The sequence below is a fragment of the Dendropsophus ebraccatus genome, chromosome 7, assembly GCF_027789765.1.
Source record: "Dendropsophus ebraccatus isolate aDenEbr1 chromosome 7, aDenEbr1.pat, whole genome shotgun sequence".
Lineage (NCBI taxonomy): Eukaryota > Metazoa > Chordata > Amphibia > Anura > Hylidae > Dendropsophus > Dendropsophus ebraccatus.
The window spans coordinates 124,687,112-124,759,200 of NC_091460.1; the positions used below are offsets into that span (position 1 = coordinate 124,687,112).

The 72,089-nt window shown below is 42.2% G+C and overlaps 1 protein-coding gene across 1 annotated transcript; it reads left to right on the forward strand.

Annotated features, from left to right (window-relative positions):
- The first annotated feature begins 6,378 nt into the window (after positions 1-6,378).
- On the forward strand, positions 6,379-47,293 carry LOC138797766 (alcohol dehydrogenase 1-like). Its single transcript, XM_069978370.1, has 9 exons — positions 6,379-6,463; positions 14,186-14,287; positions 21,400-21,541; positions 22,346-22,433; positions 26,823-27,042; positions 28,424-28,684; positions 38,100-38,235; positions 38,369-38,507; positions 46,472-47,293. Exons 1-9 carry the CDS (start codon positions 6,446-6,448, stop codon positions 46,494-46,496), a joined length of 1,131 nt encoding a protein of 376 aa, XP_069834471.1. The 5' UTR covers positions 6,379-6,445; the 3' UTR covers positions 46,497-47,293.
- The last annotated feature ends 24,796 nt before the right edge of the window (positions 47,294-72,089 follow it).

Sequence of the window (72,089 nt, forward strand, 5' to 3'; positions counted from 1 at the left end):
GGTGCCCAGGAAAACACACCTCTTTCACCCGTCTGGCCGCCCTTTTATCCTACCGGTATTACTGTACGTCCTTCTCTGCCTCTTAGATCTCGCTGCTGTTTGATTTTTTATTTTATTAATTCTTATTTGTTGTGCGTTGGAATGGAGGGGTCTTCTTATACGGCGAGTATATCCAAACTCTATATTTTAACTGGAAAAGATGGGGGTCGTATTATACGCCCAGTCATCTCATACGCCGGAAAATACGGTAATTAGACAATGTGAATTTTATCTATTAGCACAAAATCCAGAATGATCCCCAAAAAAATTTCAGTTACCAATAGCTGAAAAGATTTAATCTTGCAAATCGCATACTGTATTTGGCAGATATGCGTATACCGACAGCAGTTCATAGCGGTTTGCATATCATTTTCAAATTATGGTTGGCCAAAATAAGCCATTTCCTGAAGAACCAATAAGTTATTTAAACCACATTGGTTTAAAAAGCTGTTGAGTAAGGATAAAAGATGATCATTTCAAGATTTCGACCTACAGGGAAACAAGTAGGCCTTCTTTTCCCATGGACCCCAAAACAACTGTAAGGCGGGTTACATATGTCTTTGAATTAGGTCTTTCTGCAACCACATTCTGTAGGCCTATTAAAGAGGTTATATGCATTGGCTTAGGCTAGGATAAAAATTTAAGACGTTAGGGTCACTGCTATGGCCAGTGATTGGTTGAGTACATGTTTCCTCCGTATTGAGCATAGTACTATAGTATAGTTTTTGTTTTGTTTTTTAACTATGCCAGCTTGAGTCCATAACAACAAAGAGTCATCTGGTAAACTGATATACATGTTATTATTGAATTGGAATTTTATCTAAAAATAGCACAACTCTTCTACATGGTCCAAGTCTGGTACTGCAGTACTATTCAATTCAAGTGAAGGAGGTAGAGCTACAATACAAGGCACAACTTATGGAAAATATATTGTTATACAATCACATACAACCACTTTAAATATAATTAACTGTATGTCTGACCAAGGTCATAGTGCTATTATAGTATTTTTCATCCTCAAAATTTCCCAGCTGCATTTAAAAAAATACTTCCTTGGGTTTGGTTTCCCTATTAACGATGTATCGCTCGTTAAAGTGACTCTGTACTGGCACCTTGTAACCGCCAACGCAGTGTTGTAGAGCTCCTAACGCCGTGCCCGGTTTGGGGATTGGCCTGTCTCCTGGTGACAGTATTTAGAAGAAAAATGACCTGTATCAATGCGGCAGAGCAGGCAGTCAAACTGGCTGTGCACCTATCTCCCCACCTCCCCTCACTTTCAGAATGCCCCTGGGCTGGATGGAGGTGGGAAAAGAGGGGCCAGAGGCCTCGTGCACTGATGCTCTAGGCCACACCAGTTTGACTGCCCACTGCACCACATTCATAAAAGTCATTTTTCTTCTAAATACCAGCAGCAGGCCGACCCCTTAACCAGGAATGGCGTGAGTACCTCTACAATGGAGTGCTGGCGGTTCAGGGGCGGCAAAGTGCCAATACAGAGTTGCTTTAAACTCTGTTCAGTTTACTGAAATAGACTTCCCGCAAACGGCGGGAAGTTTTAACAAAGACGGACTCATGAGTGGGGCTAGGCATGAAAACTATGGTTGTGTTTTTTTTTTTTTTTATTAGGCGCCAAAGGGTCTTTTAACATTTATCGCATAATTTGTAAAATTAGAATTGTATAAAGAAGGAAAAAACCAATAAGGGGTCCAACGTGTAAAAAATGTTACACTTCTGAAAGAACATTTTGTTTCTTGGCATAAAATATAAAAGTCTAATCACTAGATCTTGATGAAAGAAGAAATATGAAAAGAAGACTGCTTCTATGTCAGCTTATGTGTTCTGTTCTTTGTTCTACAAATTTTCTACAGATTTTCTTTAATTGAAATGTTTGGACAGATTTTAAACAAAAAAAGGCTTTCACAATCTCTGGACCGCTCTGCCGTGTCATTATAATTATAACTACATTTTTCAACTGGGAAAGTGAAGAAGAATACGGTTTCCTATAGAGTGGGCCACCAGAAACGAATTATTTTATTATGTGTGTGATATGCTGGGGATGTATGATGTACCTATACTGTGACATACGTAGAGGCCTTCCATACCAGATGTACATCAGTATATACATTTATAATCAATAGACACAACTGCAACCACATAGGATGTGACCATTAGTGTTAAGGCTGGGTTCTGATTTGATGTGAAGCATATCTTGGCACAGAGCTGTTGCTTTTGCTTTTGTTGCATGATATGTGGTGGCGCCCGGAGCTGAAAGAGAGTATGTATGGTAGTGGTTAGACTGTTTAATCAGTAGGTAATGGCTGAATAATAGGCAATACTGTTAGGCAGTGGCATAGGATGGGTTGTCAGCATCTGGGGCAAGGCAACGTATTGTAAGTAAGACAGTAAGTAGGTAAAGTATTGTAAGTAAGACAGTGGCAATGCACACAGTGGGGGAGATTTATCACACATGGTGTAAAGTGAAACTGGCTCAGTTGCCCCTAGCAACCAATCAGATTCCATCTTTCATTTTCCAAAGAGTCTGTGAGGAATGAAAGGTGGAATCTGATTGGTTGCTAGGGGCAACTGAGCCAGTTTCACTTTACACCATGTTTGATAAATCTCCCCCAGTGTGTGCATTGCTGCTTGCCAGGGATGTAATGGCATAAACGCAGCAAGATTAACCCTTTAAAGTGAAAGGGGTTATCCAGCGCTACAAAAACATGGCCACTTTCTTCCAGAGACAACCCCACTCTTGTCTCCAGCTTGGGCGGGGTTTTGCTGTTCAGTTCCATTGAAGTGAATGGAGCTTAATTGCAAACCACACCTGAACTTGAGACAAGAGTCGTGTTGTCTCTGAAAGAAAGTGGCCATGTTTTGGTAGCACCGGATAACCCCTTTAAGGTATGATACAGCAATATGGGTAAGGGAACGCAAGTCACACAGCCTCACACCTCATGCCTCTGTCTCTAAAATATCTCTGTATTCGACCAGTACCAGTTTATTCAGTATGGCACAGACCAGTGGTTTATGGTTATTATTTTATCATAACGGAGAAAGTGTCATATAATGATTGAACTGGCTTTATTACTTGTGTTTAAATTTTACAGGTGGTTCTGTTTAAAGAATAAAAAAGGACAATAAAGTTGCAGTCATCATTGTTTAATTTTAAACCCATATCTTGTTTTATTTGTATTTAGGTGAGAAGTTTATATGCCCGCTGGTTACCCACACTTTATTACGCTTCTCCCTTGTTTTTTCTCTTCCATTTGCTTTACCCCAAATATTCTTTGAATAAATAGCCTCTTTAACATTAAACTATTCTGGTTAAAATAAGGCTTCAAATGCGTGACAATGAAATATCATGGCCTTAAAGGGGAACTATCAGCAGGTTAGACAAATCTAACCTGCTGATAGCCCCTTATTGCGCACGGGGAGCAGAGGAGGAAGGTATGTCTCGACCTGTGGATTTGTGTCATTTATTAGAACGAATAGTAGTTTTAATTTTATCGGCCTGATAAGGGAGCACATTCAGACTGTCTTATTGAATATATATATATTTATTTATATATATATATATATATATATATATCTTTAGTTAACCCCCTCCCGCCGCTGCACTGTAAATTATTGTTGCTGCAGCATATGCCTGATGCTGCAGCGACATTATTTACTATCGAGGATAACACAGGCGCAAAAGCTGCGCCTGTGTCATCCGCGGTGGGTCCCGGCTATCAGTGATAGCCGGGTACTCACTGCAACTCTCAGCACCGGAGCCACGCTAGGGTGCTGAGAGTTAACCCTATAGATACTGCGGTCAGCGCGACCACAGCATCTATAGGTCTATAGTTATACTATAGTCTTCTGCAAAGGAGTTCACAATTTGTTGGGGGTCTCGCAAATTTCCACAGCATGATTTGATTTGGAAGTTTAGCTTTATAGTTCTTTGTCTGACTCGTCTAGCTAGAATATTGCCTGCTCTGTTTCCTTGAACATTAAAGCTGTGTTAAAGCTCGTTCATCATGTGTACGCATAGTAGTGTGAATCGAGTCTTTGCAATCTGTTGTTTGCAATCTGTCATACTCAGAGCAGGTGTGGGGGCTAATTTCATGTGGGATTCTAAAGTTTTCAGTAATGAGAGAGTGTCATTTGATCTTTTCTTACGTTCTCTGTTAAATCCGGCTGATATATTTATGACAAGTCCTCTGTAGGCTTTGTGTGAGCGCCATAGTATTTCTAAAGTGGAAACTGAGGGTTCATTTAGTGAGAAGAATCCTTTCAAGGCATTAAAGATAATTGACATTATCAGGAGATTTCAATAAAAAGGAGTCAAGTCTCAATGGGGAGGGGTAGGTAAGAGAAAAAAAATCCATTGAGTCTAAGATTAATCCTACGTTAGCAGATGTGAAATTAAAAATTATGGGGGAGATATATCAAACATGGTGTAAAGTGAAACTGGCTCAGTTGCCCCTAGCAACCAATCAGATTCCACCTTTCATTCCTCACAGACTCCTTGAAAAGTGGAATCTGATTGGTCGCTAGGGGCAACTGAGCCAGTTTCACTTTACACCATGTTTGATAAATCTCCCCCCTATGTTTTTGTCCACAAGAAAAAAGTCTATGCAGGAACAAGCATTGATCTATTTAGGAACTGTGAGGTGAAGAAAAAAATGTATAATCTTTTTTGGTAGGATGGAGCGTAGCGCCAGATCTAGATGCATTCCTCTGTCATACAGACAATCCGAAGACATCAAATTTAAACAACATACTAAAAAAATATGTGAAAATGTCCCTTTTACATCGCACATTTACCAATATTTACTGCTGTCCTGGGAGAAAATAGTTGTTAAGTCGCTGATACGCCGTGTTCACTGCTGTACTCTTTGATGATTGACTGGCTGATTGACTTTTTTTTAAATTGTACTTTTCCAATTTTTGACACTTGTACAAAAACATGCATTAAAGGGGAACTCCAGGTAGAGGTTAAAAAAAATGAAACTTCTGCAGAAGCATATAGCATTACTTCTGTCTATCCCAGTTTTGAAACTACCAAAAATCCATTTGTCTGAGGGGGGGGGGGGGGGGGGGGGTTGCTGTATTGTGTTTCTGTCTTTCCTGGTTTAGCAGTTCCCAGAATGCAGTGCTTTCCCTCATGTGATCATTACAGTCCCCAACCCATCACAATCAGTGAAATTAATGCTGCACCTGCTTCTGGCGGGTCAGAAATAGTGAATCACTCAAGGCATTGGGGGATCTAGCCAAGCCTCCTGTGACATCACGCCCTGCTCCCTGTCTGCATCATCAGCCTGTCCTCAGCAAATAAACACAATGTGAGACAGAGACCTGGAATATTTGTCTCCTAAGGTGGGAGAACAGTGAGAGCAGGAGACAATGTGAATTGGCAGAGGGGCCATTTTTTTTCACTTCCTGGATTTCTATCAGCTACCAGTGTGGCAGAACTGTACAGAAATAGTCATACATTGTATAGACACATCTATATAACTTTTAATGTACTTTTAATAGAAAACAAGTACATTTGTCCTTCTGTTACATTCCCAGTACCGTAGCTACTATACTTTGGCTGTTTTATTGAAATTAGTTAAGATTCAATTTGCAAATATTAATGAATTTGACCCTAAAAGACCCAGAATTTCTGGCTGCTTTGCTCATCTCTAGTACAAAATTTAGATTAAAACATAAATATCTTTAACATGTTTGAGTTTATATTTCTGTCGAGTTAACAAAATCTGTCTATAAAACAGTAATGGGTTACACAACACCTTTGTCCTGAAATATCTGTATGTAATTGTTCTTTCACAGTAACAAGTTCCATATTCTAGTGTTTGTTCTTTGTACTATGTCTTTGAATATATAATTCCTTAAAGGGCTATTTTGTATTTATTATAAACGCTCACTCAATGGTCAATGATAATACTATTTGTCACACTGCTTTCCCAGAAACGGGTAGGACCATAAAACTACGAAACAACTCATAGGCTTGTAAGATTTCCTGGGCAATTCTAAGGTGGGAAAGGATTTCCTTTGATAATAGTCAATAAGAGTTCAGTCTGATATATATTTTGACATTAAAGAACATATGGTCTGCATAGCACTGACTATTTCAATTGTCCTGGAAATAACTCTAGGTGTTGTAAGGTGACGCTAATCTCATTTTAGGCTTGAGTGCACACTTTCTGTCAAACAATAACTAAAAAACCAAGAAAGGTGCTCTTCTAAAAAAAAAAAAAAAAAATCCAAAAAGCAGGTATATCAGGATTGGAGGTTTTCAAATGATTTACAGGTAAGGGGAGGGGACATACATGTACCTTGTACTTAGTTAGGCACACTTATACAACCACACTACAACCATCGTTTGAACTCCAGAAACCACTACACTCACTGAGTCATCATGGATACAACTGGAAAAGTAAGAAATACTGCAATATACTGGAGCAAAGTGCATTAGAAAATAGCTGTAGGGGTTAAAAGGGATCTTTAACACATAGGATGAAGTAGTTGTAGACAGATAAAATTGTAGATAAAAGCTTACAAGTGGAAGCAGACAGTTTTGTTATTTGTTTAACATACTTTTTTTTTTTAATGCATGCAATTACTGTTATACTATGATTAACCCCTTCATGACCGAGGTCATTTGTGCCAGGATGTCCAGGTCAGATTACTGCAATGTTCCTCCTCGACTTCTAAGAGCCGAAGCCCTGTTTATTTTTTCACCTACAGGGCTTGTTAGGGGTGTCTTTTTTTAGGCCAGGGTCTCTAGTTTTTTTATTAATATCATATTGGTGTAAGAGAAAAATTATTTATTTATTTTTTTTTTACATATTTTTATTTTTATGATGGGCAAGGAGGTATTTCAAACCCTTAAGGTCAATGGCAATTTTCGTTTTTGCGCTTTCGCTTTTTCCACTTTATGTTTAAAAGGCCAAAGCTCTTGCATTTTTTTACCTAGAGACCCATATGAGGCCTCTTTTTTTTTGCAATACCAATCATATGTTGCAAATGACAGGCATTATTTTTCCATAAAATATTCTGCGAAACCGGAAAAAATCATTTGCACTGTTAAATTGAGAAAAAAAGGAATTTGTTTTTATTTCAGGGAGTTTCATATTCACGCTGTTCGCCCTATGGTAACACTGACATGTTATGCATGTTCCCCAAGTTGTTACGATTACAACAATATGTAACTTGCATAACTTTTACATTATTTGATGGCTTTTAAAAAATTAAAACCTTTTTTAGATAAACTAAATGTGTTTAAAATCGCTCCATTCTCAGGCTTATAGCGCTGTTATCCTTTGGTCTATGGGGCTGTATGAGGTGTCATTTTCTGATAATCTGTTCTTTCTATCAGTACCTTGTTTGTGCATATGTGACTTTTTGATCACTTTTTATTACATTTTTTCTAAATTTGATGCGACCAAAAATGCGCAATTTTACCTTTGGAATTTTTTTGTGCTTTTTGTCATTAACTGTGCGAGATCAGGAATGGGATAATTTAATAGTTTGGGCGATTACGCACGTGCTGATACCAAATATGTTTGTATATTTGTTTATTTAGTTATTTATATTTATAAAATGGGAAAAGGGGGGTGATTTGGACTTTTATTAGGGGAGGCTATTTTTATTAATAAAAACACTTTTTTCCTTTTTTTTTTTTTACATTTACAAGAAGTCCCCCTGAGGGACTTCCATATACACAGCACTGATCTCTCATAGAGATCAATGCTGTGTATATACGCAGCAATGATCCATGATACATTGCTTTGGCCTGCAATGTATTGCCAGCGTCATTGCGTATCTCTCCCCCCCGCCCAACCCCCCACCCCTCGTGATCACATCGTGGGGGGGGAGATCCGTCCCACTACACACCAGGGACATGAAGTATAAAGCATTTCAGTGCAGCTGTCAGGTTTAGCCGGAAGCGGTGCCGTTCAGAGCGGGGACCCCTCTCTGAACTCCCCCTGCGCCACCATGACGTACCAGGTACGTCATGGGACGCTAAGGGGTTAAACGTTTATTTGGGGGGGGTTATATGGGAGTTTTTAATACTTTTAAAAACTTTTGTTTTTTTAATTACACTTTTTTTTTGCACTTATTTTTTACTGTAAAACATTCAATCAATAGATCGCCAATAAATCAGTGTTACCGGCAATCTGTGCAGAGAGCCTGCTTGAGAGCAGACTCTATACATAGATGCCCGATATGACAGGACGGAGGTAAATGGCTTACCTCCGCCCATCGGTACAAGTGATCAGGACCCCTGCAGCATATCAGTGACAGGAGCTTGTCACCATAGATTGCGGCATTCAAGGGAATCGCAGATGCCTGTCATTATCCTCGGCTCCAGGGACACTGATGTGTGCAGGGCCACTCTCACTGTAGCTGTCCCGCACACATCTACAGCCCCTTACTGTCAGGAATGTATATATATGCTCCTGCCGCACGGGGCATGTGCAGCAGGAATGTATGTATACAGATTGCTAACGTGAAGGGGTTAATATACAGGAGAAGAAGGTAATGCAGGAGTGGGAGGTTGAGGGATCATAAGCATGTGAGCACAGTCTTGCATTTATTTCTATGACTTTTTATGTAAAGTTGTCTCACCAGACTGTGCTAATCAGCTGATCACTGTGTCTATCTCCCATCAGCCTCAGCAAACAGCTAATATAGGCATATATGCAGAGGTTATCCTCGTGGGGCAACCCCCTCGAATTGTCCCTGTATAGAAATCCTTATAGTAAAGAGGGAGGGGGGGGGTGCTGGCACTTTCCATGATTATTTTCAAAGAAGTCTAAAGTCCTGGAATATTTTTGGAAAACTAAGCACCTATGTTACTGAAGGTATGAGGAAGCTCAGCTCTACTTATACGGTAAAGGACGATGGACAGGTCATACTGGTCCAGCGGACACTTGAAGGGGTGGTGTCATGAAACAAAGGTGGTAAATTTAGATGTTTAGGACATGCTTGTATGTAGTACAAATGTGCTATATTTAGTAATTTAAAAATCTGTATAACTTTCTGACACAAGTCAATTTAACCCTTAGGGGACACAGCCAGTTTTCTTTTTTGCGCTTGCGTTTTTCCCTCCTTGTGTATATAAGGCCATAGCGCTTGCATTTTTCTACCTAGAGACCCAGATGAGCCCTTATTTATTTCACCACTAATTGTACTTTGCAATTGCAGACGTAATATTTGCCTAAAATATGCTGTGAAACCAGAAAAAAATTATATGTGTGGCGAAATATTAAAAAAAAAAAAAAAAAAAACAATTTTTTTTTTATTGGGGGGGGGGGGGGGGGATTGTTTTTACACCATTCGCCCTATGGTAAAGCTGACTTGTTATACATGTTCCTCAAGTTGTATTGTTTACAATGATATGTAACTTCTATAACTTTTATTTTATTTGATGGCTTTAAAAAAATGTAAACCTTTAAAAAAATATATGTTCCTTAAAATCACTCTATTACCATGCTTATAGCGCTTTTTTTCTTTGGCCTATGGGTCTGTGTGAGGTGTCATTTTGGTGCAGCTATGGGTTAAAAACTTTTTTTTATTTTTTTTGCGCTAGAGTACCTCTTTAATGCTTATAATCGCTACTGCTGCAACAGCATGGATTTCCCCCAGGACACACTCTTAAAGGGGTTATTCCGCTCTGAAAAACTTTTTATATATAAATGTTTTTGCAAGTATATATAAATTCATAAAGAGAGCATAGACATGGCACTCACCACTTGAAGTCTTCCTTGTTTCTTTATTCAGTACAAACAAACAGGTGTACAAACAGGTTAACGTGAGGACGACATATGCGTTACAGCGCATAAAACGATAAAGAAGCTATGCTTACCTCTCCATTCTCCCCTGGTGTCCTCATATGGGTCTTCAGGTCCCCCCACTGAACAAACCTGCCTCCACTTCTGAGACGTACTCGTCTCAGCTGTAGCAGCACGCTTAGCAAACCACTGGCTGAGACGCTTCTCTGAGTGGGCTGTCACCCCCAATTCAATTCCGTCTCGGAGGTGGAGGCATGATTGTTTAGTGTGGGGGACCTTAAAACCAATATGAGGAAACCAGGGAAGCATGGAGGAGATCAGGGGGGCATGGAGAGGTATGACTCTTAGACTGCATTCACACGTTCCGTGACAATTTTATAGCCTATTTCTTTTTTATTAGGCTATTCACACTTTCCGGGTTTTTTTCTCACAGATCCGCAATCCATTCCATGACAAAATAGGACATGTCATAACTCGGATAAGATCACAGCACAGATTCTCCCATAGAAGTCCATGAGATCTGTGTTTTTCACAGATTGCATTGATCTGAAATCCGTGCAGTCCGTGAAAAACACAGATGTGATGTAATCAGTGTAATGTAATTTAAAAAGCTTTAAACAGATCCTTGAAAAACACAGACGTGGATACAAAACGGATGCAGTCACGGATGTTTTTTCACGAATCATGGAGGTAGATAGCGGACTTCATCCACAGACCTTGAAAACCACTGAACGTGTGAATGCAGCCTTACCTCTTCTTCTTTATGCCTACATGGGGACTGTCAACAATCATTTGCGCATAATTGCGTTAATCAAATCTTTTCATGTACCTGCTATCTGCAGCTTGGTGCATGAAGATAGGATTCCCCAGCTCCATGTTGCTTAACCATGCAGAAACCACAACCATATACGCACAATGTAAATGTACTACAGTTTATATAGAAAATGACATTTTTGTTTCAGAAATTTCACAGCAAGTGAATACAGTTGGTAAAAACATAGAAAACATAGCAACTATACATCCTCCTTACATGGCTAGAGAGTTGGAATTCAGTTTGCTATACCCTTTGTAACCAGAGAAGATCCACTGCCACAAGCATCTGGTACTGGTTTATTCTTCTCTCTTTCATTCAAATAAACATGTATGATCAGCCAAGGCAAGCATTATTATTTACACTGGAGTGTTTACTGGAGAAGTGGGTGTTGTCAGCTACTCAGCCTAAAAACATTCTAATATAGAAGTCAATGGTGGACATTTATTGAGTCCAAAATTTTTAACCGTGGGCTTAAAAATATCCCCGATGCTTCCCGGATTTATGTATAGGTAATGTTAGGACGGGGACTAGGAAGACAAATAGTGCAGTTCCTGTCGCTGAAACCCGCCCCAGCTGTCCTTGCCTGCTTGCCTTATTCTGCCCTAAACGGCAGTGGACAACTGGGTGACGTTCCCTCTCCTGCTGCAAGGTGGAAACACAAAAAACAGGCCGAGAAGAATACACACAATAACGAGTAATCAGCAGACCAAGTCGGCAACGTTCGGTATACTCAGGTACAAAATTGGGGTCCAAAAGAATCATCGAGGTCCAATAGCCAGAGGTCAGATAAACAGGATAATCAGGTCAGAGGAATGCTAGATCAAGATACACTAGGGTTACTAGTCTCTATCACAGGCAAGGGTTAACAGGAACACAGAATATATATGAGGGCTGGAAAAACACAGTACACTGACTGGTGATGCTGACCACCAATCACAATAATAACAACCACCTACTACTGATCGGCCAGGAGAGGTGAATTCCCAGCCACAGCAAGGCAATAGGAGAACACCGACGTGCTGCCCAGCAACCGGCCAGCCACTAGGGACATCGATGGTGCGCCCCTAGCAACCTGCCGGGCCAGTCGCCAGGGTCGCCATCTTAACTGTCAGTGAGCCAGCTCTGTGGGGAGCCGAGCGTGTGGCCCGGCTCCTGACAGGTGCAATGCCTCTACATAAATCCTGTGCACTTAGTAAAACTTAGAACTTGGGCAGACATCTGTAACATTTTTTAGCTGGAAATTGTTTTATTCGGTGGATGCAAAAATACCTGCCCCCTTTCCACCCCTCTTTGGTGTTGTGGGGCCAGATGCGAAAATTTTTTCATAAAACACACATGTGCAAATAGATTTATTCCCATTTGGCCCCTCTGCGCCAAAAAATGCAACTTTAGCAGCTTCATAAATGCCCCCCCAATGAGTTGTCTTCTGACCCCTTGGCTGATAGTAAATCTCTGAACTGCTGTTCATAGAACGGAGCAGCAGCTCAGAACAATGGTTTCCTCAATAATTATGCACAGAAAATGATTTGCTAACTCACAATTTTCCATTGCTGAAGAGAACTTCAGCTTTTGCTTTTTTCCTGATATCTATCCCAATATAATTTTGTCTAAAATTAAAAAAAACTGATTCCAAAAATAACATAACCCAATCCTACCCCAAGTCAGTCAGACAATTCTACAGAAACAGTTTTTTGATCCCATTCCCATATTAAAGGGGTCGTGTCACAAAGCAAAATCACAAAGTAAAATCAGATGTGTACCACATACTGTACATATATGTAAAGGAGAGCAAAGGTGCTGTTTTTAGTAAAGAACATTACATTACTGTACCATTTTCCCCCTTTGAATCTGATTACTTCTTGATTTCCTCTTTGAACTGTGACCCTGCTGTTGCCAGGCAACAGTGCAGACACTTTCCCACTATCCCCCACGCTGCATGTAAAGTGAAAACCAATTGCCAGTACTAATCAGATCATGTGACTGGGATGGTACGGAGCATGAGTGACCTAAGATAGTGGATGCCTGGCGGGGCGTAGTCAGGGACAACAGGTTATGAAACAAAAAAGCAGATAGGGGGATTAGTCAGTCTATATCTCTCAAATGATATATATAAAAAAAATTGGAATCTGTTTTATTTAACATAATGCATCAGTATAGATCTAGTTTTCTTTGTTACACCACCCTTATAAATTCTTCAAATACAAAATACATAATTATTATCAAATCATATTTACATGAGGTTACCAGTGTGACAATAAAATTGTCACGTTTCTTCCTGAATGCAAAGCCATGACCAGACTGGCACCTTGAAGGACTGGACTGGAACCCAAAATTTTCTTCATATGACTTGAAGCGACTCTGTTCCCACAATTTGCCTCCCTAAACCATTTGTACCTTCGGATAGCTGTTTTTAATCCAAGATCTGTCCTTTCAAATTTTAAACTTGCAGCCCTGTGTCAAATTGGCTTGGCCTAATGTGTTTGTGCCCTAGGCGCGCGACGCCTCCCTGTCTCTCCTCCCCACCCTCTTCATCATTAGGAACGCCCCAGGCAGGATTTCTCCTATTCATCACCTGTCTAAACACTGCACATGTGGTGGATCGTTAATGGCACCTGTGCAATGTTCAGTGTTTCATAGGAGGAATCCTGCCCAGTGGCATTTCTAATGATGAAGAGGGTTGGAGAGGCGTCGCAGGCCTAGGGCACAGACACTCATTGACACAGTGTTGCAAGTTAAAAGTAGTTTTTTAGGACAATAGCTGCATCACCTGCTGAACGGACCCCAGGACAGATCTTGGATTAGAAGCAGCTATCCGACGGTACAAGCGGTTTTGGGGGGGGGGGGGGGTAGATTTTAGGTATAGAGTTGCGTCAAAGACATCCTGCCAAGTTGACACACTTTGAGAGTGGGCGCATCATTGGACTGAGAGGCAGGACGGTCGTTTTAAAAAATTGCGCACAGACCCTGGATGAACTGGGAAACACTGTGGGATCAAGTGACACCTCTGACTGTCATCTAGGGTCTATGCATTTAAATAGACCGGTCGATGTAGCCATATGAAGTTTGTTTTTACAGAATGAGTTGTGATTTTTTAACCATTGGAACCATTTTTGTAATACGGTGACCTACTAATTAACTTTCTCTGAGAAACTAGAAATGTTTCAACACTGGGATCCATTGGCTTTATTCCTTGCACGGCCTCAGGTAGTGACATCAATGCTTTTACAGAACTTCAGAGATTTTGCAGAGTCGCCCACTGACTACAGTGTCTGTTATGTGACTATGTACTAATCCCCTAGTCTGAAGTAATAACTAACAAAATTTTCACTTTTGCTTTCTGAGTTGTGATACATTAAGAACCATTCGTATGTAATGTTACACCCTAGTTACACTATGGAGCCAGTGACACAGTGACAGGAGATTGAATGCTAACATGCCCTGAATAATGAAATTAAATCCATTGCAAGTCAATATTGTTACACAACATAACCATGAAAAAGTCAGGACGTGATCCTTCCAGTTATGGAGAATCTGTTATATTTTTCAGGTTATAAAGTGCAAAGCTGCAGTGTTGTGGGGGCCACATCAACCGCTGATGATTGAGGAGATTGAAGTCGCCCCACCGAAGGCCCATGAAGTCCGTATAAAGGTAAATATACGTGTATCCTTTTCAGCCGGAATATCAGAATTTTTAAATTTTTCTTGGTCTAAATTAAAGTGTACCTGTCACTTTAAACTTTTAACATGTCTTACAAATTTTGATTGGTCAGGGCCTTAGTGTTCAAACCTCCACTGACAGCTAGATAAAAGTTTAAAGCGACTCTTTACCCACAATCTGAGCCCCACAAACCTCTTGTACCTTCTTATAGCTGCTTTTAATCCAAGATCTGCCCTGGGGTCTGCTTGGCAGGCGATGCAGTTATTGTCCTAAAATACAACTTTTAAACTTGCAGCTCTGTGTCAAATTGGTGTGGCCTACAGTGTCTGTGCATTAGACTTGCATAATCCCTCTGTCCCTCCTCCCCACCCTTTTCCTGCCCTAGGCAGGGTTTTTTCTTTTTTTTTTTTATAAATTCTTTTATTTAACAAACGCCAATGGCAGGTCAGTAAAGGGGACGCAGCCCCGCAAGAATAGCAGGTGCACAATAATAGTGTTTCGTATACTGAACAACAAGTCACCCGTGAAAAAAGAAACAGTGTAAAACTTGGTACAGCTGCAACTTGACACAGAGCTGTCTGGAAAAGGCACAATAAAGACGTTGAGGCGTCCCATCACCGACCTCCATACCCACTTTTTCTAACTTTTCCAAAGAGAAGAAAAGTACAGGCGATAGAGAGAAGAGATGAAGTGAATCCACTCCGGAGCCTAACATGACTCCAAGGAATGAGGCAAAGATAGGAGTAAAAAGGGGGGGGGGGGAAGAGCAAGGAACAAAGGGGGTTGGACGGGGAAGAGGGGGCGGGAGGGGGCAATGAAGACAACATAAAACAAGACAATACATATAAGGGGAGACAAATGGCTCAAGGAGAGCCCAGGGGAGACTGCGATCAAACCCACCTCAGACAGTAGGGGAAGCAGATTCTCCGAGAAGTTCTGTATATTCCGAGGATTGTTGGAAGTCCATCCATGGAAGACAAGTCCGGTAAAACCGAACATTGGAGTTCTGGAGGGAAGAAGTCAAGTCTTCCATTCTCATTACCTCATTCCCCCTTCCGAATCCAGAGAGAGATAGGGGGAGCCTCCACTCGTTTCCAATATAAGGGAATGCATGCTCGTGCAGTCATTACCAGAAAGCGAAGGATAGACAGGCGATATTGTTTGGTGGACATGTCGCTGTGATGAAGCAGGAAGAGCACAGGCGTGAAGTCTATAGTGGCACCGGACACCTTTCGAGCCACCTCCTGCACTGTGTCCCAAAAAAGGGTGAGCATGGGGCAAGACCAGAATATATGCAGGAACGTGCCCTCCGAAAGTCCGCATCTCCAACAGGTAGGATCGGCTTCGGGCCAAATCGAGTGCAATTTGACGGGGACCCTATACCAGCGCGAGACTATTTTATAGCCAGCCTCTTGGAAACGGGAGCTAATGGAGCATTTATGAGCCAGAGTAAAAATATCTGTATGCTGGGCTGGGGTCAACGTCAACTGCAGATCCTCTTCCCATTTGGTCAGGAACGGAGGGGGGTCCTGGTCGGGCGGCAACACCAACTCACTGTAAATTAGGGACAGGGAGTGTCGGAGAGGGCCCTCACCATCGCACAATGATTCAAAATACGTCTTCGAGGAGGACAGCTGATTAGGGGGGGGCAGTGTGCGATGGTAATGCACTAGCTGATTAGTGCGCAAAGGTCCCAGGAGGACCGGGTCCGACCTAACCACGAGGTCCGCAGCAGTCACCCAGGTCGAGTTGACAATAAATTCCGAAGCGACGCCCCAGGCTCGGAAGACTGGGTCCGAAAGGCCGGGTGTAAAATCAGAGTGTCCCAGAACGGGCATCATCGAGAAGAGGAATGGAATGAGGTGAGTGCGGATCTCAGCCTCATTGCACACCAAAATCAAAGGGCCAATGGAGGGGTGGAGTCTGAGATCGCTTAGAAAGCGACGCAGCAACCAGGGAATGTGTCTCAGGGGGATGCTGGTGAAAGACTGTTCGATGTCTACCCATAGTTTAACAGGTCCATGGTGGGTCCAGTCGATCACCCTAACCAAGGAGGAGGCCCAGTAGTAGCTCTGAATGTCTGGCAATGCCACACCGCCATGTACCTTAGCTCTACAGAGCAACGTCCTTTTCAGTCTAGCCGGCTTGGATCCCCAGATAAATTTAGTCGGAATGGAGGAAAGGGCCTTGAAGTAGGATTTCGGGATCTTCACTGGCACACACTGGAATGCATAAAGAAGTTTAGACAGGAGGGAAATTTTAAAAATGGAGCACCTGCCGAACCACGTGAAAGTCCCAGTACCCCATGTTTGGCAACAGGACTGGATATGAGCCAATAAGGGGGGGAAATTAAGTTGGTAGAGGTCTCTCAGGTTATTTGGTAGGTAAATACCTAAGTATTTGATGGCCTTCACGGCCCACCAAAACCCAAAAGAGGACCGAAGGAGGGAGACCGCACCAGGCGACAGAGAGATGTTGAGAGCCTCAGATTTGAAATAGTTTATTTTAAAATTAGAAAGAGAAGCAAAGGTTTCCAGCTCACGCATCAGGACAGGTAAAGAGGTAATTGGATTTGTTACAAAAAATAATAAATAATCTGCGTATGCCGCCACCCTATGTACGGTCTCCCCCACCTGGATCCCCCCCAAGTCCGGCGAGGCGCGAACTCTACGAAGAAAGGGCTTAAGTGAAAGGACAAAGATCAACGGGGAGAGGAGACACCCCAGGCGAGTACCATTGGCTATACGGAAACCCCCGGATAGGATGCCATTCACCCGGACCACGGCTGAGGGATTGGTGTAGAGCGCCAGGACCCATGACAGGAAAGTGGGGCCCAGGGCTCGGATTGTCTCCTCCATGAACACCCAATTGACTCGATCGAAGGCCTTCTCGGCGTCAGTCGATAAAAGCATCAGAGGGGTTCCGCCAACATTAGCCTTATGGATCAAGTCAATTGTGTGTATCGTGTTGTCCCAGGCCTCCCATCCAGGTAGAAAGCCTGCTTGGTCCAAGTGAATGACACCCCCCAGCGGCTGCGAAAGCCGCATGGCCAAGATCTTTGCAAACAATTTGAGGTCAATGTTCAAAAGTGAGATAGGCCGATAATTGGCACACTGTGTATGGTCCTTCCCCTCCTTGGGAATCACTGCGACTATTGCCCTGGTCATATCCGCCGGGGGGACAGCACCAGAAGACAGAGAGTTGAATCCCACTAAGAAATGGGGGGTTAACAAGGGCTCCAATTCTTTGTAATAGTGGAGCGTAAGACCGTTCGGTCCCGGCCCCTTCCCCGACTGAGTGGCCTTCAGTGCTGCCTGCCATTCAGTGGAGGAAATAGGGGCCTCAAGTCCTGACAGAACCTCCTCCGAGAGGCGAGGCATGCCGGATTCCGCTACGTACGCCTGAATTTTGGACCTAAAATCAGCACTGCAGGTCAGGGGGTTAGTCCGGTCACACGTGTACAGGGAAGCATAGAAGTCCCTGAACACCCTGGTGATATTAGCTGGCAAGTGCTCTACACCGTTTTGAGGGGTGGATATAGAAGGGACGTACGTACGGGAGCGCTGGACCCTCAGTGCCCTCGCGAGTGTCCGACCGCATTTATTTCCAAATTCGTAGAAATGTCTCCTGCATTTAGTGAGAGTGGCCTTGGCTTTATCATTCAAGTGTGTGCGCAGTTCCTCCCTGGCCCGTATCAGCTCCCCTCGCACCTCTCTAGAGGGAGACCTCTTATGAGAAGTTTCCAACTCGTGAAGGCGGCTCAGGAGTTTAGCAGTTTTAGAGGACTTCTCTCGTTTCAACCACGCCCCATGCTTGACCAACACCCCCCTTGCGACACATTTATGGGCCTCCCAGAGAACAGCAGGGGATATCTCCACCGATTAATTGAGTCGGAAATATTCCGCTAGTTCCTTCTTCAGGTCAGCCAAAATTGCTATATCCTGAATCAAGGAAGAGTTCAGCTGCCACTGCCATTGCAGCGGATAGGGCGTGGGAAGGGAAATTTGTAAGAGAACCATCGCATGGTCGGAAAAGGTGATATTGTCAATTGAAGAGTCCAGGAGGAGCGCCAGATCCCTATGTTTAAGTAGAAAATAATCCAACCTGGAATACATGTCATGGGGCGTGGAGTAAAAGGAATAGTCCCGGTCACGGGGATGGCACAACCTCCAGGAGTCAATCAATTGGTGATCATGTAGAAGTGAGGTGAGTTTTTTTTAGTGTGGCCCTGTTCACATGGGAAAAGCCTTTAGAGGTGTCGAGAGTAGGGTCCAAGGCTACATTGATGTCACCGCCCAGTACTAACACCCCCCCCGCAAAATCATCAAGAGCCTCAAGGTAACGTGCCAGTGCACTAGCCTGACCCGTGTTTGGCAGGTAAAGTGAGGCAAAAGTGAATACCTGTGAGGAGATGCGGCCCTTAACAAACAAAAAACGACCCTCTTCATCACAAGGAGATTCCATCAGCTCCCAAGGAAGGGAACGCGCGATCAGGATGGAGGTGCCCCTAGCCTTCTGGACCGGAGAGAAGCTGTGATATGCAAAAGGAAACCAAGAATTAGATCATGAGAATTTATGCGAAGACATCATATGAGTTTCCTGCACAAAAGCAACATGAAGATTGCGCTTTTTGAAGAGATTTAGCATAATGGAACACTTCCCACAGTCATGCAACCCCTTCACGTTGAGGGAGCCGACACGCAGCACCGTCTGGGAGTGCTGAGCCATGAGGGACAACACCACTGGTCACAAAGGGTGACAAACAAATACACGGGGAGAGGGGAACACTAGGGGGGGGGAGGGTAAGGAAAGGGCAAGTAAGGGATGGGGAAGTAGGCAAGAAGCAGGAAGAAGAGGAGAGAAGAGCTAGGGAAAGATAAAGTAAAAAAGGCAAGAGGAAAGCAAGACAAGGCTGCCCAAGAGATGGGCGGTCGACAGTCAAGAGGAAAGAGCACCAGAGGCAGGAGCTAGAGAGAGGCCCGCTGAACAGAAGGGAGGAAGAGAAAAGACGGGAGTGTAGAAAACCATTAGGGCCAGCTCCGGGCCAGCAACACATAAGGAACAATCACTGGAGCCACCACGGCCAAGAGCCCACCCACAAAAAGAGGGGGAGGAGACCAGGGCACAACATTACTTAGATCCCCTCACTACAGCATAAAACTATATAGGACAAAGATAAAGAAAGCATATGTAAGTAGTGCACCCCCCGGGATAGGGAGAGTGAAGAGGTGGAGATACACAGGGAACCCCCTCCCCCCCCCACAATATACAGTGGCAGACTTCCTTCCTGATAAGCCATGGAGTAGCCATGTGTCCAGCTGTCATTAGAGGCAGGTCGCCCCTCTGGAAGACACATATGTGAAACCAGGACCAGTAAGTCACAAGCAGGGCAAAAGGGTTACATCACGATCTAGAGGTTCTGCAACACCGTAAGACTGAATGTGTGGCAGCAGGAGTGCATCTCTAAGCTTGTAAGAAATCAGGCTTCCAAGGGCATCCCCTGAGACAGATCCAAAATTTCAGGGGCCTGACGCCTGGGGGAAGAAGAGGTGCTCCTCCGAAGCGAAGACCGGCGGCTGCGAGGTGGCTGCTGATGTGGCTCCGGTCTATCAATCGCCAACCAGTCTGGCACAGACACCGGCGGGACATCCAGAAACGAGAACAGCTGTGGTAAGTCAGCATGACGGCGTACAGTGAAAGTGGCCGGGCACAATCACCTGTATAGGGTGGCCCCAGCGATATGTAGCCCCGGCCTCTCTGATGGCCGACAGGACAGGCTGCAACAACCGTCGCATGTAGAGGGTACGAGGAGAGACGTCCGGGAAGAGCCTTATATGTACGCCCTCATACTGAACAGATCCAGAGTTCCGCACGGCCTGGAGGATGAGCTCCTTGCCCGAGTAGTAATGTAGGCGGCACAGCACGTCCCTGGGTGTAGTCATCTCTCCCTGCTGGGGCCTGGAAACTCTATGGACCCTGTCTATCACGAAGGTCCAATCCAGAGGAGGCGAGGTGGCCATGTTGAAAATCTCTGTGACCCGGAGGGTGAGATCATCCTCCTGGGGGCGCTCAGGGAGACCCTTTAGCCTGACATTGTTGCGTCTCCCTCTATTTTCCTGGTCGTCCAGAAGCAGGGAAAGCTGTTGTGTATGAGACTGGGAACGCTCCATGTCGCGTTCCAGGGAAGCCACCCTGTCAGTTATGGCGGCCATGGCATCTTCTGTAGTGGAGGTACGTTGCGCCAACTGTTCCACCTCTGACCGCACGGAAGCGATCGCTTGCTGCTGGGCCTGCTCAATACGTAGGACCACTGAGTCCAGGTCATTGCGGGTCGGAAGCGCCTGGATTAACTCCCTCAGGAGCTGTAATTCGGTATGCACAAGGGTACCTTGCTGGCGGTCTCCCGCCTGTGGGCCGAGGCCTCGGGGCGGCTGGGTCTGGGGGAAGAGCGGCCGAGAGGTAGAGTCCAGCGGGTCCTGCAGATCCACCTGACCTGCTTGCAGCACGGTACCGGAGGCTGAGGCTTTGCGGGACTCCCGCATGGGTTGCTGTGTAAGTGTCGGCGCCATGTTGGAATCGTCCCCGCCGGCACTGTCGGGCCGCGTGACTTGTAAGAAGCGGTCGATCCGCGTAACGGAGCTGGTGGAGCGGATCACCGGGTGGCTGGGGGTGTCCGCACCTTTGTCCTTCTTGAGAGGCATGTGGATGCTAGCCAATTAGTGAGAGGAAAACGGCAGAAACAGCGCGGCGACGCTGCTTCCTCATGGCCCCATGGCTAAGCCACACACCCCGGCAGGGTTTTTTCTAATCCTCACCTGTGTGAGCACTGCACAAGTGTTGGATCATTAAGGTACCTGTGCAGTGTTCAGACAAGTGCTGAATAGAAAAAAAAACTGCCCAGGGGCATTCTTAATGGTGAAGAGGGTAGGGAGGAGGGATGAAGAGGTGGTGCAAGCCTAGGGCACATACACTCTAGGCCAGGTACAGATGAAGCACTGAGTTGAGTATAATCAGGGAAACCTGCATTAGGTGGACAAGTAACACTCAATGGGGGAGATTTATCAAACTGGTGTCGTACTTGTCTACTGTCCTTTTCTGAATAGATGGTTGCCACTGGAATATGTCGATCAGATGACCATATAATTGAAGGATTTTTGAAGACCAGCAAGTATCCGGTAATTTTAGGTCATGAAGGAGCTGGTATCGTAGAGAGTGTTGGGAGTGGAGTAACTTGTGTCAAGCCTGGTAAGTCCTACAAAATGAGGCTTAGGTGCACACAGGATGCCTTAAATGCCGCAATTTATTTTGTTCTCTAGGATTCGAAAAACGTAGCTGCTTTCGTCTAGAAACAGTGCCACTTTTGTCCCCAATTTCTATGTGGTATTAGAGCTCAGTTCTATTTCCTTCAATGGAACTGAGCTGCAATACCGCACACAAACTGGGGACCAGTGTGGCACTGTTTTAGGAGGAAATCAACTATGTTTTTCTAATTCTGGATAATCTATTATTAGTAAAAACCTATTTGATTAGATGGATTCCATAGATTGGATTGTGACATCATAATGGCCCATTGCGTCATAATAATAACAAATAGGTAAAATTTTACACCATAAAATTATCATGTTATGTGATGCTATAATTGCTGATTTTTGTTGTTGTTGTTGTTATAATGGAAGAAAAAGCGATAAAAAATGGATAAATTAAAAACAGGTGCCCCATAGCAAACTTTTGATCCCCCCCAACTCACCACTAAACCATCAAGTGTAGTCATAACTTAATAACTGCAAGCGCTCGGCCACCGGGTTTAGGGGGCCCAGTGTATTGCAGGAGCTGGCCACCGGGCCTCCTGATATGGCGGGCCTTGTAGCAGCTGCTATGGCTGCTACAGCGGTAGTTAGGCTCTGACTAAAAAGTTACCAATCAAAATCTAAAAATGTATACAGAATATATGGTTATTCTATTTCTTTTCATTTATAATCCCGACTACAAAATGTATATAGAATATGTGGACATGCTGATAAACATTAAAAAAAAAATTTCTTTTTTTAGGAGACAAAGTGATACCATTGTTTCTTCCTTATTGTGGAGAATGCCGGGGCTGTACTGAACCTAAAAGTAACTTTTGTCGCAAATCTGAGTATGTCTTTATTGCTATAATTTTAATTTATTATTATTATTATTATTATTATTATTATTATTATTATTATTATTATCCAAATCATGCGCTAAAAAAACTTCTAAACTGTAAGAACTTCTAGTGATGAGCAAAAATATTTTGTGGTTGTGCAGCTTTATTCTCAACAATTGCAGTGGGAGCCCGGCAATGTGCGGCATCTGGGTCTCACAGCTGACGGCACGGGCACTGTTCGTAAGTCTGTGCCATCCAGTGGACATAGCTGTATGCCCTAAATGGCCCACTGAAATAGACATACAGTTAAGGCAGTTACATACAGTACAGTTAGAGTTAAGCTTGATAGCTTTCTAGTATCTGGGCGATGGTGTCAAGGATGCCACTTGCCACAACACTGTGGTGCCCGGTGTGGTATGTGGTCGACCGGTCACTTGCTAACTTGCTAGGTGGTAACGTGTGACGCCACTGCTCTAGTGGTTGGTCGGGATATAGCTCAGCCAGATGGTAAAGTGTCGTGACTAGGGATGGTCCGAACCTGGTTCGGACGGGGTTCGTACGAACCCGAACCCTCCGCAATGATTACCGCTGTCTGCCTGCTCCGTGCAGCGGGCGGATCCAGCGGGAGTAACGCCTGGAAAACTGGGATACAGCCTTAGCCATAGGCTGTATCCCAGTTTTCCAGGTGATCCTCCCGCTGTATCCGCCCACTGCATGGAGCGGGCAGACAGCGGGAGTCCGATGCCGAGCGTTCGGGTTCAGCCGAACCCGAACCTCGGCGGGTTCGGACCATCCCTAGTCGTGACGCCAGTGCCCGGAGGGTACAAAGGCATAAGACCCAAACTGATCAGGAGAATGGGCTGGAAAAGATCATGCTAGGCTTATCACATGATGAATCAGGCAGGAGTCTACGGTGCCCGAATTTTTTTCTCCCTCACAAAGAGTGGGGAGAGGACATGCTGCACTGTGGTCTTCTTCCCGCTCGTTCTCCCGATCAGTACCGATCAAAATGTCAGGACCAAGACCAATCAAAACTTTTGACATGCAACAGCAACGTGGAGGTGAAAGTGCTTACCGTACATACTCTTCCTGGCATACACTGGAATAAAACCTGCTCAATCTATATAATAAAAATCAAAGTCTATCTGTCTGTCTGTCCCAAATAGACTTCCAAACGCCTGAACCGTTTGACCCCAAATTTGGCACACAGATACATTTGGTGCCCGGGAAGGTTTTAGCGAAGGTCCCGTCCCCGCCAGATGTACAGGAGGGGAGGGGGAAGAGCGGCGCCCCATAGAGATGAATGGGAAAATCTCCTCACTGCAAACACAGGTGATATAATTAGCTGCAGCAGACACGGCAGTTGGAGCCTTAGCAACCAATAGGATTACTGCTTTCATTTTCACAGGGAGCAATGGTTGCTAGGGCAGCTGCCTCACAACATCCACAGTAATAACTGGTAGACCCCCTACTCCATCTATACAGTACATGTATATACAGGACCCCCTACTCCATCTATACAGTACATGTATAAAGGGCCCCCTACTCCATCTATACAGTACATGTATATACAGGACCCCCTACTCCATCTATACAGTACATGTATAAAGGGCCCCCTACTCCATCTATACAGTACATGTATATACAGGACCCCCCTACTCCATCTATACAGTACATGTATATACAGGGCCCCCTACTCCATCTATACAGTACATGTATATACAGGGCCCCCTACTCCATCTATACAGTACATGTATATACAGGGCCCCCTACTCAATCTATACAGTACATGTATATACAGGACCCCTACTCCATCTATACAGTACATGTATATACAGGGCACTACAGGTATACCAAACTGTGACTGGGTAACACTGCCACACCAGACCTGACCAATACCGCCATACTGTTCTGGATAACACTGTCATACCAGACCTGACCAATACCACCATACTGTGCTGGGTAAAACTGCCACACCAGACCTGACCAATACCGCCATACTGTGCTGGATAACACTGTCATACCAGACCTGACCAATACTGCCATATACTGTAACTGGATAACACTGCCATACCAGACCTGACCAATACTGCTATACTGTGACTGGATAATACTGCCATACCAGACCTGACCAATATCGCTATACTGTGACTGGATAACACTGCCATACCAGACCTGACCAATACCGCCATACTGTAACTGGATAACACTGTCATACCACACCTGACCAATACCGCCATACTGTGACTGGATAACACTGCCATACCAGACCTGACCAATACTGCCATACCACACCTGACCAATACCGCTATGCTGTGACTGGATAACACCACTATACCAGACCTGACCAATACCTCCACACTGTGACTGGAGAACACCGCCACACCAGACCTGACCAACACCGCCATACTGTGACTGGATAACACTGCCATACCAGACATGACCAATACCGACACACTGTGACTGAATAACACTGCCATACCAGACCTGACCAATACCGCCATACTGTGACTGGATAACACCGCCATACCAGACATGACCAATACTGACACACTGTGACTGAATAACACTGCCATACCAGACCTGACCAATACCACTATACTGTGACTGGATAACACTGCTATACAAGACCTGACCAAAGATTTTCTGGCAAGTCTGAACGGGAGGGTACTGCCCCTCTGCAAGGTGCTACCCTACACACCAGACCATTGGTGCCTAATGGTAAATACGACCCTGCAGGTATACAGGACACTACAGGTATACAGGACCACAAAACTATACACTACAAGTGCATTGGACCACCACCAGCTATATACTACAGGTATACAGGACCCCAAACTTTACACTACAGGTATACAGGACCCCAAAACTATACAGGTATACAGGACCTCCACCAACTATATACTTCAGGTATACAGGACCTCCACCAACTATATACTACAGGTATACAGGACCTCCACCAACTATATACTACAGGTATACAGGACCCCAAACTATACACTACAGGTATACAGGACCCCAAAACTGTACACTACAGGTATACAGGAACTCCACCAACTATATACTACAGGTATATAGGACCCCAAACTATACACTACAGGTATACAGGACCTCAAAACTATACACTACAGGTATACAGGACCTACACCAACTCTATACTACAGGTATACAGCACCTTCACCAACTCTTTACTACAGGTATACAGGACCCCAAAGCTATATACTACAGGTATACCGGAACTCCACCATCTATATACTACAGGTATACAGGACCCCAAACTATACACTACAGGTATACAGGACCCCAAAGCTATATACTACAGGTATACAGGAACTTCACCAACTATATACTACAGGTATGTAGGACCCCAAACTATACACTACAGGTATACAGGACCTCCACCAACTCTATACTACCGTTATACAGGACCCTCAAACTATGCACTACAGGTATACAGGACCCACGAACTATATACTACAGGTATACAAGACCTCCACCAATTATACACTACAGGTATCCAGGACCCTTAAACTATAAACTACAGGTATACAAGACCTCCACCAACTATACATTGCAGGTATACAGCACCAACTATATACTACAGGTATACAGGACCCCCGAACTATACAGTACAGGTATACAGGACCTTCACCAACTGTACACTGCAGGTATACAGGACCTCCCTCAACTATACACTACAGGTATACAGCCCCCCCCCAACTACACACTACAGGTATACAGGACCCGCCCAACTATACACTATAGGTATACAGCCCCCCAACTATGCACTACAGATATGCGATACCCCTAAAAACTATACATTGTGGGTATACAGAACCCCTCCAACTATGCACTACAGGTATACACTAATTCCACTGATTAACTTAGATGAAACAATACCTTTAGCTTGGCCTCCTGGGCACCTTAGAACAAATCTAATTAACACACTGACACCTTATACCCGGGCAGCGCCGGGTACATTTTCTAGTAGATATTAAAAAAAAGGATCTTAGAAAACCATTTTATCAAATAAAGTGTAAGATGTCACCATTTTTTGCCTGTACTCCAGCCACATGCAGCGTGCAACCTTCAGTGTGAACAGAGGCATAGAAGTGCGGCCAATTTTTGCTTATTTCTTTATGTCAATAGTTTTTTACGCCTAGATTTGGCAAACCCTCTGAACCGAACTTTTGAAATGTTCGTTCATCTCTAGTGAACAGTTTTGATTGTTTTTGTGATCATTCACTGTGATTTGGCAATATTTATACAATAAACATATTGGTAAATGATAGAAGTAGCTGTGTAAGTAGAATCAACGGCTTGTATATTATATGACTGTATAAACATACTTATCTGTAGTACAATTGCATTTAATGTAAGCTCATTTATTTCTACCAGCATTGGCAAAAACACCGGGCTGTTGTCAGATCACACCAGTAGATTTACCTGTAAGGGGAAATTGATCCATAATTTCATCTGCACCAGCACATTTACTGAATACACTGTGGTGGAAGAAACATCTGTGGTCAAGATACATGACGATGCTCCCCTGGATAAAGTATGTTTGGTGGGCTGTGGCTTTACCACAGGATATGGATCTGCAGTCAATTTGGCTAAGGTAAGTGATAAAGGTAATTATTGTATAGTTGGTGTATTACCTGTATCTTGCAGCATTACATTTACAATGCCTTAAAGGGGTATTCCACTCAAACATAACTTTCCATATGTTGCTGCCCGTGGTGAAACTAATATTTCATTCCATACTTGTTATTATCTATTGAGTCTCCTTCCCCCAGTTCTGAGATGCTGCTTTCTGCTGAAGACACAAAAATTTGTGTGAGCTTTTCTCTCTGTCTCCCGCTCCTCCCCCCTCCCTTCCGAGACAGTTGATGTGAACAAGTCCCTGGCAGGATTTATCTGCAACTTTGTAGCTTCTTTGAAATGCTTGGAGGGTTAATTTGAGGTCAAGTTGCTATTGAATGCACTGTGATTAATCCTCCCAGCAATACAAAGAAGATCCAGAGTTGCAGATAGGAACTTGTCTCAGAAGGGAGGGGGAGGAGGGAGACGGAGAGAAAGGCTTTTATGTCAGGAATGTGCAGTAGCCTGGTGTGAACTGGGCCTGGTTTTTGCTTCTGTGTGACACACCCGATTGCTTCTCAGCTTCCGGCAATGCAAGAGTTACTGAACTCTCCCAGCCTTGATTGCCGCAGCTGAGCAAGTCTGTTTGATTGACGTTTTTCTCTGCCTGTCTGGAACCTGGAAGATCAGAGCGATGGTCCAATAGGGATCTGGACCGCGCTCTTGATCCTCATAAAACAAAGCTTAGCCAGTCTCTCAGTACTAGCTATTAAGGTTTGTTCCCCGATCCCAGCTCCACGTGTCTATTCCTGTGATCCCTGTACCTAATCCCTCTGCTCGTTTGACCTGTTATCTGACCTCTGACTATCCAATTGTTACCTGACTTTGTACCACGTTTTCCATTGGTTTGGACTTCGGGTTGTCGACTTTCCCTTCGTGTTTGTTCGTCTGTCTTGTTCCGTGTTTACACCTATTCTAGTGCAGGGACCGCCTTCGTGGATGTCCGTGGCTACCTAGGGCCGTTTGAGGCAAGTAGGTAGGGACAGTGGGTCGGCTCAGCATCAGGGCTTACTGTCGTGTCTTGTCCCTACCTCCCCTGCCTGACATTTTACAGTTTTTCTGTCTTCAGCAGAAAGCTGCAGCTCAGAACTGGGGGAAGGAGACAAGACTAGATAATAAGTATGGAATGAATTGTTAGTCTTATTATGGACAGCAACATCTGAAACATTATGTTATACACCTTTAAATTATGCATTCTTTATGCGGTTATGTTTTAGTGATGTGGCTGTTTGCCCTACCACTATGTTTAAGCAAGGACTAACCCTCATACCCCTTTGTATATACAAAAACATAGGAACCATTATACCTTTAATAACAACTACATTTAGTTATTTTATCCTATACTTTCTATCTTGCAGGTGGAGCCTGGTACTACATGTGCAGTATTCGGTTTAGGCGGCATTGGCCTCTCAGTTATTATTGGATGCAAAGTAGCCGGAGCTTCTAAAATTATTGCTATTGATACAAACAGTACCAAATTTGAAAAAGCTAAAGAGCTTGGAGCCACTGAATGCATCAACCCAAAGGACTATGATAATCCCATTCATGAGGTTATACAGCAGATGACTGAGGGTGGAGTTCATTACTCTTTTGAATGCATTGGGAACACTGATGTTATGGTAAATAGATAGAATTACGACAGCTATTGCGAAAGACCTGAAAACGTTCACTCTTTTCCATGGAACGATAATAGTTACTTATGATCGTATTTGCGATCGTTTTTTCTTCCCTATTTCTTCGCTATTGCGTTCGTATCTACTGCGAACGACAGAACGACGTCTTATTCAATGCGAACGATTTGCGAACGTTTTGCGAACGAGCAGCGATAAAAATAGGTCCAGGTCTTATAAAGCGATTAACGATTTCTCGTTCGGTCATTAATCGTTAACTGCATTTCAACCGAACGATTATCGTCTAGATTCGAACGATTTAACGATAATCCGAACGATAATCGTCCGGTGGAATAGGGCCCTTACTGCCAGGGCGTACGCCAGGGAGAAGGCACAGGTTTGCCCCTTGTTCCTGGTGTACACCTGCCGTATCCCTCACTTGCCGGATGGGTGGGCAGGGGGAACTCTTCCCAGGTAGAACATTTTACTTTGGAAAATATATATTTTTTTTTCCTTTAGGAGGCCTCTTTTAGAAAGCTTTTACTGTCCTATATAGCACTGTGGTGATGGTTCTGGGGCAATATATTTAATGACAGATTCCCTTTAAATGTGTAATAACATCTCCTTACATTTACTGTAATTGTGCATGGAACAATATGGCGCAGGCTTAGAGACTGTGTCTGATACAAACGCGATGGGAACTGACTGTGTTAAATAGTTGACACCAGCCTAAAATGAGCAGGGTCAGTGACTACAGCATTTCAGAAATTAGAGGGTGAGGGCTTCTTCAGTTACCCGATTGATGCTTGATGTGTGGTTACCCAGGGGTGCTAGGCGTTACTTGCAAAAGCTGATATTACGGTATTACTTGTTATGCAATTGTTAAAGGGGTTATCCAGCGCTACAAAAACATGGCCACTTTTCCCCCTCTCTTGTCTCCAGTTCAGGTGTGGTTTGCAATTAAGCTCAATTTACTTCAATGGAACTGAGTTTGAAACCCCACCCAATCTGGAGACAAGAGAGGGGGAAAAGTGGTCATGTTTTTGTAGAGCTGGATAACCCCTTTAAGGGGGTCGCAGTCGTAGTAGTAGCTCTCCCTGAGCCTCAACATATGCCCCTTAAAAGGTTGTCCCTGGTGTTCCCTTTACTGTGTAGTGGTGCAATATAGTAAGGGTCCATTTACACAGAAAGATTATCTGCCAAAGATATGAAGCCAAAGCCAGGAATGGATTTGAAAAGAGGAGAAATATCAGGCTTTCCTTTATGATCTGTTCTCTGTTTATAGTCTGTTCCTGGCTTTGGCTTCAAATCTTTGGCAGATAATTTATCAGATAATCTTCCTGTGTAAATGGACCCTAATGCACAGAGTCCAGGATAACTTATCCACGTGGAATGTTTATTTGGCAGCAAAAGAAACTGTAAACTGCGGTTTTCACAATGCGGAGTTCACAAAGTCCTCTTTGTGCCTGAGCAGTAGTTTTATCCTAGTGAATTTCCTTCCCCTTTCTGTTGTCCTTGGAATTTTTTTTTTTTTTAAGCAAGTGAGATAGAAGTAAAAAAAAAAAACACACAAATGAATGCCAATGTTTGACCCTGGAATGAAAGTGTGTTTATTCTTACAAAAGTCAGTTCATAGACTGCTGTAGATGGAAATCAGATGTATTGGATCCAGAAATACGTCAAACTTTTGCATATTTTGGGTCGGTTTCCTCATCCCTTCAGTTCTGTATAAATGTTATGCATGCCTGCAAAGTGGACGGCCCCTCCTAAGATATTCAGTGTCTCTCCTTGCTCACACACTTTGCTCCTTGCTCACTATACCTCCTTTCCTGGTGTTTTTTAATTCCAGTATATGGATCTTTTGGCAATTAAGGGTTTTTATGATCATATACATTTTAGCTCGAAGACAAGGCATGGGAAATGACTGTCTCTGGATATCGAGAAAAATGATACAGCCCACTAACAGAATACATTATAAAGTTCGAACAGCGGAAAATCTTAGTTTCTATAGAACTCGAACCTTGTCGAACCTTCCGCATTTGATTCCTGATGCCTTCCCGGTCCGTGGGGAAAGAGGAGAGTGCCTGAGTACTGCCTGGAATTCCGCCTAGGTAATAGACTGTATCCCGGAATTCCAGGCAGTACTCAGGCTGTCTCCTCCTTCCCCAGGTACATCCTCTTGTATTTAACACACCGATAGAACGGCAACATCATGGGGAAGCCGGTGCCGCGGTCCGTTTTTCAAACCGCGGCCCGGATCCTGTGTACGGCGCCGTTCTATCCAGCGGTACCGGGCCCTGCTGAAGCACTGGAGGTCGGCCGGCCCGCCCCCAGTGGGAGGGAATTCCCTCCCCTCTATGACGCGGCTCCATTGATTCTAATGGAGCCACGTCATAGAGGGGAGGGGATTCCCTCCCACTGGGGGCGGGCCGGCCGACCTCCAGTGCTTCAGCACAGCCCGGTACCGCTGGATAGAATGGCGCCATACACGGCAGTTGAGGCAGTTGAGAAAGGCGGTAACGCCGAAACGCGTTCTGACTCTGTGTATGTTTGTGCACCTCTGTTTATGAATAAACCACTTTGCATTTGAAGTGCGGTTGGAGTGCCGGGAATTTGTTCATGTGGAGTTATACACGGGAACTGGGCCGTGGTTCTAAAAATGGACCGCGGCACCGGCTTCCCTATGACGGTGCCGTTCTATTGGTGTGTTAAATACAAGAGAATGCACCTGGTGGTACATCCTCTTTAAGTAGTGCTGATTGAAAAACTGAGTGAAAAACGAACTAAAAGTGCATTATTAGGGGTCACCCACATCATAGCCCTTACAATAGAAATCCATCTTTAAAAAAAAAAAATAAATGGGACTGTAAAATAATTCATAATTAAACAAAAGCTTATTTTCCATCCAAGGTCACGTCAAGGTCAAATAAAAACACATTGCTTGAGAGAATAATTGAAGATTGGCATCCCCACAGATGCTTAAAAAATAAAAGACAAAATTCAATGGAAACAATTTATTCCAGCTGTGTTTACTTTACATGCAAAACAAGGAAAAGTAAACTCCTCTGTAACAATGATGACCGGGATGTAGTCTCATGTTATTATCATAGATTGCCAGGGTTATAAAGGGACACTGACATTTTATGACTTTTGTGGCCTTTGGTGGGAAGTTATCATCAGGGTAGCTGTTGAAGTGTGATCTATTGCTGAAGTGTAAGTCATAGACTGGTTTAGGTGCAATTTGTTAATAGGTGAGGTCTAGTAAAGGGGAAGGGAACCTTGACTCTCCCGCTGTTGCAAAATTACAACTCCCATCATGCCTGGACAGCCAAAGCTTTAGCTTTGGCTGTCCAAGCATGATGGGAGTTGTAGTTTTGCAACAGCGGGAGAGCCAAGGTCCCCTACCCCTGGTCTAGTCTATTGTTGAAGCTACTTTAGTAACTAGTCTATTGTTATTGTAGAAAATACACCATCCCGTGTCAGTACGCGAACATTTTGCGACAAATGCAGAAAAATGTGAGTAGTAAATCAGCTTTACAAGTATATAAGAAGGCTCAAAACCCCAGCAGGCGTTCCCCAGTATGGCAAGAGGCATTTGCCTACCCTAGTTGATTGACAGCAACTGGTAAAAGAGGACTTATCTGGGCTTTTACCATGCTGGGGAACACATCCTGAACTTTGGAGAATCATTTACATATGAATAAAAGACAAATTTTAACAAATTTTACCACTGGAAATTACTATGGGGAAAAGAAGGTATTCTTCAAATAATAATAATAATATATACATATTTATAAAAAAAAATACTAGTTCTTATCTCCACACCGTGTAAACACATCATGTTAATATTTACCAACAAGTACCATGTATAGCCGATCTGTTTAGACCTAATGGCCCCAATGCTTCTGTTCGCAAGATGAGTTCTGTCTATTTTTGCTAAATTTTAACATGTCTGTCGCCACCTGCTGGAGAACTACGTACTTACAGCAAACCCATAAACTTTAATCAAGACACATTGCTCCCATAGACGGAGCACACATGTGCAATTCATTATGGACATGGATCTTATATGTTGGGAAAAACTGGACATACATAGGCGAGCGGTAATATGACAGGTAATAAGGTCCTTAACCTTCCATCTGTAACCTCCTATCTGTATTTCTGCACGTACCTGCAATAATTACACTGACGTCATTTAGTTACCACTAGCCAATAGGCTCAAATTCTCCAACCATGTCCGTTTATTGGTTTTATTCTGAAAACTGCCTCTCACTACCTCATCTCCAAGATTTTTACATCTTTGAAAGGCCACCAGGGGTCGCTGTTCAGTTAACCCTATTAGGTCTATATCACCTTCTAGCACCTGTATTTAGAAATCACTGATCTAATTACTGCATTATGCCTGAATGTGAACACAAACCTATCCGAGTTAGCTCTCTTCTGTTGCCCTTTTTCCTTCTTAGTGAGGATCTATCTAGGTTACATACCTTTATATATATGCTTTTATAATCTGCAAGTTGTTAACAATGAGTTACAGACCTGCGGGTTTCATAAACTCACAGTCACAAATACGTTATTAAACTATAATAGTTATTATCCCAACCATGTAGTAATTAGATCCGCGATTTCTAAACAATGGCGGTTGCTAGAAGGTGATATAGACCTAAAAGGGTTAACTGAGCAGTGACCCCTGGTGGCCTTTCGAAGATGTAAAAATCTTCGAGATGAGGTAGTGAGAGGCAGTTTTCAGAATAAAACTAATAAACGGACATGGTTGGAGAATTTAAGCACATTAAGTGGTAATTGCTGCAGGTGCATACAGAGGAGCTTACTGATGGAAGGTTAAAGCGGCTCTGTACCCGCACTCTGCAGGGGGGCGGGAGCCTCTTTTAGCCACTGAAATCTGCATGATCTACTAAATTGAGGAAAAAAGCAGTATATGTGCATTTCCCATAATAAGTGTATGTTAGAAATTTGTCTAACTTTCCTTATGTTATAACATATTAAAAAATACTTTTGGCCGAACTTCTCCTTTAAGTCAGCGCTTCTTAGATTGAGGATACCCTCCTAAAGTAATAGATAAAGCAATAGATAAATCAACTCAAAGGCTATACGGACAAGCCGAAAGGCTTCCTGTGTGAATACTATCCATTTATGGAATAAAAGATTACTGCATTGAAAACGCGAGTGCCGGGAATTACTTATATTCATTACATTTGGAGATTGCCACACCTCCTATCCAAGAGAACCACATCCAGTGGATGTGCCGACCATTTGGTTTTTCTAAGCAATTTTTTTAGAGACAGAGAATGAAGGGCGTGGCCTTTCTCTGCAGCCACACCCCTTTGGTCAGGAATCTTTACTGCTCTCCTCCCCTTTACTGAATGCATTTGACACAATCATGTGACTGCATTGAGGGACTTAGAATTTCCCAGCAACAGTTTAGAATAAGTATTAAAGGGACCAAAAGACGGCTTCGGCCTACTGACAGCTGCGTTACTATATCATGTGACTACTCTAAGCTGGAGAAGCTGAAGCTAAGGTGGACAGCTATTTACTATGGCACATGTGCTGTCCATTTCACCTTCTCTAGCTTAGTGACGGTCACATGATATAATTAAACAAACAGAAACAATGTATACACTATGGCGTATGCAATAGTCCCGGCACAATTTTTTTTTAACGTTATGGGCAATTGGGTTATTACTTTATTTATTTATTTAACAATAACAATGCATATCACTATTCAATACTACTTAATAATTGAAATTTTTAAATCAGCTGGTGTCAGAAAGATATACTTCCATTTAAAAAGTTTAAGGCTTCCAGTACTTATCAGTTCCTGTCACAAACAGAGGTGGCAGCAGAGAGCACTGAGTCAGATGGGAAAGAATACATCACTTCCTGCAGGACATACAGCAGCTGAGAAGTACAAATCTGTATAACCTATTGATACCAGTTTATTTAAAAACATTTTATTTTCTTCTGAGTCCCCCTTTAACAAAGAGACCTGACCAAAGAATGTTTGCACAACATAAACAGAGAGGGCAGTAAAGGGACATGTGTCAGCAATAAGACAATTAGAGAACTTCTGCTGGGGATACAACATGTCACAAAGAGTGGAATTCTACAATTGTTGGAAAACATTTGGACAGCAGTATTTTTTTCTCTTTAATACCCCTTTAACTTCTGTGTATTTGTGTCTCTTTATATTTATATTTTTATTTTTTTGTAGTTATTTGTTCATCTTTATGCATAACAGTGAATCATAACTCTACTTTCCAGGATCAGGCTGGATCTCCGAGACACATACTGTACTTTACCACTAGGGGGCAATTAGTGATCGGCCTTCCTTAATAAATATAAAGGTTCCATTTCCATGACGTGAAGGGGATAGCATTACCAGCACTTTTGGCATTTTGTGGGGCCATCACAATAACATCACTCTCTCTATTACTAATTAACAATTATAAGTTTATCTACATGTAAGGTTTATGTAAGGGTTTGGGTTTACTGCAGAAATGTTTGCACTAAAAAATCTCTTTATGTGTGAATAAGGTCATTGCACCTCACAATGGAATACGAAGAATTGTAAAAATAGTTGAGCTGAAATGTTTATAGGTTATTGATTGCTACATAGTTTGGGGGTAAGGTACCCGTGTGTATTGTATGACTATCATGTAAGACTAGGTAGTACTTATTTATTTTTACTTGTAATGGTGCGTTTAGACGAAGCGATTATCGTTGAAAGATTCACGATAACGATCGTATTTGAGCGATAATTGGCTCGTGTAAACACAGCAAACGATTAAAGGACAACTCCCACAAAAAAAATTTTTAAGCTTATTTAACACACATTACACGGTCCGGGTCTTCTTCCTCCTCAGCGTCTTCATAGAAAGTGAATGGGACGGAAAAGGCTGCTGGTGCACATGCCTTTTCATTCACTGGAGCGCATCACATGGCTTTCAGCTTGCTCAGCCCTGATTGGCTGAGGTTGCTGGAAGCCATGTGATGCGCTCCAGCCAATGAAAAGGCTGCCGGTGCGCAAGCGCACTGGCAGCCTTTTCCATCTCCAGGACCCGGAAGTCAGAGAAATCGCTGGACGGCGGACGGTGGCGACGGAGAGGTGGACGGTGGGATGGTGAGTATGGTGTCTGTGTGTGTCTGTGTTTTTTTTTTTTTTTGGGGGGGGGGGTCCGGCGGGAGTTGTCCTTTAAGCGACGAGCAAGTAATCGTTCAATCTGATCTTTCAACATATTCTCAAATCGTCGTTGGTGTCTCACTGATAATGCACCAATCGCTTCGTCTGAACAGTCTTTTACAGATTTACCCTATGTGGGAGATGGGCCTAAGCGATCTTAAAACGATCGCAATAACGATTTTGTCAAACGAGTCAGACGTGTCAGATGAGTAGATGTTCCCTCCATTGATCCATAGGGAGATCAAAACTACCAAATTCTGCTACAGCTTAAAGAGGCTTTCTGCATAAAGCAACAAACAAACCATACTTACCCCCACCCCCTTGTTCCACCTGCTGCTGCCACTGTGTCCCACTTCTTGTCCTGGATGTGTTCCCGCTCTGGTGGCTTCCAATGACATCCTGCGGGAAACTCAGTCAATAATAGAGCTGAAAAGAAGGATCGGGACATCAGCGGAAGTGGCAGAATAGGAACACACCGACAACAGAAGATCACACAGCAGGATAGGTGGGGCGGGGGGGGGGGGGGGGGAGTTAGGATACAGCTTATTTGTTGTTTTTGCCCCGGGAAGGCAGTATGTATACTATAAGTCCTCCCCAGACATTTATTACGGCCAGCACTTTTTGCACCGGGCTTAAAGGGGTAGTGCGGCGCTAAACAATTATTCACAAAATAACACACATTACAAAGTTATACAACTTTTTAATGTATATGTATGTGAATGGCCCCCTTCCCAATGTTTCCCCCCACCCACGCTAGACCCGGAAGTGTGGTGCATTATACTCACCGCATCTCGTGTCGACCCCTGCCCGCCATCTTGGGACAATGATGTCATCTTCGGGAGGCCGGCCGAACCGCTACATCCATCCCTCATGTGGGCCCCCCTCTGCCGCGTCATCAGCAGCTCAGCCGCAATTGGCTGAGCATAACTGTGCTCAGCCAATCATGGCTGAGCACAGTTATGACGTGGCCGAGGGGGGCCGGCATGAGGGACGGATGGAGCGGATCGGCCGGCCTCCCAAAGATGACATCATTGTCCCAAGATGGCGGGCGGGTGTCGATATGAGATGCAGTGAGTATAATGCATCACACTTCCGGGTCTAGCGTGGGTGGGGGGAAACACAGGGAAGGGGGCCATTCACATACATAACATATAGTAGATACATAGTTACATAGTTAATACTGTTGAAAAAAGACACATGTCCCTCAAGTTCAACCAAGGAGGGGATGGATACAGGGAAGGGGGAGGGGTCATAGGTTCTATACATATGCATTTGTATTATTTTGGCCTAAGAACTTGTCTAGGCCGGTTTTGAAGCCCTCTACTGTTTTCTGTTTTTGCTGTGACCAGATCCTGTGGTAGACTGTTCCACAGATTCACAGTTCTCATGGTAAAGAAGGCTTGTCGCCTCCGGAGATTGAACCTTTTTTTCTCCAGGCGGAGGCAGTGCCCTCTTGTCCTTTGAGGGGGTTTTACCTGGAACATCTTTTCCCCATATCTCTTGTAGGGGCCATTTATATATTTAAATAAGTTAATCATATCTCCCCTTAAACGTCTCTTCTCCAGACTATACAAATGTAATTCTTTTAATCTCTCCTCATAACTAAGATGCTCCATTCCCCTTATTAGTTTAGTTGCCCGTCTTTGTACCCTCTCCAGCTCTAGAACATCCTTTTTATGAATCGGATTCCAAAACTGGACGGCATACTCCAGATGAGGCCGCACCAAAGCTTTATAAAGCGGTAATATTATATCCCTGTCCCGTGAGTCCATGCCTGTTTTAATGCATGACAATATCCTGCTGGCCTTAGAAGCAGCTGACTGACATTGTGTGCTGTTCTGTACAACTTTGTAATGTGTGTTATTTTGTGAATAATCCTTTAGCGCTGCACTACCCCTTTAAAAACTTCCCCATGGTGAAGTGGCTGACAGGATTTATGTAGAGGCATAAATAAATCCTGTGCGCGCCGGAGCCCCTCCATGCGAACAAAGTGAAATAAAGCTCAAAGCTGGCATAGGTTTTACTGATATCTTTCCAGTGGAAAAATGTTAAATGTGGTGCACGCAAAGACCATACCCCCTGCCCTCCCCTCTGGCGCAAGCGGCACAGAGGGACCCAATACAAATAATATATTCGCAAAAACAACGTTTGCAAATATATTTACGTGCAAAATGCCATTTTAGCCTGATAATAAATGTCCCCCTATGTGTTTCCATACAGGTTTCTGCACTCCTCTCCAGTCATGTAAGTTGCGGCACTGCTGTTATAGTTGGAGTGGCTCCTTCCGTTTCAATACTTTCATTTTCACCGAGGCTGCTTCTCCCTGGACGAACCTTAAAATCAGCTTTATTTGGAGGTGTGTAACAAACGCACACATGTAGGATTCACAAATGATGTTTTATGACACTAAAGAAAACTACGGATACTCTGAAACATTGTATACATTTTTCCTATTATTATTTCTTATCATTTTTTTTTTTTTTGCTCAGGCTTTAAGAGCAAGAAATGTGTCCCTGAACTAGTGACAGATCTGATTGCTGGGAGGTTCAATGTGGATTCTTTACTATCTCACAAATTGCCATTCAAAGAAATAAATAAGGGTTTTGACCTATTGCGTAAAGGTGAAAGGTATGTATTAACTGTCTTTTACATAAACATTAAAAAAAAATCTGTACATTGTTAATGCTGCTATACTCCCCGAACCCACAATGAACGGCTATATGGATAACTCATTGATTTTAAAAGTCGGCAAGTATGTTCTTTTTACTTACAAAAACTAATTTGGGACAGACCACGGCTAGAGTACATTGATCCGCATTTACTAAAACTGTCTAAGTGCAAACTTAGACTAGACAATCTTAAAATGTGCTATATATATATATATATATATATATATATATATATATATATACTGTTGCACTTAAAGGCCATGTTCACACTTTGTACCAACATCAGCCATTGTTTGGTTTGACCCAGCTGGGTCAAACAATGGTCGATGTGTGTGATGTTCACCCGGCCGATACTGTAGTATTGGCCAGGTGAACATCACTTTATTTATATTGGAATGCGCGCACAGGTGTGCCTGCACTCTAATTAGCCATAGAGCACAATGTAAAGTATGGCTGGGAGCTGTACTTTACATTGTGAGCACAGGCTGTTCACTGAATAGCGGACGCACAAAATAGACCTGTCAATTAGTTTTTGTGGTTGCAGAGAACCACGGCCATAGTGTATGAAGTGTGTATACACTATGGCCGTGATTACATGTAATGACACAGTTGATTAAACAATGGCCATTGTTGGAATCTGCAAAAACGGTCGTTGTTTGATGAAAAAATATACTGTGTGAATGAGGCCAAAGACTGTCAAGTTTTTTGGTACAAATCTACTACTTGGCTTGAACTCCTCCAGAATTTTCAGCCAGATTCAGGTGCACTTTTGGTGCAAAATAGACCCTGCCCCATTTTTGCATAAACCCCACACCTTTTTCTTACCAGATGGAAAAAGTTTCTGAAAGTGGTGGAAAAGTGTCTAAAATTCATAACGAATGTAGATAAAAGGACACTTTTTCAGCCAAAATTCTGGTGGAGACACATTAGTAAATCTGCGCCATTGCGTTTTTCAACTTGCTGTGCACTTCATATAACAGCATGGTCGGCCACATGCAACCTCTAGGTAAAAAGTTGTAAAAAGAGCAGACCACTTCCCAAGATTCACTTTGGGAGGTTTGGCCCATATCAGACCATCGAATAGGTTTGGGATTTGAATTTATTTCGGATTTTGTCGCTAGAGCATGCGGAAGAAAATGATGGTCTCCGTCTGGGTCATTAGAAAATTACTTTAAATCAAGTTTTTATGTTCAATGGGCTCTTACAAAAGCAAGAATCCTGAAGAACAATTTAAAGTGGATGTACAAGCAGTACATTCACTTTAAGATTTTGACATGGATAGAATGGCGCCGACACAAGGAAGCCGGTGCCGCAGTCCTGCTTTTGAACCGCGACCTGTTTCCCATGTACAGCACCGTTCTATTCCTGGGCACTGACCAGGAGTAAAGCACTGGAGGTGGGCCGGCCTGCCCCCAGTGGGAGGAAACCCCCGCTCCTCTGTCATGCACCTCCTCCTTCACCAAGGCACTGAGCCAAATGTCTGGTGCCCTGGATACCCAAGAAGACCCTTGTTGAGATAAGGACCAAAGGCTATTTTGCCGTTCTCTTTAAAACACAGGCAAAGGCAGGGAGACTGTGGTATCATCCACCTCCTCCTTCTTCCTTTCTGACAGTATAAGCCACAAATGCTGAGCACGAGAGATCCTTCTCTTACCTGTCTCCAATGTACTCTTTTACAGTATACAGATTTATTGGCAAGTGAGAAGTTTTGTAAACATTTGTACAGTTCCTGTATGCAGGGAAATTAGCTATATGAGCTATACTTTTTTATTGTTTTAGTGTTACATATATAATCATTACAGGTACTGGTAAGTATACCTAGCACATGACTGTAAAGACACTTGTATTTAAAGTCTTTTCTACCTTTAAGAGGCTACTTTTTGATCACACCGCATTTAATTATACGCTTATCCCCTGCAAACTCAGCCAACTACTTGTTATTCTACCAGCAATGACTCACCAGAAAAAGATTCCAGTTCAAACCCGATTACAAATCCGAGTACCTTAGGTGACTTCTAAACTCTCCAGTGTAGAGCTTGGGAATGAAGGGAGTGGTAATAGGGTGATTAGTGGTAAATGGGGGGGGGGGGGATTATATAACTCATTCTTTTATTAACGCACACTAAACCTACATGATTGATGTAACTTATTATATAACCAGTCTAAATAGCATGGAATCACTTCTTGACTCTTTTCTTACCTGAAAAAAAGACTGCATGTGTAAACTACCAAATTATGCTACAGCCCAAAGAGGCTTTCTGCCTCCCTGTGGCATAAAATAACAAACAAGCCATACTTACCCCCCTTGCTCCACCTGCTGCTTCAACTGTGCAAACTTCCAGCTCTGAATGTAATCCCACTCTGGTGGCTTCCAATGACATCCTGCGGGAAGCTCAGTCAATAACAGAGCTGAACAGGGGAGCAGGACATCAGTGGAAGCCAACATAATAGGAACACACCGGAAGCAGGGATCACACAGCAGGACAGGGGGTGGTGGTGAGGGGTGAGTATGGCTCATTTGTTGTTTTTGCCCTAGGGAGACAGTATGCATACTATAAGTCTTCCCCGGAAAAAAAAAAAACATTGAGTTATGGGTTACATGCTCATGTTCATAAACAAACTTTCCTCCACTGGCTTTTTGTGAAAAGTCTTCTTCAATTTGAATACTATTTGTTCCAAATGCAAAACAGATGAAAATAATCTAAAGCCATCAAAATCACTCCTAGTACATGTACTGTACACTACCAACAAAAAAAAAAGCTGAACCATTTAGATACAACATAGCTTTATTGATTTAAAATATATAAAAACATATGTCCAAGTACCATGAATGATGGTCTGCAACTACTAACATACAAAGGGGGACTGAAAGTGGAGAAGCATGCTTTTAACCCCTTCCCGCATCAGGGCGTAACAGTATGTCCTGATGCAGGTGGGGGCGTTTAGAGAGGGTTCGCGTGGCGACCCCGCTCTGATCCGCCACGATCCCAAGTGCTATGTGTAGCCCGGGACTGCGGCTATTAGCAGGCACAGTCCGATCGCAGCACCCGCTAATTATATATTTAAATGCAGGAGTCAAAACTGACAGCTGCATTTAAATGTATGATTTTCCCCTATCCCTGGTGTCTAATGGGGGATCTCCCCCCGTGATGCAATCACGGAGGGGAGATCCCTTCTCCTTACCGATCTGGAGCTCGGCAATCAATGTGTCTGGTCTGCTGATGTAATCGATCATTGCTGTATAAAGTATACTGCAGTGATCTCTATGGCAAATCACTGTAGTAATACTGAAAGTCCCCCAGGGGGACTCAAAGTTAAAGCAACTCTGTACTCACAATCTGACCCCCCCAACCACTTGTACCTTCCGATAGCTGCTTTTAATCCAAGATCTGTCCTGCGGTCCGTTTAGCAGGTGATGCAGTTATTGTCCTAAAAAAACAACTTTTATACTTGCAGCCCCATGCCCCACGGGAGTATCTGTGCCCTAAATTTGCACCACCCCTCCATCCCTCCTCCCCACCCTCTTCATCAATAGGAATGCTCCAGGCAGATTGTCTGCTATTCGTCAGCTGTGTGAATACTGAACATGGGCTGGATCGTTGAGCACCTGTGCAATGTTCAGCATTAAGAAAATGTTCCAGTGGCATTCCTGATGAGGAGGATGGGGAGGAGGGACGGAGGGGTGGTGTAAAGTTAGGGCACAGATACTCCCGTTTGCCATGGGCTGCAAGTTTACAAGTTGTTTTTAGGACAATAACTGCCTCACCTGCCAAACGGACCCCAGGACAGATCTTGGAATAAAAGCAGCTATCTGACAGTATAAGGGGTTTGGGGGGTCAGATTGTGGGTACAGAGTTGCTTTAAAATATAAAGTAAAAAAAAGTGTTTTTATTAATAAAAAAAAATCCCCTCCCCGAATAAAATTAGCCTGGTCCTGAAGGGGTTAAAGTGCAATAGTGAAGCAGCATAAGTATACGGTAAACATAAACATATCCGCTCACAGGTACAAAAGAATACAACATTATTGCCAGTGCCATCAAAATACACATATGACCTATACCTGCAAGATGTGATAATTTGGTCCACCACAGCGCCCCCACATGTCTCCATGTCTCCACGACAAAAGTTTATTAAAATGACAGGAACACTTTAAATAGTTGATTCTAGCTGCTGCATATACAAACATCTACCATAATCCTATGTTTTGTGTTGTTGTTTTGCATTTTTGTCAGTGTATTAACAGTATACAGTACAGTTTGTTCTCAAGGAGTATTCCAACCTTTTAAGACTTTGCAAAAGAACATAGCCAACAACCTAACAGCAATGGTGGGGATTGTGTTATGGTGATTGCAGTATATTGCATATATCTAGTACCTTTTGTCTAGTTGCAATAGATTTTTCATGTAAGAAGAATAATTGTTTATCTGTTGTGTTACTGACAGTTTAATGGATTATTCATTTTGTGTTAATAATTCATTATATGGTCTAACAAACTCGCTAGTTTTCACTGCAAACATGACACACCTGTATTTATATAACATATTTATAGAAGTCATCTGAAATTTAAAGGGGTTCTCCGGGGATTCAATTTTTTTTTTACTTTGTCATATAACTTCAGAAAAATAAAAGTATCCTTTTTTAATCTACTATTGAACTACCATTAAGTGGCAACAGTACAGGGTGACATTCCTATATACTGTACAGTACCTGGGGGGAGGCTGCATGACATGATCGCTGTGTAACCCTGCTCTGTGCGGCAGCGATTGAGCAGAGCAGGGGATGGGAAACTACAGGGCTTAGGCAGCCTTGCAGTTCCCGACACAAAAGCTGGTGACAGCAGAGGGGCTTGTGTTGTCACTTACTGCTGCCATTCAACAGAAGTTGAATGGTAGATAAAAAAAAATATATAAATTAGTTTTAATGAATTTATTTTACAAAGTAATCTAACTTTATTAAAGCAATGTGTTAGCAAAATAAAATAAAAAATCTCCGGAGTACCCCTTTTTCCCCTTGCATAAAATTGTGTCCAGGGATATCATGAAAGCAGCTAGTTTGCGCATAATCCCTCAACCAATAAAAAGTTAAATCATCCCCCTTTTCCATTTTAAAAATAAAACACATATATATACATAAGCAAATAAATTATACATCTTAGCGTGTCTAATTGTTTTGAGTTGTTTAGTACTGCATAGTAAAGATAAATGTTGCTTAAGAGAAAAGAGTCTCTGTGTTCTCCATGAGTGTCCGTACACTACAGCTGGTCTTTCCTGGAGGGGGAACCTGGCAGAGCTATGCTCCTGGCTAAACTCTGTGTGTCTTGCCTCTCTGAGAAACAAACAAGAACTCCCTAAGTGTGGGTCTACACTTCCTCTCCCCATGTAACAACTTCCTACAGGGTGTGTAACAGCTCCTGTGAGTGGTGGAGAAGAGAGTCCAAAGAGAGAAGAGGATAGAGATAGGGAGAATAGCTCTCATTTGTGTGCAGATCCCAAACAAACAATAATCCTTTGTTCACTACAGCTGTGCAATATAGAAATACAGTAATACATACTAGCAACACCTAGTCGCAAAAATTAGACATGACTTCATTACCACTTAACTTTGAGTACAGGCTTTTGCGAGAGGGGTTCGAAATAGCAACACCCGTGGTGAGACACCAGAACGCTAATCTGTAATTTCAGTGTTAAAACCACATCAGACAACAGTTGAATGCAAAGTTTTTTTAATTCAATTATTATAAATTATTACAACAGGTGTGCTTTTATTAAAAGGAACTTTAAAATTAGGTTAGACCATAGTAAAGAAAAAGCAAAAAAGATCCAAAACAGAAAGGAGTAAAGTAGAATCTTTAATATTGAATGTTGAATAGCGTTTCAGAGAGGCCACACTCAAATATCTTTTTTGACAAACATTTTTTTGCATGTCCGCAAAACGGCCAAAAGTAGATGTGCTGTGCTTACAGCCTAAAGCTCTGTTCACACAGCGATTTTCAACGGCCGTTGTTTGATACTCAAAATAACGGCCGTTATTTTACATACTTTGACGTCCATTGGTATATTATTTAAGTTTAGATTGAGTGATGGCGCTTTTAACACCATTTTGGGTGGAGCTATCCGTTGAATTTTGTTGAAAAAAATCTGCGTGAACAATTTAAAAAATTGTTTGCTAAATAATGGCCGCCAAAAAATGCCCTTAACATTAATTTGATGGTCGCTTTGGACAATGCCCATTATTTTTTGCACAGTGTGAACTAATGGGTGTTCTATCCTTAGGCTTCAATGAAATTATTAAAGAATGAAAATAACGGCTGTTGTTTTAAGTACTAAATGAGTTCTATGGAGCCCAATGTGACAGAGTCGGGAGAGGTCTTCTGTTTGCTCTTACTCCCGAACGGTACGGGTCTGAACACTCTATGACATGCCAAAAGTCTTCTGAAGTGACAGCGACACTTTAACCCCTTAAGGACCCATGCTGTACAGGTACGTCATGGAATCCTGTCACTTAAGGACCCATGCCATACCTGTATGTCATGGAGTCTGGCGGTGCTTTGAAGTGAGCTCAAGAGCTGAGCTCACTTCAAAGTACATGGGGACCGGCTGCTATTTGCAGCCAGGTCCTCACTGATAATGATGGGCCACCACACCATAGTGCTGTGGACCGCCATTAACCCCTGCAGTGCTGCGATCGCGGCACTAACATCAGTGACAGGAGCTGTGCTCCTGTCACTGACCAATTGGGACCCCCACAGTGTGATGTGGGGGTTCTGATTGTTCTATCTGACTGCCGGAGGTCTCTTACCTTCCTCCCGGCAGTCAGATCGGCGATCAGTGTATAGAGCCTGTACAGGCAGGCTCTATGCAATGATCGCAGATTACACTGATCAATGCTATGCTATGGCATAGCAATGATCAGTGTATGTAATGTAATGTTAAAATGTTAAAGTCCCCAGGGGACATAAAAAGTGCTAAAAAAAAATTTTTAAGTTTTAAAAAAACATTACATAGCCAATAAAAGTTTAAATCACCCCCCCTTTCCAATTTTATAAATAAAAACATAAAAATAAATAAAGATATTATATACCGTAGCGTGCGTAATAGTCCAATCTAATAAAATGAATCAATATTGTTCCCGTACGGTGAATGGTGTAAAAAAAAAAAAATCGGTTAATAACCCCAGGATTGATTATTTTTTTTACATTTTGTTTAAAATAAAATGAATAAAAATTGATAAAATATGTCTCATCTATACAAATATGGTATTAATAAAAACTAGAGCTCATGGTGCAAAAAATGACATCCCATACTGCCGCGTACGTGAAAATATAGAAACGCTATAAGAGTCAAAAAAGGATCATTGTAATCACACCTATTTGCAAAAAAAAAAAAAGTTTTACTGTTAATACAAATAGTAAAACATTAGAAAAGCTATGTAAAAGGCATATCTCTGTATTTAGACTGAGCTATAGAATAAAGATAAGATGTCAGTTTTACTGTAAAGTGCATTACGTGACCCCACACACACACACACACACACACACACACACACACAATTTGCAGAATTGTATTTTTTTTCCCAATTTCACCCCATAAATGATATTTTTGGAGTTTTATCATACATGGTATGGTAGATCAAAAGGCGCCTTTACAAAGGACACCTGTTCCTGAAAAAAACAAGCCCTTACACGGCCTTGTAGCTGGAAAAATAAAATGTTATGGCTCTTAGAAGACGAGGAGGAAAATATAAAAACGCTAAATTGAAAATTGTCCCGGTCCTTAACGCCATTTTGGGCTCCGTCCTTAAAGGGTTAAGGGATGCACAGCTATCAGTTGTGCCAGGGTCTTAATGTCCAAAGGACATGTGATACAATTTAGAGGTCTGAACACTTGGAGTAATCTTGCTTTTTCCGTCAATCTTTGTCCACAGCATACGTACGGTGCTCGAGTTCTGAAACCATCCAGCGTACAGCAGAGAGGCAAGCTGTTAATTCAAGAAGAAAGCGTTAATCCATAAGGTTGTCTGAAAATATGTTTTCCTTCCCTTCCTGACCTCATGACTGTAACTGGATCCGGCTGTGTGAACACTTGCTAATCTTTCCATTGTTCACTAGAACTACAGTACGAAAGCAGTACACAAAGAGGCACATGTATAAAACTAGTATAAAAAAAATCGGGTAAACGTGTATAAAACTGGTGTACAGAATGGATTTTGCATCTCTATCTGTATGGTTGCATAGTTCTCTATTAGTAATGAGCGAATACTGTTCGATCGAATAGATATTCGATTGAATAGTAAGGTATTCGATCTATCGAATATTATCGAATAGTTCGCCGAATATTCGATAAATATTTGATATGCGTTCAAATTCCCTCAGCTTCCGGTTTTTACCTCCAAGTGGTCAAATAGATGTTTTTCAATAATCAAATACTTGTTCCCATAGACTTTAATGGGATCGAATATTCGATCGAATATTCAAGAGATATTCGTATGAATATCGAATATTTGAATATTTCACTATTCGCTCATCACTATTCTCTATAGGATCAGTCAGAGCTTCATCAGTGCCCATTAAAGAAAATCTGTAAGCTGCAAAACTGCTGACACTATTAGATAGCTGTTTGGGATTAGAGACACATGATACCTTTTTATTAGAGATGAGCGAACCTTGAGCATGCTCGAGTCGATCCGAACCCGAACTTTCGGCATTTGATTAGCAGTGGCTGCTGAAGTTGGATAAAGCCCTAAGGCTATGTGGAAATCATGGATATAGTCATTGGCTGTATCCATGTTTTCCAGACAACCTTAGAGCTTTATCCAACTTCAGGTAATCAAATGCCGAACGTTCGGGTTCGAATCGACTCGAACCCGAACCCGGTTCGCTCATCTCTACTTTTTATATATTTGTCTGTGCTTCTATATTATAGAAAAAATACTTTTACTCTACAGTAAAAAGAGTCTCCTTTTCTAACATCCTTCTAAGAGTGTCAGCCGTTTGGAATGTGAATTACAGCTGAAAGATTCACTTTAAGGTGAGGAGCCTTTTGAGCCTATTTTAAAAAATTGTTGTCATACATACACTTTTTCCACCTATCACGACTATATCTATTTGTTGAAATACATGCTAAATAATAAAATAGAAAAAAAAACCTTGTGAAGTTTTCAGTATTTATGACATGTCCAATTTCTACCTGTTGAATTAATCTTTCAAATAGTTTCAATATACAAACTACAAGATTAGTTGCCTTTCATCTAATCTTCACTGATAAGTAATGGGCAGGAAAATGTAGCATACCAAAACAAAGATGGTGGCTGTTTTCTTGTCTCTGTGGTTTCTAACTTCCATGGGTTGTCACAATTAGGCCAAGTTCACACAATGTATTTTTCATTAAATAACAGCCGTTGTTGCAGGTTTGCAAAAACAGCCATTGTTTAATCACAGCGGCCGATCGCATTAACCCCTATGAAATCCCAGCCACAGTGTATACACACTGTATACACTGCAGCTGAGATTTCACGCGGCACAGAAAACTGACATGTCTATTTTTTGTGGCCTATATTCAGTGAACAGTGGCCGCATGAAATAGACTGTGCACACAATGTAAAGTACGGCTCCGGACATACTTTACATTGTTATTTTCAAATAAGTTGAAGTGATGTTCACCCAGCCAATACTGCAGTATCGGCCAGGTTGAACATCTCAGACAATGGCCGTTCTGTGACACAGCTGTGTCTGAACATGGCCTTAAGCTTATTTTTAATAAACACTATGGAGTGTATTCATGGAACTATAGTGGTCGAGCTTATGCTGCATCTAAAAACAATGAGGGACATTTATTAAGACTGGAATACTCATACAGCAGTCTTAAATTAGGCCCTATCCCCATTAACCCCACCGGATTTACTAAGAGGCGAACACATCTAAGGTAAATCTGACGGGATCTGCATCTGCCGCACTGTGGGTGCAGCAATCTACACCTGCTCCTACCTTGCTATCAGGTGTAAATCATGATAAATCAGGCACGGGAAGAGGCCACGCCTCCTCGGCACCTTTTTGCACCCCCCCCCCACCCGCCCATCTGGTGGGTTTACGGCTAGCGTACAGAGAGGATGAGAACCTGTGCCTTCTCAGTGGTGTATGCCACCAGCGCAACAATCATAAATGTCCCCCCAATGTGCACATATTCCTTACAGCTAGAGATGAGTGAATCTACTGTAGGAACGAAGCAAATCTCTTTGTTCCTATCTGCATTCTCCTCCTCAGTCTGTGGGGCTTTGAAATCTGCTCCACTCCATGCCCCTCCTTAGGTGTTGGGTAAAGATGGATCCAGCCCTGGGAAACTTTTCCCAGTTTCCTAGGACTGGATCCATCTTTTCCCTACACCCGGGGAGGAGCGGCACGAGCGGATGAGACTTCAAAGCCTATCAGCCAAATGGGCAAAATGCATAATGTGCTTCATTCCGTAGAGTATGCCCTCAGAATAGTTTGCTCTAATGCAGTGTTTATCAACTCCAGTCCTCATGGCCACCACAGGTCCTGATGTGAGGATATCCAATACAAAGAACACCTGTGATATCACCTGTGACTTTCTGTACTGGCCACCAGGACTTTGTGTTTAGTCTCTTTTTTCAACTAACACAAGACTAAAAAGCTGCCTTCAGGAGACTGGACCTGGATACAAGTAAGTATACAGTAACTTTGTTTTACAGCATGATAACAAAAAAATAATCATGAATGTAAATTTAAACTTGCTTTATATCCCATCTACATCTTTAAAGGCCCTATTACACGGAGCAATTATCGTTTAAAAATTCCCTAAAACGATCGAAAATTTGAGATTATCTGTCTGTGTAATAACACCCAGCGATCAAACGGGGAATGAAAAATTGCTAATTTTTTGTCTTTCAACATTTAAAAAATTATCGTTAGTAGTTCGCCTGTCGTTTGTAATTAGTTGTTCGCCGATAAAACATGTTGCGTGGGTTGTCCTGAGGAACGATTAGCGAAAACGATTGTTCATAACCGTAATCGGTGAATGTAATAACCTTAGAATCATTGGCTACAAAATCATTAGTTTTCACTAGTGATCGATCGCTATAGCGAATCATTAAACCATAATCGCTACATGTAATACGGCCTTTAGATTTTGAAAGGTTTACCGACAGTGACACTTCAAAATAAAAGTTTTAAAAAAGTGATTATCCTGAAACCGATTGAGTAGATTTGCATTTTGTTGTTTTTTGTTTTTAATCTACGTGTTCACAACACCAGGAACAACTGCAAAGTGCATAGATAATTTCTTTTAGACTTAGGTCTGTTTGCTCTGGTACATAAAAACAGGCATTCGTTGAGAGTTAAAGTAGGATATGGCAAGGAGTAGGATATCAGAATTAAAGTCGGTATAGAGTCCAGTCCATGTATTAAAGGGTGTATAAGATCGGTGAAACCAGGTCTTCCTTCTGGGAACTGATGAAATGAAATAGTTGGATAACCTTGCTTAGGATATCAAATTAATATACTGGAAGGAGGTAATGACAGATAGTGAAGGTGTGGGATGGAAGTCTGTTACTACCTCTTTTTTTTATGCGTTATTAAAAAAAATAATAATAATAATAAAAATAAAGACATACAGTGGTGCCTTGAGCGACGAGCATAATTCGTTCCAGGACCATGCTTGTAATCCAAATCCACTCCTAAACCAAAGCAAATTTTTCCATAGGAAATCACTGAAATGCAGACAATTGGTTCCACATCCCAAAAAATAATGATTTATTCTGAATAACATGTAAAACTGATGAAACAAAGATTTAGAAACAGCTGAATATGTGATATTATAAGTTACTATACAATATGGCAATCAGCATGTGGAGTATAATGTATAGTAAGTGCATAAGAATAAAAGAACAGCAGCAGTTTGTAGATACAGGATAGAACCGCAGATCCCCATAATGCAGTAGTGTAGTACAACAGGCTAGAATAGAGAAGCAGGGCTGCTGTCAGAGGTCTGTGTGGTCACATGACAGCAATCGGGAAGGGGTGTGTGTTCAGCATGGACCTATCAGGACTGAAAGAGACTGCAGGGAGCATGAAGGAATGAGCAGAGGATATGTGGGCAAATACATGCAGCACTCTATTCCTGGAGAGAGAGAGTTACAGCTATGAAGAGATTACCTCTAGAGATGAGCGAATTTGGCGAAGTTCGGATTCGTATGAACCTGAACTACCGGCTTCTGATTCCCGCTGTCTGCAGCCTCCGTAAACAGGGTGGATACAGCGTATAGACCGCCTGGAAAACTGGGATACAGCCTATGCCAATGTCTGTATCCCAGTTTTCCTGGCGGTCCGTAAGGCTGTACCTACCCTGTTCACAGAGGCTGCAGACAGCGGGAATCAGAAGCCGATAGTTCAGGTTCATACGAATCCGAACTTCGCCAAATTCGCTCATCTCTAATTACCTCCACAGTCCTGTCTCTGATGCAAGCACCAGTCTGAAGTGGATCTGCTGTGATTTGGAAGCTGAGGGAGACTTCCTGTGTCAGAGTACAGGGCTGTAGACCACGCTATACAGGCCATGCCCCTATCCCATTCCCCCTCCCGCCCAGTACAGGGAGCTCTTAAACCAAAGCAATGCTCTTAAACCAAGTCACAATTTTGAAAAACTGTGAGCTCTAAAACCAAAACGCTCTTAAACCAAGTTACTCTTAGACCAAGGTACCACTGTAGTTGTGTTTCCCTTTCTAATTGTATATTTCTGACAATGAATACCGTATTTTCCGGCGTATAAGATGACTTTTAACCCCAAAAAATCTTCTCAGAAGTCGGGGGTCATCTTATACGCCCCATGATTGCCCCATATGGTGGGGGGGCTCAAAAATGGCCGCATCCCAACCGTATGGGGCGACCACTGTAAAAAACAAAACAAAGAGTTAACTCACCTGGGGCCCATTTCCGGCCCAAGCAATGTGAAGTACACTGACTGCGCTGGGGATCCCGAAGCCTCTGTCATTCTTCAGAAGCTCTCCCGCCAGCCGAGCGTTGCTTAGGACAGCTTTGGGGATCCCGGCGCAGTCAGTGTACACTGCCTGCGCTGGGAACAGGACAGGAGGCGCACGGAGGCTGGGAACAGGCCCCAGGTGAGTTAACTGTTTAATTTTTTTTTTCATTTAGCTGCAGTTAACCCCTGCCTGACCGTAGCAGGGCTGCGGTCAGGCAGGGGTCAACATTTTCCGGCGTATTAGGCGAACCCCTGACAATCTTCTGAAAAGTCAGGGGTTGTCTTATAAGCCCAATCGCCTTATACGCCGGAAAATACGGTACTGTGAATTCCTATATATCTCAAAATGGTGCAAAAGGATCCTTCCTGCTAACGTCTTCCCTTTATCATCAAAGTATATCAAACGCATTGAAAAAATATTAAAAAAAAACAAAAAACTATGTGAATAGTAAGTAGCCTACGAGTTACTTCTTGTAGGTTTAGTAAGTGGATATTTGGAATAAATTTGGCTTCCCATCTGATGCCACTTGGGCTTCTATTACCTGCATTGTTTTGTCCCTGGAATACACCCACATTTCATCACCAGTTTGCTTCTTTAAAAAATAAATCCAAAGGCAAAGGTTGGACGATCATACAAAGCAAAGCTGTTGTACTTGTTTGAATTGATAATTAGTTTATAATGTCTGATTTTGTCTGTACTTGCACCCTCTGGATTAAAAAGTACAGAAAAATACTCTGCACTACACAACGATGATGATGATGATGATCATTACTATTATTATTATTAGACAGTATTTTTGCCAGTTTATGTTAGACTAACAGTTTTAGTGTTTTGCAAATATTTACCTAGATATAGGCCGGGTTCACACACAGTATAACAGCGGCCGTTCTGTTAGCCGGCCGTGTCACAGAACGAGGGCTGTCTATGAAGTTCAACCTGGCCGATACTGCAGTATTGGCCAGATGAACTGCATTTCTTTATAATTGGAATGTGGGTACATTCGGGTGCGCCCGCTTTCCAATTAACCATAGCAAACAATGTAAAGCGCGTCCAGAGACGCAGTTTACATTGTCTGCACTGTCAGTTTGTGCGGCCGCTATTTAATGAATAGCGGTCGCACAAAACTAAAATGTTCCAATACAGTGTGTATACACTCCGGCCGGGACTCCATAGCAATAAAAGCAATCGCCAAATTTATTAGATAACGGTCATGGTTGCAAACCTGCAACTACGCCCGTTATTTAATGAATTTATACGTTGTGTGTGAACTTAGCCTTAGCCTGTGTGTGAACTTAGCCTTATGAATATGTTTGATAGAAAATAGAGATGAGTGAACCCCGAGCATGCTCGAGTCCATCCGAACCCGATTGTTCGGCATTTGATTATCGGAAGCTGCTGAAGTTGGATAAAGCCCTAAGGCTATGTGGAAAACATGGATATAGTCATTGGCTGTATCCATGTTTTCCAGACAACCTTAGAGCTTTATCCAACTTCAGCAGCCCCAGCTAATCAAATGCTGGAAGTTCGGGTTCGGATCGTCTCGAACCCGAACCTGGTTCGCTCATCTCTAATAGAAAACAATCAATCACAAACCATTTTGAGAGCTGAAACAAACAAGCAAAAAAACTTTGTCATTTAAATGTTTAGGCACACACACACACACACACCGTATTTTTGCTCAGTATTTTGGTCAGTATTTTTTAACCAAAACCAGGGGTGGATTGAAAACACAGAAAGGCTATGTTCACAATTTTAGTGGATGGCCGCCATTTATTGGCAAGTAATGGCCGTTATTTCAAAACAATGGCCGTTGCTTTAAAATAATGACAATTATTGTACCATGTATTGTACTGTTTTGACAAATGTTATAATGACTATAATATCTGTCTGCTACAACTCTTTTTCCCCCTCAATAATTTCCTGCTGTGTAAATGTCAACAATTAAAACTGTAATTCTAGAAAATGAGATGAAAGATAACAGTTGGCTTGCAATTATAGTGTAAATAATCATATCATAAATTATATCAAATGAATTGCTGATCGGGCCACATTGTAATTTTAAATGAGAATCAGCTTATCCAGATGCTATTGCCTGAGGGTTTTTTTTTTTCTGGATCTTTAACAAATTATTATGTTGGCTCATCAGCTCATTAGTATAACAATATTTAAAGGGGACTTGTTACCTGTATATTGCCCTTAGTACTGTGCAAAAATTTTAGGCAGGTGTGGAAAAAATGCTGCAAAGTAAGATTGTTTTCAGAAATCAAAGCGTTAATAGTTTGTTTTTATCAGTTTAAAATGCAAAATAAATAAACACAAAAGAAATCTAAATCAGGTTAATATTTGGTGTGACTATTCTTTGTCTTAAAAAAAAATTAGTTATTCTAGGTTCACTTGCCCATAGTTTTAGAAGAAACTCGCAAGAGAGGTTGTTCCAAACGTCTTGAAGAACTAACTACACTCTTCTGTGAATGTAGGTTTGCTCAAATTCTCTGTCTTTTTACAGAATCCCTAATCTTGAACTGTAAAATTACCCAAACTGAAGCAGTGCTATGGGCTTCAGTAGCCTATAGTAATCTAGTGCACATAACATAGATTGATGCAGTACATATGTACTGCATTGATCTATATCAGGGATGAGGAACCTTTGGCCCTCTAGCTGTTGCAAAACTACAAATCCCATCATGCCTGGACAGCCAAAGCTTTAGCTTTGGCTGTCCAGGCATGATGGGAATTGTAGTATTGCAACAGCTGGAGGGCCGAAGGCTCCTCATCCCTGATCTATATGAACAGTCAATATACTGTCCCCTAAGGGACTCCCATTATTAAAATATCCCATCCCATAATAAAAGTTTAAATTACCCCCTTTTTCCCATTTCATAAATAAAAAAAAAATAATTCAATAAAAAAATAAACATATTTAATTTAATAATTTTCACGTGCAGAATTGCCCAAACTATTAAATTATCCTTGATCTCGCAGGTAAACGGTGTGAGTGCAAAATCCCGCCAAAGCGCAAAATTGAAAATTTTGGGTCACATCAATTCTGGAAAAATTTTAATAAAAAGTGATCAAAAAGTCGCAAATACACAAGCAAGCTAGCGATAGAGAGTACAGATAATGGCATAAAAATGACACCGGAAATCGTCCTGGGATTACCATGGAGACCATTGGGGAAGAAAAATGGAAGAGGGATGAAAGCTTCTTTACTAAAAACAGCTCTTTTACATATATGCATGTGGTACATTTTACCTTCTTTGCTTCGTGACACCACCCCTATCTGTACCCATGTGTCTATTGTATTTCCTTAGGTAAGACACAAAAAGGAGAGTGTTAACATCTGTGTAGAGGGTCTGTGTTATCTAGCAATGACTGATGATCAAGTGTGTACATAGAGAAGAAAAGGCATAGTGCATAAACAAAATGTGACTGTTGATAATGCTGAGAATCAATCAATTCCCCATGCTTTTAGAAGATAAAATGATGTTACCTGGCGCCCGCATTCCAATTCCCCGTTGCACACAATGGAATGTGCGGCCGGAGCCGCACTCCCCATTGTGTGGACTGACATGTTCAATGAATAGCATCCACACTAACCTACATATAATTCCATTCCATTCATTCAAATACAATATATGTTTTGTATAAATGTATTGTATTTATGCAAAACATATGTTGTGTGAGTCTAAACACAGGAAGTCCAGTTCATCTGCGTACCCTCATTTGATTGACGGACACAGTGAGCCGGAACAATCTGTATTGGCCAGGACTTCATGTGTTTAATTTTTTTCTTTCAACCAGCACAAGACTAAAAATCTGCCTTCAAGAGACTGGGCCTGGATTGCTGGTAAGTATAGCTTTGTTTTAAAGCATTACAATTAAGGGATCCTGGCGGGACAACCCCTTTAACTATTCTAACTGGAAATTTCTCATTGGCAGGCGCATTAAAGAGAGGTTCACACTTAGCTGGCCTGAGACAGAATCCTACGGACCTGGGAAAAAGAGTTAGACTAGGGTCTCTCTCATTTGGGGGCATCATGTGACCAAGGTCTTCGATCCTCATTCTGAATATGCACACAACCATTTAACCTCTGCATCATCAGCTTGTGCAATAAATAAGAATGTATTTTAGTGCAATAAAGTAACAACATTTTATTAACATTTGAACAACCACCCAAAAATTAAGCATTGGTTAGTGGTTGGTATAGTAGACCTGGGATACTGCAATTTATCTACAAAAGGCCATAAAGAATAGGACAGATAGCCAGAACTGAAACATCACCGATATGCATAAAAATAATAATAAAAATAACAATAATAATTATAATGATAATTACCATTTGTGCTGCGCACAATTTACTGCACACTGTTTTTAATACTCACCTGGTGTTTTGTTCACCCGCCTGGCATGAGTTTTTGATGCTTTGTTTTATCATAGCTATAATAATATTGACTTCTGGTATAGTACAATATATTCATGGGTGTTGTCATATTTACAGTAGGACCAAGAAACAAAAGGAATCAGACTGAGTAAGAATGAGACATTGGCTGCAGAAGAATATGGATATACTGTACTCTGAATGTAATGTTGTATTAAAGATACAGGAGCAGTGAGCTGAGGAATAGTCAGTTCAGCTTTAGGCATGATGACTGTGCAGCTTTGTATTTATTTGTCCTCAGGTTAACTTTACTGATGAACAGAGAATGGGGTATTCTGGCCAGGACTAGAGATGAGCGAACCGGGTTAGGGTTCGAGTCGATCCAAACCCGATCGTTCAGCATTTGATTAGCTGGGGCTGCTGAACTTGGATAAAGCTCTAAGGTTGTCTGGAAAACATGGATACAGCCAATGACTATATCCATGTTTCCCACATAGCCTTAGGGCTTTATCCAAGTTCAGCAGCCCCAGCTAATTAAATGCCGAAAGTTCAGGTTCGGATCGACTCGAGCATGCTCCAGGTTCGCTTATCTCTAGCCAGGACCCATTTTTTGGTAATGCCCGGGAAGGGGGTGAGTGAAAAAAAAAATAACATCCACTAACGTCCATGAATACCACACTGGGAGGTAGCGCCCCGAAACATGTTCAATAAGGACAACTGCATTCTATACAATTGCCTGCTATCTTCTCCGTGATCGTATGATAGGAGCCGTGGTGATTAAAGAAGGATTTTGCCGTCAGAAGGAGTCCACCATTTTTTGGATTCGAGTTGTGAGTTTCCACCAGGTACCCAACCAGGGACATTAAAAGGTGGTTGGCAGCAGCCCTTTGGTCCACATGAGAAGTGCTAAATAGTGTTGTACCTAAGTTGTTTGACCAAAGCAGGTAGCATGCATTTGATAAGATATGCACTAGTGTCACCAAGGTTTATGGGTCTACACATGCAGTGTTTCCTTTTTCCTTTTCATATAATCCGATCATTTTATCACGCCACCTGTGTTCATCAACAGGAGTCAGGCCTGGCTAGTAGAGTCCAAATAGAGTCCGGAAAAGCCAGTTCTGTTAAGAAACATAGGCAGTTGATTATAGTTAATTTGGAGGGGGGTATATATATATATATATATATATATATATATATATATATATATATATATATATATATATATATATATGCCCCAGGGGCACAATATATATGCATATTATGCACAGGAATCCATAGTGTATAATTTGGAGGTTTGAAAAGTTAATATGAAATGAGTCCTGGATATTCATGAAAAGTAGAAAACTCCTCCCACCAAATGTTGATTAGCTGTTATCTAGCGATGCTGTATATAGGCAGTCAACTGTCAATCAGCAGCTGGAGGTGGTACACTGCTGCAGCCGCTGATTGGCTGAACGGAAACTGCAGGAGTCTCTGCTCAGCAAATCAGTGGCTTCCACAGTGTCCCGCCTCAGTTGCTGGCTGACTGCAGCTAAAGGAACCAAAGAGAGAAGACGCCTCATGCCAGGAGGCCAGGGCAGTAAGTATTAACACAAAAAACAGATCAGGAATTAATGTCCTGTTAAACCAAGAACCACTAAAAATGGCCCCTTAGTTTCCCAATACACCTACATGAATCAACTAAAATCTACGTTATCAATTAAAATTGGCACTAGCCCTACAGTGTTATATAGTTTATAAGCTGATGGTATGTGTAACCATATCTCACTGGGCACCATCAGCCTTTATATATGTATGGACCATCTGCAAATCTGGTATGTCAGGCAAATAAACTGTACGGACGGTAGTGCTAATAAAACATATGCTCAAGCCACATGTTGCTGCACAGTATCATTTTTTTCTCGATCCCCCATCCTTGTGCAGAGCAGCAGGGAGTCCCTGTCCATAGGGCCTGTGCTTGTTGCCTGAGCGCTGTGTCCAGCTGTGTTACATGTAAGTCATATGTCTCTCCATAGGACGCCATCTATGGATGGGAGCTCTATTCTATTGCACAGGATTGGTGTGGTATTAAAATGTTTTTGAATATGGTATGGGATCAGAATACCGACTGCAATCGCTATGGAAGTTATTTTTTCTATCCTTGTAAGTAAAAATAATATTCAAGATAGGATCATGCACGTCAAGGGAACTCAAGACAGGAATGGCCATCCAAGATCTGTTGGCACTAGATACAATGGACATCAGTGAGCAGCATGCTAAGTTGTTGATATCAAATAATCCAGCTTTAATTTCCGTTGATTCATGTACCCTGCTGCAGGCCAAGCTAAACATGCTTGTAGCTCATATAGCACAGAGCACAGGAAAAGCTCTTTCAGCTATCCTTCCTACATCCAAGTTTTAAAAAGCATGAAGAGCATTTACCAACAATTTACATGCATTTGAATTGGACTTGTAGGGAAAATAAATGGAACCTTATGTATTTTCTGGTACTTCCCGCTTGTAAACATTTTGGAAGGTAAGAAACTCACAGCAGAAATGACAGCGCTATCATGGCTCTGGATGGAAAATCTAGAAGAGCTAGTCCCAATATCACCACCTCCTAACAGTACAGTACATGCATTTAGTTCTGAGATGGACCTGTGGACAGACCTCAAGCTTCCTGATGAAGAGGGTGATTCACCCTCCAAACCCGTCTATTTAACCAGTTCTTTGGCGTTCGTGTTCAGTGACATCTCCTTCCCAAGCTTGAGGTCTGTTCATCGAGTCCATCTAGGAGGGATTAGTAAACTATTAAGTGCCCTACAGCTATACAGTTTTGTGATGTACCATTACTTAAAGCAATTCTGTACCTACAATCTGTCCCCCACCCCAAAACCGCTTGTACCGTCAGATAGCTGCTTTTAATCCAAGATCTGTCCTGGGGTCCGTTCGGCAGGTGATGCAGTTATTGTCCTAAAAAAAGGCTTTTAAACTTGCAGCCCTATGCCAAACTGGTCTGGCCTAGAGTGTTTGTGCCCTAGGCTTGCACCGCCTCTCCATCCCTCCTTCCTGCCCTCCTCATCATGGGCAGGTTTTCTCCTATTCATCATTTGTTTAAACACAACAATCCAACACGTGCAGTGTTCAGACAAGTGAGGATTAGGAGAAATCCTGCCTGGGGCATTCCTTATGATGAAGAGGGCAGGGAGGAGGGGGCGGAGAGGCGTCCCAGGCCTAGGGCACATACACTATAGGCCACACCAATTTGACACAGGGCTGCAAGTTTAAAAGATGTTTTTTAGGACAATAACTGCATCACCTGCCGAACAGACCCCAAGCAGCTATCTGACGGTACAAGCAGTTTGGAGAACACAGATTGAGGGTACAGAGTTGCTTTAAAAAAAATAATACCTTTTCTGGACTTCACTGCACATTAGTTCCCTTAGTGGAAGCTCTATAGTCTATATCACTTAAAGATATCTTTCTCTTTTCCCCCTTTTCATTTTTGGCTCACAATGTAGCCAGAGAAGAAGAACAAAGCTGTTTGGCCTTCTTCATGGCAATGCTTACCACCACTGCACCACTTTGATCTCCTCATTTCTAATACTTCCCTTCAGTGCAATACCACTTTTCAGGCCACCCCACTTTAACCTGTTCCTAGCCGGAGAGGCCGAGGTAGATGATTGTTTCAACGTTGCATTGAAGTCTGAAGGTCTTTAGCACTTTGGGCTCTACCTACTGTATCTTTATAAATGTCTACCAAAGGAATATATGCCAAGATTATTTCTCAAACAACTTGCACCTGTTGAAAGCTACTAATCTGTCTTCTGTTTTCATGCTGCCCACTGATATAGCTATTTAATTATAGTAACATAATTTTTTTTTTTAATTGGCTACCGGTCATCTTTTACCAATTAATTGCTGCTGACTAGAGATGAGCGAATTGTTCATCTAAGCGAAGTGAAGCGCTTCGCTTGATCAGTGCTCCGCTCCTCATGCCACCGGCTTTTCAGCACTGCTTTGCTCCCTGCCGCTCCTGCACAGGATCCCAGGAAAAGCTGGATCCAATCCTGGGAAACCTCTGTTTCCCAGGATTGGATCCCTCTTTTGCCCGGCACCTGGGGTGGAGCGGCAGGGGGCGGAGCAGCGCTGAAAAGCCGGTGGCATGAGGAGCGGAGCGCTGGTCAAACGAAGCGCTTCACTTCGCTTTGTTGAATGATTGGCTCATCTTTACTGCTGACAGATCCTTTTTAAAGAGGACCTGTAGCCAACCCTTCCAAATGATGTTAATATGATTACATAGCTGGGGGTTTGACAATTCAGTTAATAGTCAGATAGGCATGAACTTAAATAGGCATTGTCATTACCAATAAATAATGGTAAACCAGCAGGAGAGGAGATACACTAAATCTTAGCAATTTACTTCACTAATTTTTTGCCTGTTTTCTAACTGAATTCAATGCAATACATTCATCCGTGAACATAGCCATGGGGTGTATATCAGGCATACAGCCCCCTCAATGTAAACCATTTATACCCCTGATTGTATTTTTGGGTTGACTACACGCTCCCTTTAAGAGAATGTTCTACATAAAATAGAAAGCAGTTAATCCAGTATTCGGCTATGTTCCCACAACGTCTTTCTTTGGCCATTTCACAGCCTTTTTTTTTTTTTTTTTGGATGCCCATCATTTGCATAAAATTACCACGTTTTGGCTCCAAAATTACGGCCATAAAAATGGCTGCAAAATAGCCATAAAAAGACTTTATGGGAACATAGCCTTAGGGCTTATTCCCATGTCCCATATTTTACGGATGATACGGACGGGGTAGCCATGTAGTGGAATGTTTCTCCGGCCTAGCATGATGTATCAGTATCATGCTGGGAGCAGGGAATCTATTTGAATCACGTGGCACTGTAATGAAGCAGCCGCGTGGCTCTGTGACTACAGTACCGCAGAAATTTAAACAGTTTCCCCGCCCCCGACATGATATTAATACATGATGCCAGGCGGGAAAACACTCCATTACAGGGCTTCCCTGTCCATAGTTGTGGAAACATGCCCTAATTCTGGATTAACTCCTAAAGTGCTGCTTTTTAGTTCATGGCTTGAAAAGGCTGCGCAAGGGGCTTGAAAATTGCACTTTGTTTATTTTTTATTTTTTTATATTATTCTTCATGATCATTATTTGTGGCCGTCATTATTAACAGACAGACGTCCAGAAAGGAGCCCGTAATTTTCCTGTTGTGGGAACATAGCCTTTAACTCTTTAAGGACATACGACATACTGGTACATCATGACGTCCCTAAGGGGGTACAGAGAAATTTCTGAACATGAGCCCTCTCTGTACCATCCCGCTCCCGGCTGCTTTCAGCATCTAGGGACTGCAGCTATTAGATAATTAACCATTTAAATGCCATTAAAAAGCCTTCCCTGGTGGTCTACTGGAAAGACTGGCTTCCCGCAATCCCAATCCAGGAAGCCAATCGGTTATACTAGTTTTTTTTTCATTAATAAAAAAAACTCCTTCCCATATTAAAAGTTTAAATCACCCCCCTTTTCCTATTTCATGAATAAGAAAATACACTTATTTGCTATCGCCGCATGTAGAATCGCTTAAACTATTAAATTATTACATTCCTGATCTTGCAGTTAAAGGCCGTGCATTGTTACAACGGCCGTGAATTCTGCTGTACTTACGTAGTGCTGCAGTCTGAGGGGATAGTATACACATAGTATACACTCCGGCCGGCATCCCTAGAGGCGCCGTAGAAAACTGACTTGCTATTCACTGAATAGCGGCCGCAGAAAACCCTGTCAGTTCACGTTGCACGCTCCATTGTGTCAGAATCAGAACTTAGCGGTACAGCAGTACCATCCCAGATGATCTTTTCTGGGGGGTCACAGAACGTGCCGGTCTCATACTACGTGTGACCATAGCCAAACATTGTAAACACAAAAGCCCATCAAAGGGCAACAATAGAGAAATTTAAAACAATTTTTTGTTTTAATTTTTTAAAGCAGTAAAATAAAATAAAAGTTTTATGAGTAGCCTATTGTAATTGTACTGACTTGAGAAACCTAGATAACAAGTCAGTTTTATAAGCCATGCATATATCTTCCTACATTGGTAACTGTCTGCAGTGGCATAATCTCATTGTATTGTAATAGTCACTCTCATGCTGAACATAGTATTTCATGTGCCAAACCTCCCACGCTTACTGGAGATTGCCTTTAGTTATTTGACCAGTTTACAGTTTACTGCCAACAAAGTCTCTGATGATATGCATACTGACTTTGTATGGAATATACAACAACAACTAGCTATATCAGCTTGCCAACACATACGGCTAAGTAACGATGACTGGGCAATTTCTGCATGCAAAGTAAAACATATAGATTTAATTCACACTTAGCACTGCTTTCTGTGTGTTACCTGTTTACCACAAGCAATTCCACCATAGCAGATAACAGATTTTAGCATTTATATGTATACATATATATTTTCTAATATTTGCCCCTTAATATATTATGTACAGTACTCTTTAACTATTTCAACTTCCGCTGGCCTTAGTAGTATTGGATTGTAAGGATTAAGGGGGAAACTTAGCCATGCGCTCTGCCCCCTCCCCTCTCTCCCCTGCCGCTGATAGATAGTAACAGCGGCAGGGGACATCGGAGAGGGGGCAGACACAGGGGGCATCAGCTTATGGGATCATTATGATCCCATAAGCTAATGTCCAATCACGACCTGGGCATTGAGGCATCAATGACCCCAGGTCGTGAAAGGGTTAATCTGCCTGTTTTGAGTATTCAACCAAAAAGTTCATATAATCCGGGATTAGCGCCGAATTTATCACAGTTTTTAAAAAGTTGCCCAAACAGGTGCAGGCCTATGTCTTGTCAGTTGAATATGCTTGCGCAATATTTATTTTTTTGAGACTTTTTCTCCAACTTTTTGTGCAACTTTTTACTTACATTCACTATGGCAGTGTTACATTTTATTAAATCAGTCACAAGATATTGGAACAAAATATTCACCAATCATCACACACTAACTTAACGTCAGTCCGACAATTAGAACTAAGTCGAGGACGTAATTCATTATTCCATTTTAACTTCTTCCTGACCTTAGGCTATTGATGCACATACTGTATGTCCTGGATATTTATTGCTTCTCACCTTCTAAGAGCCATAACTTTTTAATTTTTCCACCTACAGGGGGCTCATTTTTTGCACCATGATCTATAGTGGGAATTTTTTATTGCTTTTATTTTTCCTGCTTTTATTGCATCTGTTTTTTCCTGACATATAATGTGACAATAAAAACAGACCACTGCTTTTAGAGCAGAGTGGTAGTTGGTAACCTAGACAACAAGCTAACAATGGGAGGACCAGAGCAGCATATCAGGAGAAGGAGGCAAGTTTCCTAAATAAATGTATTTACAAAAATATTTAACATGTTCAATTATGTTAGTCGAGACGAGAAAACACCTGTAATGAAACAGAACATCAAAGAGTTGTTTTTCGTTTGTAACCATGGTGACACATACATTTGCAGAGAGGCTGTACACACAAAATAGTAAAAGTGCATAAATACTTAAATAAAACTTACACAATAATACATGATATGATATTGTTACTAATAGGTATTTTTTTATTCACCCTCTACTTGACACTCATTGTTCAATTAATCTCATGAGCCTATATAACTTATCTTTTTCTATTCATTTTACCTTCAAGATAAGAATTTACAGTACATACCTCAAGTAAATATTTCATTTAAAGGGAATCTGTCACTGGGTGGATGCTGCCTTAAATGAAGGCAGCATAAACTAGTGACAAAAATGCTGAACAGATTGGTGTATTACTTACATCATGTTGTTTAGCTGTTCTCCTAATATGCAGGAGAATAGGATTGTTGCCACTCCCCGCCCTCCAACTGCTGATGGACAGTTGACTGCCAATACACAGCATGGATAGATAACTGCCAATCAGCAGCTGATGGGTGGAGTTTTCTGCTTCTCATGAATATCCAGGACTACTGGGCTCATGCACATAATGGAGAGGACTACTTATTGTCCATGTTATTCAGGAGTATATCTCTGAATCAGCTGCACAGAATAATGTAAGTGATACATGATTCTGTTCAGCTTCTCTGTCACTAGTTTATGCTACCCTGAGATAGGACACCATAAACCTACTGACAGAGTCTCTTTAACCCCTTCCCGCAGAAGGACATAACAGTAAGACCTGCTGCAAGTGGGGAGGTTCAGAGAGGGGGAGGGAGGGCTTGCGGAGGGGGGGATCCAGGCCTCAGGGTCGAAATTACGCTAATCCTGGCCTTGCAATCCGCTGCAATCTGCTGCAGACCAAAATAATAAAGCACTGATCTAGTGGATCAGTGCTCTATTATATACACAGCATTGATCTCAATAGGAGATCAGTGCTGTGTATATAGAAGTACCCCAGGAGGCTTCTAATTAATGTGTGTGGGGGGAAAAGTTTTTTATAAATAAAAAATCCCCTCACCTAATAAAGGTTTGAATCACCCCCTTTTCTCATTTTCTAAATAGATAAAAATAAAAAATAAATAAACATATTTGGTGTCTCCGCATGCGTAATCACCCTAACTATCACATTCTTGATCTCGCATGGTAAACAGCATAAGCACGAATAAAATTCCAAAGTGCAAAATTGCTCATTTTTTGTCGCATGGAATCCAGAAAAATTGTGATAAAAAGTGATCAAAAAGTTGCATATATGCAAGTAAGGTACCGATAGAAAGTACAGATCATGGCGCAAAACAATTACACCTTACACAGCCCCATCGACCAAAGAATAAAGACATTATAATGATGGTAATAGAGCAACTTTAACCCCTAGAGACCCTGGGCGTACCTGTACGTACTGGGTCGCCTAGGGGACTTCAGAAGCGCTGCGGTTTCGGATGCTGCTTGTAGCCCGGGACCACGGCTGTTAGCGGGCACGGTCCTATTGCTGTGGCGGCTAATTATGTGTTCAGATGTAGTTGTCAAAGATGACAGCTGCATCTGACTACTACTTGCAGCGCGACACCGGTTGTGGTCTGCGCCATAATGGCACTGATCCTGGCTCGGCACTCGATTGCTTTCGGCTGCAGCAAGTGAAAGCAATACAGTGCCAATCTCATTGATCTATGCAGTATAACTATACTGCATAGATCTCAATGAAAGATCAGTGTAATGATACTAGAAGTCCCCCAGGGGGAATAACCCTAACCCCAGGGGGGCTTCTAGTATAAGTGTAAAAAAAGTGTTACTATTAATAACACGCGTGCGTAATCGCCAAATATATTAATTTATCACATTCCTGATCTCGCAGGGTAAACGGCTTAACAGCAAAAAAGTCCCAAAGTGCAAAATTGCACATTTTTGGTCGCATCAAATCCAGAAAAATTGTAATAAAAAGCGATCAAAAAGTCATATGCACAATCAGGGTTTTGATAGAAAGTACACATTTGGCGCAAAAAATGACACCTCACACAGCCCCATAGGCCAAAGGATAAAAGCGCTATAAGCCTGGGAATAGAGCGATTTTAAGGAACGTATATTTGTTAACAATGGTTTGAATTTTTTACAGGCCATCAGATAAAATAAAAGTTATACATGTTACATATCGTTGTAATCCTAACAACTTGAGGAACATATGTAACAAGTCAGTTTTACCCCAGGGCGAACGGCGTAAAGGCAAAAAACTCCAAATATTTTTTTTTTTTTATCAATTCCACCACACATTTAATTTTGTTCTGCTTTTCCATTGCCAATTTCTGAAAAAATTCAGTTATGCAAGTTATATATCAATGTAATAGTACCAATAAGTTATCATAGGGCGAATGGCATAAACACAACACCGCCCCCCTCCCCAATAAAAAAATATTGCCTTTTTTGTCAATTTTACTGTGCATATCATTTTTTTCTGGTTTTGCAGTGTATTTTATGTAAAAATTAAGTCTGCCAATGCAAAGTAAAATTAGTGGCACAATAAATAAGAGTTCATGTGGGTCTTTAGGGGGAAAAATGCAACTGCTATGGCATTTTAACCCTTTGAGGCCCAAAATGACCCAGTGGACCGTGCAAATTTTGATCTTAGTGTTTTCGTTTTTTCCTCCTCCCCTTCTAAGAGCTCTAGCACTTTCAGTTTTCTTTTTACAGGGCCATGTGGGGGCTTGTTTTTTACAGGCCTAGTTGTACTTTGTAATGGGATCTTTTATTCTACCATAACATGAATTCCAAAAATATTATTTATGAAGAAATAAATTGGTGAAATCGTAAAAAAGGATGCAATATGGTAACTTTTGCAGGGTTCCTGTGTCTACGTAATGCACTATATGGTAAAAGCGACAAGATACCATTACTCTATAGGTCAGTCCGAACACAACCATATGCAGGTTCACACAGATTCTCTAATGTTTTATATATATATATATATATATATATATATATATATATATATATATATATATATATAAATCCTTTTTTTTTTTGGCAATTAATTATTAATAAAATGGGCCTATTGTGACGCTTATAACGCTTTTATTTTTTCACCTATGCGGCTGTATGGGGTGTCATTTTTTCCGCCATGATCTCTAGTTTTTATTAATATCATATTTGTGAAGAGCGGACGTTTTGATCACTTTTTATTATATTTTTTATATATAATGTAACATCAAAACAGTAATCCGCGTACTTCTTTCCCTCTTTTCGTGTATGCCGTTCACCGTTCGCAATGACGCTTGTTATCTTTTAATAGATCGGACAATTACGCACGGTACCGTATATATTATGTGGGGGTGATTTAAACTTTTATTGGGGGAGGGGCTTTGGGGTAGTGTATTAGTGATTTTAACTTGAATTTTTTTTCTTACACATTTGAAGTCCCTTTGGAAGACTTGTACATTCAGTGCTCAGATTGCTTACACTGTACAATGCTATGCCATAGGCATAGCATTGATCAGTGTTATCGGCGCTCTGCTCATTAGGCCTGACTGTGCAGGCTCAGTGAACAGATCGCCGATTGGACCGCACGGAGGCAGGTGAGAGACCTCCGGCGGTCCGTTAGAACGATTGGGACCCCCACAGTCACATTGCGGGGGTTCCGATCGTTAAGTGACAGGAGACTCCCCCTGTCACTTACACTTAAATGCCGTGATCAAGGGGTTAATAGCACACTGCAGCACAATCGCTGCAGCCTGTCATTAACGGTGAGGTGCCAGCTGGTCACTGCAGCCGGCCCCCACCTCCTATGAAGCGCGCTCCGCTCCGGAGCGAGCTTTATAGGTCAGGGCATACAGGTACGCCCACGGTCGTCTGGGCACAGACTTCCAGGGCCTGTACGCCCTAGGTCGTCCAGGGGTTAAATGCAAGGAGAAAAAAAACTAACCACAAAAAGGAAAGGGGTTAAACACGAGGAGGAACAAATGCAAAAAAAGAAAATTAGCCCAGGAGGGAAGGAGTTAATGAAAAAAAGAAACCTGAATTCCATGTGTACATCTACAGCCTTTAAAGTAAAGGTTATGGAAACGCTATTCTGGTGTTGGATATTCAGTATGTTTAATCTTACAATTGTAACTCTTAGTAAGTGAGCTGTATATGGAAACACATATCGATGGCCATGAAATCATCAAATCTTCCTGCACAGTATAATCAACTGTGGTTACATGATGTGTGGTCTTCGTTTTTCTCCTTTTTAATCAGAAAGAACAGAGAATAATTGTTTTAAGCAGAACAGAAGCCGCACGCTCCATTGTGTGAACTGACAGGTCTGTGCGGGCGGATGGAATCCCGGCTGGAGCGTATACTATGGGGGAGATTTATCAAACATGGTGTAAAGTGAAACTGGCTCCGTTGCCCCTAGCAACCAATCAGATTCCACCTTTCATTTTCCAAAGAGTCTGTGAGGAATGAAAGGTGGAATCTGATTGGTTGCTAGGGGCAACTGAGCCAGTTTCACTGTACACCATGTTTGATAATAATAATATATATATACAGTGGTGCCTTGGATTACGAGTATAATTCGTTCCGGGACCATGCTTGTAATCAAAATCCACTCTTAAAACAAAGCTAATTTTCCCATAAGAAATAATAGAAATGCAGATAATTGCTTCCACACCCCAAAAATAAATATTTTATATTCTGAATAACATATAAAACAAATGAAGCAAACATTTATAAACAGATGAATATGTGATAATATAAGTTACTGTAGAGTATTGTACTGTACAGTATAACAATCAGCATGTGGTATAATGTATAGTAAGTGCATAAACCTGACAACACAGCAGCAGTTTGTAGATACAGGATGGAGCCGCAGATCCCCATAATGCAGTAGCGTAGTACAACAGGCTAGAATAGAGAAGCAGGGCTGCTGTCAGAGGTCTGTGTGGTCACATGACAGCAATGGGGAAGGGGTATGTGTGTTCAGCATGGACCAATCAGGACTGACAGAGACTGCAGAGAGCATGAAGGAATGAGCAGGGCAGATGTGGGCACATACATGCAGCACTGTCTGTCCGGGGAGAGAGGGTCTACAGCTATGAAGAGATTACCTGCACAGTGCTGTCCCCTGATGTAAGCCCCAGCCTGAAGTGGATCTGCTATGATTTTTAGGGTGAGGGAGACTTCCTGGGTCAGAGTACAGGGCTGTAGACCACCCTGTGCAGACCATGCCCCTCCCCTGCTCGTGCTCCCACCCAGTACAGAGAGCTCTTAAACCAAAGCAATGCTCTTATACCAAGTCACAATTTTGAAAAACTGTGAGCTCTTAAACCAAAACGCTCTTAAACCAAGTTACTCTTAAACCAAGGTACCACTATATATATATATATATATATATATATATTTGTAGTGTACTTCTATTTTTTTTTTTTCCATACATTTGGTCCCTGTATAAAACTCCCAGAAAGACAGGGAGGCAGCGGAGCTTGTCGTTACAGCTATTTATCTAGTTCATCTATGTTACATGGTCAGCGATCCCTTTCAGTGTGCAGGGGATTGCTGGGTGTAACAGGGCATCAGATCATTGATAATGACCATCATGAAGTTGGATAAAGCCCTAAGGCTATGTGGGAAAACATGGATATAGTCATTGGCTGTATCCATGTTTTCCAGACAACCTTAGAGCTTTATCCAAGTTCAGCAGCCCCAGCTAATCAAATGCCGAACGATCGGGTTCGGATGGACTCCTCAGATTTGGTAGAATTTTTCCATGGAAAAATGTGCATGCATAACATATAATTTTGAAGTAGGTTTTGCAGCTGATTTCACAGTTTGCATGGTACACTACAAAAAGTTGCCATAAGTATGCCACAGGAGGACAGACAGCAGACGATGTGCAAGAACAGTACATGAGTTCTTTAACCCCATTACTGATTACAGAACACCTCTATACTCCTCTCTAACATTCATCAGTAATGCTGCGTTTACACGGAACGATTATTGTGCGAATTTGCACGATAACGATCGAATTCGAACGTTAATCGTACGTGTAAACATTCATTTTGATCTTTGAACAATTCGTCGTTGGTCGTTCGCAAAAAATTCGCAGATCGTTCCGTGTAAACAGTCGTTTGCCGATTCAACCTATGTGCGAGATAGGCTTAAGCGTCGCAAAACAATTTTTACATACGATATATCGTTCCGTTCGTTCGATATATTGTTATAGAAAAAAACTGTTACTTCGAAAATGTTAATCGTACGATCGGGCGAATTATCGCTCCGTGTAAACCCAGCATAACTGTAAGCCATGAAAATTATAAGCTCGGTATGTTACATGTAGAGATGAGCGAACCTGGATTTATTTATTAGATAACGGTCATGGTTGCAAACCTGCAACTACGCCCGTTGTTTAATGAATTTATACGTTGTGTGAACTTAGCCTTATGAATATGTTTGATAGTAAATAGAGATGAGTGAACCCCGAGCATGCTCGAGTCGATCCGAACCTGAACTTTCGGCATTTGATTAGCGGTGGCTGCTGAAGTTGGATAAAGCTCTAAGGCTATGTGGAAAACATGGATATAGTCATTGGCTGTATCGATGTTTTCCAGACAACGTTACAGCTTTATCCAAGTTCAGCAGCCCCCGCTAATCAAATACTGAACGTTCGGTTTCGGGTTGACTCGAACTCGAACCCGAACCCGGTTCGCTCATCTCTAGTTACATGCAATTTAAAGGAAAACTAGCCCCCTAATGAGCACACGGTGCCGTGAAGGAAGGGATGTCTCTAATCTTCCTCCTCTGCACCATTTTTGAGCAGTTAGCAGTGGAATCCACAATCCGGAGTACCGTTAGGAGCACTGCCTGCCCCCATCGCGCCAAGCTAGCTCACTCCTTCTAATGTTCTTGTGATAGAAAAATGTGTTGCATTGAAGTCAATGCAAACACAGTGTATTGAACAACGGCCGTTGTTTTGTACGGACGTAGAAATAATTGACATGTCAATTGAAATCAACACTGAAATCAATGCAATTTTCAGTACAGCAACAGCCTTTATTTGACCCTTACTAAAACGGCCATTGTTCGTACCTTGTGTGAACATAGCCTTATAGAAAGTAGTGGGCCCTTCATGCAGATATATGTCATATATTTGTCCCCGTCACATATAGATCATGCTGCGGCATTGAAAATACTCAGATTACTCTTTATGAAATGAGTGCATTTCTTTATGGGCCTCCTCAGTAGTTTGCATTTTGTCTTTCATTAGAATGCATGGGCTCTGTCATCACAAGAAAAGTCAGATTCACAATGACTATACTCAAATTACATAGCCAAGATACATCATTTGTGTGCGTATATGGGTGTTGTCCCCAAAGTGAACAATTAATCTACATGCATATATTTGTTTTATTCAGCAAGATTAAGTGTCAGACACGTTGCCAATTGTTAAGCAGGCACTGCCAAAAAAACATGTTAAATATACAATGGGTAAGGAGGATCAGGTTTTCTTGCTTAGAATGCACAGCCTGATAATTAAACTAATAGCTGTGAATCCTGTAAATAGGGGTTCCCATGAGCACCTCCTTATTATTTTATTTACTGATTAGAGATGAGCGAACCTGGAGCATGCTCGAGTCGATCCGAACCTGAACTTTCGGCATTTGATTAGCGGTGGCTGCTGAAGTTGGATAAAGCCCTAAGGCTACGTAGAAAACATGGGTATAGTCATTGGCTGTATCCATGTGTTCCAGACAACCTTAGAGGTTTATCCAAGTTCAGCAGCCACTGCTAATCAAATACCGAACGTTCGGGTTCGGATCGACTCGAACTCGAACCCGGTTTGCTCATCTCTATTACTGATCTATAATAATAACAACTTAATAATAATACATAATGACATAATGATAATAAAGGGGGGTTCCAACTGGTAAGAATATTCCCCATCCACAGAATAGGGATAAACTATCTGATTGCTGAGGTTTGACTGATGAGGCCCCTTGCAATCTCGAGAAATGGGACCCGAGTTTACCATTATAGTGGAGTGGTGGGTTTGGCGTGTATGCTGCCTCTCTATTCATTCTCAATGGGAGCCGTGGAAACCCATCTAAATCTAACCCAAGTAAATCTTGCTCATGCATTACCTAGGTGCCTCAATGGGGTTGTGCCATGAATCAAAGTTGTAATACAAATATGTTGTTTTTAGTAAAGTTGTTGTGCTGTTTTCCTTCCCCATTTGATGTAATCTCTTGTTGTTTTCCTCTCTGAACTGTGATCCTGTTGTTGCCATTTGCTCCTTGTGCTCATCAGGCCTTTGATTGATAGTTATCAACTGCTGCCAACTAGCTCCTGGTGGGCGGAGGGAACAGGTCCTCATGAATAACAAGGACTACTGAGCATACGCACATATTGGATTCATCCATATTATCTACAGAGCAGCTGCACAGCCTTTACCAGAAGTGTTTAGAGAAATGTATGCAGACTGGGTCCAAGGTAAAAAAAAAAACAGGACTTTTCTCAGTGTGTTACTTACCTCTCCCCTTGCCCCTGATGTGCCACATCACAGCCTCCAGAATCCCGTCCGGAATTCATTTTCCCCCCAAGTTCCGATGTCGTCATGACTCGGGGGAATATGACCGACATGGCTGATGGATTGCCCCCTCATGGACCTCATCAACCTGGCTGATGGATTGTCCCCTCATGGACCTCATCAACCTG

Coding starts and splice junctions, on each gene's coding strand:
- LOC138797766 (XM_069978370.1), top strand. Junction 14,288..21,399: donor CCCATGAAGTCCGTATAAAG/GTAAATATACGT, acceptor TTTTCTGAATAG/ATGGTTGCCACTGGAATATG. Junction 21,542..22,345: donor AGTAACTTGTGTCAAGCCTG/GTAAGTCCTACA, acceptor TTCTTTTTTTAG/GAGACAAAGTGATACCATTG.